Source organism: Lolium perenne, chromosome 5 (genome assembly GCF_019359855.2).
Source record: "Lolium perenne isolate Kyuss_39 chromosome 5, Kyuss_2.0, whole genome shotgun sequence".
NCBI classification, from domain to species: Eukaryota; Viridiplantae; Streptophyta; class Magnoliopsida; order Poales; family Poaceae; genus Lolium; species Lolium perenne.
Window position 1 is genome coordinate 198,933,782 of NC_067248.2, and position 72,089 is coordinate 199,005,870.

General features: G+C 43.2%; 1 protein-coding gene and 1 pseudogene across 1 annotated transcript; one reads left to right on the forward strand and one right to left on the reverse strand.

Annotated features, from left to right (window-relative positions):
• Positions 1–11,239: 11,239 nt before the first annotated feature.
• Positions 11,240–42,981, reverse strand: LOC127301536 (uncharacterized). Its single transcript, XM_071820262.1, has 17 exons — positions 42,708–42,981; positions 41,695–41,742; positions 41,101–41,143; positions 39,997–40,046; positions 37,917–37,972; positions 29,629–30,406; positions 29,393–29,536; positions 26,515–26,609; positions 25,909–26,046; positions 25,745–25,816; positions 15,743–15,808; positions 15,603–15,659; positions 12,347–12,448; positions 12,190–12,267; positions 11,933–12,082; positions 11,765–11,857; positions 11,240–11,685 (listed from the first exon to the last, which is right to left on the reverse strand). Exons 6-17 carry the CDS (start codon positions 30,404–30,406, stop codon positions 11,617–11,619), a joined length of 1,842 nt encoding a protein of 613 aa, XP_071676363.1. The 5' UTR covers positions 37,917–37,972; positions 39,997–40,046; positions 41,101–41,143; positions 41,695–41,742; positions 42,708–42,981; the 3' UTR covers positions 11,240–11,616.
• Positions 18,934–25,406, forward strand: LOC139831175 (uncharacterized; annotated as a pseudogene).
• Positions 42,982–72,089: the final 29,108 nt, after the last annotated feature.

Below are 72,089 nucleotides of genomic sequence, written 5' to 3' on the forward strand. Positions count from 1 at the left end.
AGCAGCGCCGATTGCTGGCTCCGCCGTCCCCGGGTTGGTGGTAGATCTCAGGGTAAGGAGCATCGATGCGGGTCAGGGTAGGAGCATCGAAAGAGAGGAGAGCCTTCGGCAGCACGCGAGGTGGATGGGGATGCCAGCGGCGGCCATGCCCGTGGTAGAGGCCGGAGGCACCGAGTGCAAGGTGCTGTGGAGGATACCGGCAGCTGCTCTCATCGTGCGTGGGGAAGGCCGGGATGGAAGAACAAGAACAAACAAACCGGTATTGTGGCACTTTGATGTATTATGCGATTTGGTGGGAGGGCAAAACGGTCTAAAAAAAAGCGTTGACGAAAATTTTGGCAGAAACCTTAGCTCCTTTATTATTAGGTATAGATTTTACACAGCACAACACTACATATTTGGTAACAGATGCAGTGTACTTCGTGGTTAACAGAATTACAAATATTTTTTTTAATTATGTTGACCATGTATTGCTTCCTCGTATGATTGAGTATGTGCTGAATGTGTTAGTTCTTGTGCTGAACCTGTTTGGATCGATTCGCTCCCACTGTCTTGATCTCAATTCTGGTGATTCTTGCTAAACAGTACACTTACCGCAGACCAGCAGTAAATTTAGCTTGTAACAGTAGTGCTTCTTTTATTTCCGAGATGACATTGTTCTTCATAGACTAAAAGAATATGAAGTTAAAAGTTGTGGATGTTTTTTCTTTCCCCTATTTCAAATTCTCTTGGATGATTTGACATAAACAACGTGCATCTAGAGAAGTACATAAACAAATTTTGTTTCATATGTTTCAAAATTCTAGATGATAAGAAAGCAATCGTATTTTGGGCGAGAAGTACAAATCATCCTTCTTTCAACAGTACAAGCACGAATTTAGGTGAAGTGCAGGGCGACAAGCTATCGTCCGATGGGCGACTGTTTGCTCAGAAACCTCTGCCTTTCTCGCGTGGCGCTGCTGCTTCCTGTCTACGTGAACGCATGTTGCTGATGCGGCATCTACATAAGCAGTGCTGCCTCCCTCTCAAGCATGATTCCTCTGATTTGTTTCTCTCTAACCATGCTTATATAGATGCTCTCTCTCTCTCTGTGTGTGCATGTTGCGCTGGTGCAGCTGTCGTTGCTCCGCTGCTACTATATTCCCTTACTCATGCTTTATTCTGTTGAAAAAATGATGAATGTGATCTTTTGTTCGTAAATTATATCCGCAACTGAATTGACAAAAATAAACAAATAAAAATATGTGATTGTGAATTTGAAAAAAAAGCAAGCTGAAAAATTAAAATACTTGATTAAAAATTTGGTTCCGGTAAGTACATATAAGTAATGTTGGAAGTACCCAACTTACCGAGGAGGGTCAAAAAAAATCATCCGAAAAACAATTATCTTGTAGGATGTACAAGTAGTAGCAATCAGTACAACGATTCTGTCGTGTGACATGCAGGACAAATTCTAGGAAGTAAATGTATCCAAAATAATAAAAAGTAACAAATAAAACTTTCATCCATATGAAGTACAAAAAATTAACCATACGGAGTATGAAGAAACATATGAAATGTATGGAAAAATAATAAAATTGTACACCAAAAATATTAAATTCATCCATACAGAATTATAATAAAATCATATGTAAAAGAAGTATCTGTTAGGAAGTACATACAGGAACGATGGCAATTACAAGAGTTTACTCCCGGAAAGTACATACAATACCAACGAGAATTACATGGGTTAATCATTTCTATAAAATTTTGAAAATCCAAATCTACAAAAAACCGCGAGGAAGTTCAAATATTTGATGAAGAGAAGTAAAACCATTCGACATGAGTAGTACATCCACTTAATATAGGTAGTACAAGAAACCGGGTAAAAACCAAATGTAGAAAAAACAAAATATTCTCGTCATCCGCGAGGAAGTACAAGCAGCGATCCTGAGAAGTAGAACCATTCGACAAGAGCAGTACACCCACTATATATAGTAAATACAAGAAAACTAATTAAAAACCGAATGTAGAAAAAAATAAAATAATCTCATCATTCGTGAGGAAGTACAAGCAGCGATTCCGAGAAGTTCGAGCGAAGACTACATGAAGTACATGCAGTACGGGAGTACAAAATATCCAAAGAAAATCCCCCAAATAATTTCACATAGAAATGTTGGGAAGTCCAAAGGTTAAGATCCAAGAAGTGCAAAATCTCTTAAATAAAGCATAGGGACAATCTAAAATTATCATTCCGAAACACACATGTTTAGTTTTAGTAAAACACACTAGTATCAAAGCATTTCTGGGAAGTACAACCATGAAGCCATGAAGTAGAAGGACATGTCGCGTGAAGTTCAGATGCGTGTGGTTGTGCTGAGCATTTTTTGTGGCCGTTGACCTCAAATGGACACTATACGAGAAAACTATAGTTGTTTTACTGAACACTTTCGTGAAACAACGCCAAGAAGTACAACCATTTGACATAGGCAGTACACCCACCTAATGTAGGAAGTACAAGAAAACCGACAAAATCCACATGTAGAAAAAACAAAATAATACCACCACCCGGGAGGAAGTTCAAATACTTGAGTACGATAAGTACAACTATTCTAAATAAGCAGTACACCCACTTAATACAGGAAGTACGAGAAAACAAACAAAATCTAAATGTAGAAAAAAGAAAATAATACCACCACCAACAAGGAAGTTCAAACACTTGTTTACGAGAAGTACAACCATTCGACATAAGAAGTACACCACTTAATATAGGAAGTACAAGAAACCGACAAAATCCTAATGCACAAAAAATAAAAAATAAAAATCCTCATCCGCGGGAAGTACAATCTGTGATTCCGAGAAGTACAAGCGGCGACTGCAGGAAGTACAAGCGGTAACTACGGGAAGTAGACAGTGTTAAGATAAAATTTATTAGTTTTTCTGAACAGCTTCGTGAAACAGCATCAAGAAGTACAACCGCATTGCCCGAGCAGTACAAGCTCATGTCGGCGGAAGTTCAATGCTCTGTTTTTTGCGAGGCGGAAATCTATTGTGAAAATCTCATTGTTTTGTTCACTAACAAACTCAACCATTGCCACCCAAAGATTTATATGATAGAGTATGAGTCTAATTTCATTACCTACAACATTTCACAACAAATAAATGGATCTAATCCATCGAATTCGAGTCATTATCTCGCAAAGTATACCGGAAACATGATTTCAAAACTTCTAAAATTACTTTTAAACCGTTTGGATTTGGCAAAAATGGTAGATATGAAAAAGATGCGCCCTTTCGACACATTTCCAACCGTATATCATTTGCATTGTTTCAATATACCGGATGGAAATCGTGGACAAAATCATTCGGTGCCCGTCACATAAAACGGGCGGAGAGTAATTCAAGTTGTTCTTTTAAACTGTAAGGAATCAGAGAAAACAATTGGAATAAGAAAGTTGCGCCTAGTTCATAGCTTTCCAACGCCATATTAGTTGCATCATTCCGACAAACGGTTGAAACAAATCATCCAAATTACCGTCCGCTCATTTTTAAGTACGTCCGAATTTCGGTATTTTCAAAATTGTTCAAAAACTGTGAGGATTTTGAAAAAATGTAAAACATGAAAAAGTTGCGCAATTTCATTATCTATCCAACGGTATATCATTTGTACATTTCCGATAAGCGATTCGAAAATCAAGCTAAAAGTTCTTTTTCTGGCCATATAGAAGCATTTTCGTATTTTCAAAATTAAATTTAAACCGTGCTGAATCTGTGAAAGTTGTGAACATGAAAAAGTTGCATTTTTTCATTATCTATCCAACGGTATATCATTTGCACACTTCCTCCAAATGGTTGAAAAAATCATAGTGTAATCAGTAGGTCTTAAGAAAATGAGAAGTTCAAGTAAGTTCCGACAAAAAGGTCAACCCTCTTATCCAGGAAGTTCAACCTTGTGTCCAGGAAAGTACAAGTCGGTGCTCAGAATATTATTCTGCAACCGGTTGCGGAATAGTGCTGATATATATATATATATGTATATATATATATAGGAAGTATTTATCCTATATATATATATATATAAACCTCCGCAAAATACAGTCTACAAAGTTATTTGACCTGGTGCAGAACACCTCGCAAACCAATAAAGATACAAACATTGGCCAACAAAAAAGCTCGGGAGCTTGATGAAAGAAAAAACGTATAAGTTGTTTTACAATATATATAGTGCTTACAATATACAAATTTTCACTGTCAAGAAAAATTCTACAAGGAAAAAAGAAACCTTCAGTTATCACCTATTATATCGTCTATGTTTACTCTTTCATCGTCTGCAATACCACTCCTATGTTCAGCATAACTACCTTTCACGAAGAATTCAGCATCTATTCAAAGTAATTCATCCATCATCTCTTCAGCCACAGGGGTTACAGCATCGTTGATTTTGTCGATATTTCTCCTCCTCCTCGTCAGTTTGGCTTGACACCTTTCGACAATTGTGGTCATATCTAACTTTGGATAGCAGACTTGCAACATGATCATGGCAAACCTTGCACCAGCAGTCAATTGGGCCTTCACAAACTCATGGATTCGAGGAGCATCCCGGAATTTGTTCATCAGGTCAGGAAGAGTCTTCGACGGGGAGTTGCAAGGAAACATGGTGTTGAAAACCAAGGCTAGCGTCTTTGCGTAGAAATTAAGAAAATCACGGACCTGACTTTCGCGGTCTTGGAATCTAACGATTTGTCGGGTACGATCAGGCGTAGCCCAAAAATTCGATCCATGTTCCAGAGCAAGCTTGACAAGAAGGTTTGATCTCGCATCTACTCGTTGATCTTCAGCAGCAGCATCCAAAAAGGAACCTATTCGATGGAAGTATTATAGCGAGAGATGGAAACAAGCAAATAGAATAGAGGAATTGCAAAGACAGGAAGCGTACCCTCCATATCTAGACTAGTGTCGGTCATCAATTGAAGCATGTAATCTTCTCGCGAAGTAGCTTGTGCGGCTTCGGTAACCGCAACCTCCTTTAAAGCTAACGCTTCCTGGGCCTGCTGAAGAGCAATTTTCTCCTTTTCGGAAGATTTTCGAGATTGCTCCATTATCACGAGAGCATGTTTTTTCATCGACTGGAGCTGTTGTCGAAGTTCATTCAAATCTTCTACCGGATCAGCGTTCGAAGAATCTTCAATAAACTCGTCAATGGAAGTTTTCCTCGAGTAGGATGAAGCGGGTAAAGCATCCGAAGAACGAGGAGCCGTGGTATAGTTGTCAAAAACCAACTGGAAAGAAAATCCCGACATCAATCATTTGGCAAAATAGTACTCCATTAATTCATTTGGATATTTACATGACCATTACAAGGTGGTTCCTAGTGAACCAATGGAAGGCTATCACAAATGGCTACTAAGGCGACAACGTCAAAAGAAAGAAGAAAAAAGAAAGACAGGGACAAGATGGTCTACTTGACCTCCGGCTTCGCAAAACTGGGGGAAGGAGTTGGCTTGTATCTGAGGAAGGAGAGGATTTTCTTCAAATGCGATTTGGAAGCCCTAATCAAGGATTGCCACCTCTCTGTCTTCATCTTCTTCGCTTCTCCAACCTTCGCCCTGTCGATGTTTTGTTGGATCTCAGCAACCAAAGCGATGGTGCCTTCAATGCCAATCTTCAAGTTCTCTTGCCGGAGGGTCAGCCCAAGATCTTCTTCGGGAATGAAGTGCTTGGTCAGGGCAGCAAAGGTGTCAGGCTGCTCTTTCTTTGGGAAGAAGTATGGGAAAAGGCGCGAAAATGTCGCCTTAGCATCAGAGATACTCTGGTGCACTTTATCCCCATGAATCTCAAGGAGAGAAAGAGCGTCAAGAAGACGTTCATCTTCGGGTTTTTCAAGTTCAAAATCCTGGTTCATCTTCCCTGCTGAAAAAAATTTCGGGTTATCAACAAGTATACGAAAAAGCTAAGGATGGAGAACAATCAAAGTGGTCGGTGCACTTACTGACAAAGCGCCGATTTTGCGACTCCAAGCGAGCGATGATCTCTTCCTCGCGAGCGATTTGCTGGGTTGTGTTGTCGCCTAAGGCAGTTTCAGCTTCATGAAGTCTTTGTCGAAGACTCTCAACTGAGGCAGCGTCTAGTTCAGCCTTTTCGCGAGCTTTTTCGCTTTGCTCCAGCTTGAGGGCAAGGTCAGCGGCGCGCTTATTGGCTTTGGCAAGAGCCTCTAGCAAAAGAAAGGATGACAATGTTACGACAAAATAGCAAAGGAAAATCTACTTGACAAGAAGAAGCGAGAGAGGAATACCTTTCAAATTATTAGCATAGTCACTGTACCCGATAAATTGGGTATCAAGACGAATAAATTCGTTCATCAGAGGTTGAAAAAAGAACATGGATGAGAAGATCAAAATGGGGAAAAGTTCGACAGTAAAAATAAAAGAGTGGTCAGAGCTCTTACATCGTCCATAGAAGGAGTCGCCGAACTCCCGGTCAAGAGGCTTGGCTCTTTGCCAAGTTCAATCCTCGCTCTCTTCGGTGAAGGGGCACGGGAGCTGCCGACAGGAGTCAGGTGTCCTATGTCCTGCTGAGGAGGCGAGGTTTCGTCTGTAGTAGGGCGAGTCTCGGAAAGAACTAAAGTCCGTGATGTGCTCGTAAGAGCAGTCACATTAACAGGGGGTTCTTCCTCCTCGTCGCCACTGTGCATCAAGAAATAGTATAAGAAACACCTAACAAGCAATATGTCGAGTGAAAAAGGATGACAGAAACTTACGAGCTAACAAGGGCATCGTTGTAAGGGTTGAAGGTTTCCTCCTCTTCGGGGGAAGTTTCTTCGGCAGGCGATTGGCCGGCTTTGGAGGTGCCGGAGTCTGCAACCTCACCCCTCTTCCTTTTGTTCTTTGGGGAAACAGCGGAAGGGAGAGAATGCACAGACTCGGAAGCCTCAGATTCAGCATCTCCTTCAGAGGAAGCCGCGGATTTGTGAGAACCCGCAACTTCACTCTCAGGGAGAGAAGTACCCTGGGTCTCATCGGTGATGATGGTTCGTTCCTCGACCTCCCCGCCTTCAGGAAGGGGAGGTAGAGAGGATCTAACTTGATGTTTCTACAGGAGGAAAAGATATAGAGACGACAGGTTACATCAATGAATTCAGCAAAATAGTAGTCGACAAAGCTAAAGTTCGTCGAGAACAAAAATAGTTTACCTTGGGGAGGGCGTTGGTGCCGCTATAGGGCTCCATGCGACACGAGGTTGGAATGGTGTCTTTCTTGCTCAGCGACGAAATCTTCCGGACAAGCTTTTCTAGGTCTTTTACCGACAGATCCTTGGAGAATCGGTCGACGTCTTTGTCGCCAGCATACATCCAGAGAGGGTTCTTGCGAGCCTGCAGAGGCTACACCCTGATCCTGAGGAAATAAGCAGTAATCTGAATATCCGACAACTCTTTGCCGCGAGTATTCTGGAGTTCGTGGATGCGTTTCATCAGCGCCTCTATCGATGTCTTCTCTTCATCGGTAGCTTCAGCATCCCACGACTGGCGTCGGAGGATTTTTTCGCTACCATTAAAAGGAGCGACATTGTACTCTTGCGAGTCGACATGTTCTTCACGGATGTAAAGCCATCTTTTGTGCCACCCTTGAACAGAATCAGGGAATTTGACATCGAAGTATTCGACATCTGGGCGGACGCAGATAACAACACCACCTATATTATAGGCGGTGTTGTGGGAGCTGTTGCAGCGGACAAGGAATATGCGTTTCCACAGACCCCAATTGGGAGGGGTCCCGAGAAAGCATTCACAGAGGGTGATGAAGATAGAGATGTGGAGGATGGAATTGGGCGTGAGCTGGTGTAGCTGTAGCCCGTAAACAAAGAGTAATCCACGAAGAAATTCGTGGATAGGAGTAGCCAAACCGCGGATAAGATGGTCAACGAATGTTACCCGGTATCCGATGCGCGGTGTGGGAACCTTTCCTCGTTGGGGAAGATCAGTATCTGTTCCTTCTTCATGAACCCGAGCTTCTTGAGCAGGTTTGCGTCCTGGTTAGAGATCTTGGATCTCTCCCACTCCGAGAGCTTCAGGTCTTCTGTTGCCATTGGAGAGGTGTGCTTGGAGAGTCTCGACCGCGGTGGCATTAACTGGGTTGATTGTGCTGGAGGAGAAAGCAAAGGCGCAGGAGTTTTGTTGTGACAATGGGGGATTTTGGAGAAAGACAGAGCAAAGGTGCGGCGCAACGAAGGGATTAACGGAGGAAGAAGAAGATACTTTATAGCAAACCTACGAAAAGACGTGCCGTTAGATGCAGAAAGAATGGGCTGGATGGCCTACACGTGTCTCCATGGGTAATAAGGTCTTTTTACTACGATGGAACTGAACAGACGCTACAGTGCGCGTGCCAGAAAAAGCGGAGGACGTGTGTCCCCCACTTGCATAACGTGTCATGCACCGCAGATTTTGGGTCCACAGGTCAGCGACAGGACAGAACTCACGTCTTCCCGATATAATGGTCGTGGCTATCGTCAGCACTGATGTCACTTTAAAAGAAAAATTTCGACTATGGTGTTACGAGGATTGGCGACAGAGAAGGAATAATGATAATTTCGAGAGCCTATGATCAAATACAAGCATTTGTTCATATGCTCGGGGGCTACTCTTATCAGAAGTATTGTTTATACTTCTGATAAGAGGTAAACGCGGATGATAAAATATAGAGTGCTTCATCAGAAAAGCAAGTTGAGCCTACAGCCAAGTACAAATACTCGACTGTAGCCTTGGGGGCTAATCCCATCGGGAGCGCTGGTCGCGCACCCGATAAAAATGGAAGCATTCGAAAAAGATGTCAATATAGCGACAAAAGATGTTAAAGTGGTGAGCCTACAACCAAGTACAAGCACTTGGTTGTAGCCTCGGGGGCTACTCCCATCGGGAACGCTGTTCGCGTGCCCGATGAAATTATAAAAAGCATGGTGAGCATATTTCGAGTTATATAAATAACTCTTCATATACTCACATCGGGAGGGCAAGATAAAAATATACAAGTCATCCGGTGACTCGAATAAATGTGCTATTCCAACAGCCGAAAAAAGCACTCGACAATACATTCTCAGAGCGCATCAGTCGCGAATTAATCTCTGAATGTCGCGATACTTTGCAAAGGTAAGTCCTCGGGATCCGTCCTGTGCGGCGTGGCACCGCCTCTGACGGCGCTTTGCTACTTTTTCCGTATCAACAGATACGAAGAAAAATCCTAACGGGCGCGTTAGGTACCCAATAAAACATGACTGGAATTCGGCATCTGGTAAGACCTTAAGCGGCGCATGTCGAATTACACCAGTATCCCGAGATCATGTCCAGAGACGTGATCTTGAAGTAGGTTTTGGTGGATTGCCATAAGAGCAGTTAACCGGTACCTGATCCGTCAGATGAACCAGCCCCAATTACCGTTGTCCCTGTACAATATATGATTGTTTTATTAAAGTTATGTGTTGACTTGAAGAAGTTATATGGTAATTGTAAAGTTGGAGATTTTCCCTGATTCTCCGATTCAAGCAAAATCTCGGGGGCTTCTGACATAGGCATCCCCAATGGCCTGCCGGAGATTGTACCCGGGGTTTTACTGAAGGCCCACGACCCGAAGATTATGAAGCCCGGAAGCCCAGTCAGGAGATAGTTTGGAAAGATAGAATTGTATTAGGAATATTGACTTGTAACTATTACGGGACGGACTCAAATAGTCTCCTGAACTCTGTAACTTGTGTATCACGAAACCCTCAGCTCCGTCTCCTATATAAGGGGGAGTCGAGGGACAAAGAAAGGATCGATTCTATTGTCAACGCAACCCTAGTTTTCTAGTAGTCGAGTACTTTTCCAGCTGAACCTTCGAGATCTACTTGCCCTCTACTTCCAACTAAACCCTAGTCTACAATCCATAGGCATTGACAAGTTAATCCCTTGTCAGTATCCCATCCCGCCGGAAATGCGCCTGCTAAGCAGCAGCGGCTAGAGGATGGCCGTGAACGGCATAGGCGTCCCGCCGCCGCCATCACCGGGCACAGAGCGCTGGAGGGACGCCATCAGGGCCCGACGGTTTGCACTCGAAACCGAGGAGCGGGCCAATCCGACCTGGGCGGTCACCGGCAACGACTCCTGGTGGATCGCCTTCTTCCAGGTGCAGTACGACATGGAGATGCACAACACCACCGGCCTCGTCGGCGGGCCGAACAGCTGGAACAGGGACAGGCACCTCCTGTTCTGGGGCGTTCTAGGGCGCACCCTGCAGAATGTCATCGACGACATCCACAACGGCGCTCCAAGGTTGGAGGCGCCGTCCTCACCGCCATCGTCTCCCGCAGCGCAAAGGCAGCCGAGGAGGACGTACTCGTCATCATCCAACTCTTCCTCCTCAGGACCGGCCCGATCGACGTTGTCCTTGCCGTACCGCTTCGCGCCCTACACTGTCCCCAAGCGCGTGGTGAAGGAGGAGCCGAAGACGCCCATCAATCCGAGGCGCCGCGGCAGCGGCAGCCGGCAGTAGCAAAGGTGCGACGGCGGCGCCCTCCTCATCCCGAAGCCGGAGGTGAAGGAGAAGCAGGACGATGAGGAAGCGGCGAAGGCGGCGCTGCTAGCAGAGTACGAGCGGCAGCAGCGGCTCATCGCCAGCAGTGACGACCCCAAGGACTGCCAGGGCTGCGAGCAGCGTGCTTAGCGTCGCTGAACGACAAGGACGCCTGGAGGGGCGACCTCGACACGGCGATCGCCATGTCCATCCGCGACACCGGCAAGCCGCTCGTGGACCTCACCGACGACGGCGAGGCAGGACCAAGCGGCCTAGTGAAGGACAAGCCCATCGACGAGCCCGACGAGCACGTCAAGCAGGAGGTCATCACCGACGACATGTACAACTTGCACTAATACTACAACGCCTCCGGCCGCCGCAAGTACTTCTAAATTAGGTTTAGTTTAAATTTAGTCGAATCTCGTTCGAATCTATGTGATATATAGTAAGTTTTGATAAATTTAACCAAATCTAAATTTCCAAAATTTTGTTTCGGGTCGCGACTGGGGAGCGACGTCCCCAAACACGGCACGAACAAAACATATTTCCCAAACGCTCGATCCAGTGCCGTTTGGGGACACGACTGGAGATGCTCTTATACCAAATATATCTCTAACCTCGCCAAACTGAAGGAGGCCCGCCCACTTCCATGTCCAATGCTAACAGAACACCCATCAGGTTTGCTCACCATGTTTTGGTTGTAATCTTTACAAGAAACGTACTGCTTCTGATTTATTTTCCCCTTGCCCAAGGTCTGTACCAGTCCTGAGTCTACACTCCATTCTAGAATTTTTGATCGTTTATTCTAGCATCCATAGACCATAATACAGTTCCGTGAGTGGAAGAATGCCCATAGAAAAACGAGTGGCATCAAGCCTGCGCCGCTATCCTCAGCGCTAGTGCTGCGGCGGATCATGGTGTCTTACACTCTTACCTATCGACTGGATCGAGGAACTACATCTTTTGTTGCGCTCACCAACGCATCTAGTTTGCCACAAACTGTACATGACAAAGGCCACCGCATCACACAAAATCCCAACCAAACTTGCAATCAATAGTTTCAAGTAAGGCAAATAATGAAGCCTTGCAGTCTTCCTCAGGGCAGCTCAGTAATCCCGTCCTCTTCTTCTTTCCATGTGACTAGCTTTTCAAGAAACTCCATGACCTGTGTACAATTCATAATATCATTAAGCCTAACAACCAACAAGCTTATGCATATATACGCAAGAGATAGAATGCATTACCTCAGAAGGGTCTTCAAGTGAGTAGAGGGCTCTAGTGGGCTTGGGCTCCGTCGTGACGAGGATGCCAAATCCGTAGCCTTTCTCACCTAGCATCTGATTTGGAGAAACGACTATTGTCAAAACTTTAAGAAGATGACAGAAGCTTAGATGATTTTTCTTAGGAGTCACCTTGAACGCGTCCTCGTCGGTCTTGTCATCACCGATGTGGATGGCGAGCACCCGTGACCTGTCCGTTTTCAGATCTTCAAGAAGATGGTTGAACAGATACTCCACCGCATCCCCCTTCGTGAACACTTCCTTGGAGCGGAACTCCCAAACCTGCATTAATATATACAACACAAATGTGATGAATTTCCTTGCAAAAAAAAAATGTGATGAATTCAACCAGGCACCTTTACAATTCATGGTTGGCAAGTAGTTCTTACCATTTTACCCGTGTCAAGTCTCAGAGCAGGAAAGTCCATCAAGACGGTCTTGACGGTGGCTTCGACGAGGTCCCAGTCCTACAAACAAAGACAGGTAGAAATGTCAGGCAAATTTTCTGAAATACCAAGGGCGCAAGAAGACTGAAACTTGAGGTACCTTCTGATCAACATTTCTGAAATGGACTGATACGCAGAATTTATTGTTTTCAACAAAAATACCACCGATCCCTTGAAGGGCCTTCTCCAGACACTCTGTAGCCTGTTGTGCAAAATAAAGGGCATTCGCATTTTCAGATTATATATTACTGGTTATACTAGACAATTTCTCGCGCGATTGAGCGAGCGAAAGTACATTGCTACATGTTGTGCGTCTTTTTAGGAACTGTTGCACATCTTATACTTTGATTAAAAAAAGTAAGCCAAGTAGTTTAAGTTCACATGTTACATGCAATGCTATCTTATAAATTTAAAGCTAACATCGACATGTCCTATGCATAGATACAGAGTTCATAGTTTTTTTGTTAGATGAGACAAGTTTGCTTAATGACCTAATCAAACATGTTGTCTAGTTTGGCTGCATATATATAGAAACTGCATGTCTTCTATCACCGGTGATTTGTTCTAACATAAGCAATGCATATTTCAATTTCCATGTTTATAATGTAACAATATATGGCATCGTTCTTAACAATTTGTATGAAAAAACAGAAGTTTCAGAGATATCTAATTGCGGTATAGGTGCGCCTCATTTTTTTTTTTGTGACCATGTCATATGGGTACAACTAACACGGGGTTTGAGGGGGTACATGGGGGCTTTGGGTATGGCGACAGAAACCAGGAGGGTAAGGACGTCCGAGACTTTCTCATAGCCTATGACATGTTGGTAGCTAATACCTTGTTTAGGAAGAGGCAATCTCACTTAGTGACCTTTAGTAGTACCCAACACTCTAGCCAGATTAATTTACTCCTCACTAGGAGAATGGAGAGGAGGGCTTGTTTGGAATGTAAGGTGATCCCTAAGGCATGTGTTGTGGCACAACATAAGCTTGTGGTGACCAAATTTCGCTTCCACGCGTGTTTTGTGGGGACAAAGGTGTCAAAATCGCAAGAAAATGTGGTGGAAGCTCAAAGTGGAAGCGCGACATACCTTTAAGGAGAAGATGAACATGGAAGGACATAGCATGTGGGTGAACATGGAAACGTCCATTCACAAGGTAGCTAGGAAGTGTTTGGGGTAAAAAAAACAGCAAGAAAAATGAAGCCGAAGATCCGTGGTGGTGGAATGAGGATGTCCAAAAGGTTATCAAGGAAAAGGAGTGCTACAAATGTTGGCACGATGAAAGAAGCATGAGCAACATGGTGAAGTACAAAGAGGATGCATTAAATTTTCAAAAGTTGCCCTGCCATAATGTGATATGTTTCCAATGCCAATAAAAAGTAACCCATCCAATGGTATTTAACATCCAAAAAACTGCCAAATAAAACGTGTCCAAAGCAGAAATATCACAAGTACTGCCATGCCCTGGGCCATCACAAGGAAAACTATACCCAAAATCATTTTTATCCGGCATTAATTTGGAACCAATAGTTCAATGTGCTCATAAGCGCCTGTCCCGAAGATGTGGATCATCCAAGGCACATTAGCATGGCATACTCCTCCTGTTTGAATCGGAGTTTGAAACCAAACAAACGTCTCCTCGGGAGGATAGATGGGGCGATTCATGTGAGATCCCATGTAAATCTAACTTTCTATTCACTCATGGGATCCGGGCGGTCCGGGGAGGGTCCACCACGGCTCCTCTCTTCTCGAGAATCCATACATCCCTTATCAGTGTATGGAGAGCTATCTCTCGAGCACAGGTTGAGGTTCGTCCTCAATGGGCCAAGAAGAATGCAAGGTGATCCGTCAGTGAGGCAAGGAGGCGGGCCTATGATGAGTTATATGAGAGACTAGGTACAAAAAAGGCGAAAAGAACATGTACAACATGGTGAAAATTAGCAAGAGGAAGACAAGGGACCTCAACAAAGTTAAATGCATCAAGGATAAGAGTAACCAACTTCTAGTGAAAGTCGAAGAGATTAGAACATACGGAGAGATAACTTTGATGGGTTATTCAGTGATGGGAATGGGAGTACAATGCCCGAGCTAGATGAATCCTTTGATATGACACCAACACGTCCACCGTGCGGCAAGGCAGATGAGGAGTTGGCGATGGGGGAGGTGAAGGTGGAGGACCAACTGGTCAAACGGGCCCAAGCCGGCTAACCCGGAGCAAAAGGCCATTCTCAAGTCCTACGAGTCGGCGCGCCGGGAGCGTCTTGTAGCACATACCTAGCAGGAGGTTGAGGACACCGTCCTGGTCCGTGTCATGGACATCTCCCGCGAGAGGGTGCCGACGGAGGAGGGCGGCCAGCTGCTCATGAACCCCGAGCGGCAGCGCACCGTCAACCCTTGGAAATGCCGCCGCCCGCTAGGCTCAGCGCGTCCCCAAGAACGAGGAAGCTCAACACCCACTGGCGTCAGTGAAGGCGCAACGGGCTAGGGAGAGGCCACCCACGCCAATGGCCTTGATGCGCCGCCGTTCGCTTGATGGCGACGCGGATCAACGCGGAGGCGGATCAACAGCATCCCGCGGACGACCATGGTGTGGCACTGCAACACGAGACGAAGAGGAGGGCATGGGCAAAGGGACGTGGGGTTGGCACGGGCCAAGCAGCGAGCAGCACCAACAACGACGAGCATCCCTCTAGCGAGTAGATTAGGTTAAGTTTTATTTCAAAATCAGTTGAATTTTGTTCACATTTGTAAGATATAACAAAATATGAATGTAATTCGAAGTTTCGGTAAATTTTATCTAAATCCTTTGGGGGCGCGACTGGTCAGAGGCACCCCCAAAGGCGAACGTTCGATCCAGTGCCCCCGAACAGCCGACTCAGCCTTGTTGCCACGCACCATTTGGGGGCGCAACTGGAGATGCTCTTACCTACAAATTAAGCTTATGCGCCATACTATGAAGCTTTGAGAGAAAGTAATTGAGCATCGCTTGAGAAGAGTGATGAATGTCACCAAAAACCAGTTGTGCTCTATGCCTGGGAGATTGACTACAAAGACGATTTTCTTGCTTTGTCGACTTACAGAGACAGATATAGGGAGCAGAAGGACATACATATGATTGTACCTAGATATTTGGCGCTTGACAGGAATGCATGGAAATCATCAATACATGCCCAGAATCTTAGGTTGTATGTTGTTTACTCCGTTTCTCTCTCTTTCTCGTTTTGGTTTCCACATGTTTATGTTGGATTTCATATCTAGCATACCCTAACTTGCTCGCGAAAAAGGATTTAATGTTTTTTTTGTGTGGTCAATATACATGCAAGATGCTAATTGTAAAATTAAACATATGTTATACCTTAGATACCAGAGGTTCCAAATATGGAAATGGCTGGTAGTGGTTCTCTTTGCCGCACTACAAGAGTGGATTAGGAAAGTTAAGAATAGCAACAATATAGTCAAATTCACAGTTTGCCAAAATAATGGATGATGACTTACAATTTTTATGTCCAGCCCATGGCTTCCTGCGTAGTTTACATTCTCCAACTGCACAAAGTCTATTGCCTGGAAGCAAACAGAAAAACACACATTAGCTTGTTTAGTGCTTTTAATTTATGCTGATAAATGGATTTTCATATATTTGAAATGTGGGGTGATTTTTGCTGCAGGTATCCCAAGGACAAGTTCAATTGGGAAGGTCTTCTATGCTGGAAATGATGTAGATGACTACAGTCCTAGCTCAGAAGAAGCAATTCTCAGAGGAGAATATGCTGTATAGGAGCTTAGTCTGTGTTTTGGAGGCAATAACCTGAAAATGTTCAACTGTTTTCCTTTTTCCGTAGTTTCTCTCTGTAGTAAGTTTGTTTTTGACATTTATGCAGGGTGGTGTTGAAGGTTAAAGGCAAGTGGACAAAGTTATTGATAAATGTGATTCTATGCAGATATGCCATTTTGTGTCCTGATGTTAATACAATTCAAACAACTTTATCAATTTATTGCATGCTTATGCTTGCTGTCATTGTGAACAGAACCTGAGAGAAGCTATTGTGACCTACCGCTATAGCACTCTTCGTCAACCTGATGAGATGAAACGGGAAGCATCACTTCCCTTCTTTGTGGAGTACTTGGAACGCTATTACTTCCTCATATGTTTTGCTGTCTATGTACATTCTGTGAGCTCTGCTCACCAGGCAACATCTTCAGAAGTTAGTTTTTCTGATTGGATGAGAGAAAGACCTGAACTGTACAACATTCTTCGAAAGTGATCCATGGCACCTTGCCAATACACATGCCAACAGTGCATAGCTTGTAAGAGTGTATATAGCTCAAACTTTATTTCCTTCGAGAAAGAGACAAGTTATAGATTTTTACGCTTGTTCTTTATTGAATTTGGTTGCATGTGGGGATATTACGAGAACTGCTATGTGCTATGTTCTTGCTTTCCCTCTTAGTGCATAAAGTATTTCCTTTTAGTTTTCTTTTATAGTTTACTTGAATTGCTAGGCCGCACTGACACTTCTACTAGGCAGTCTCCATGTCCATCTATGAGAAAGTGATGGTTGAGTGTTGACTCATGTAGAAACTATGTTGGTCCTATCATAGTGTTAATGATGTGTCAGTGCGGTGTCACTGAGGAGGAAAAAATAACAGCTCTTTGAAAAATCAAGGAGCTTAGGCTGGGAGCTGAGAACCAGCTGGTTTCTTCCTTAAATCTGGTTCATCTATCCTGGATTGATGTTTCTGTTTATATGCATTTTTCATCAACTTATTTTGTTTCTATGATAATTAACACTGACAGTTCATTACCCTTAATAAAAGATCATCTATCGCATGCGCTGGTTCCAACCTTTACTTTTCCCTCAGTCAATGCCATTATTTAATGAATTTTATGCAGCACTGCATTTTAATAATTAGCTTGTTGAATTATATTTCTATACCTATGTTGTCCCAACATAGCCGGTCCCAAGCCCGGGTAAAGGAGGAGGGTTGTGATAGGCTTGGCGAGCCAACGTAAAAAAACACAGCCACTTTTATGGAGATGAAACCCAAAAGATTTTCGTTGGGGCGTAACCCTCTTAGCGACGTGCCATATCGGAACCCCGGTGTGGTGTCAAATGGTCGTCACCCGCTAGGTGGCGCGCCGTATCTTGATCTGGATACGGTGGCAAGTGAGCAAGGATCGGGTCGTCGCATCCTTAGTGGCGCGCTACATCGGCGCCTGAGTGTAGTGGAAAATGAGCAAGGGTCTTCGCAGTTGACTCGACGAGTGCGAAGGGTAGTTGGAACGTAGGGTCCCTGACAGGAAAGCTTCGGGAGCTAGTTGATACAGCGGTGAGGAGAGGTGTTGATATCCTTTGCGTCCAGGAGACCAAGTGGAGGGGACACAAGGCGAAGGAAGTAGAGGATACCAGCTTGAAGCTGTGGTATACGGGAACGGCTCCAAACAGAAATGGAGTAGGCATCTTGATCAACAAGAGCCTCAAATCTGGATTGGTAGACGTCAAGAGATGTGGGGACCGGATTATCCTGGTCAAGCTGGTAGTTGGGGACTTAGTTCTGAATGTTATTAGCGCTTATGCCCCGCAAATAGGCCACAATGAGAACACCAAGAGGGAGTTCCGGGAAGGCCTAGAGGACTTGTTAGGGGTGTACCCAGTGGCGAATAGCTCTTCATATATAGGAGACCTTAATGGCCACGTGGCTACATCTAACAGAGATTTTAAAGGGGTGCATGGGGGCTTTGGCTATGGCATCAGGAATCAAGAAGGGGAAGATGTCCTAAGCTTTGCTTTAGCGTACGACATGATCATAGCTAACACCCTCTTTAAAAAGAGAGAATCACATCTAGTGACTTTTAGTAGTGGCCACCACCCAATAGCCAGATTGACTTCATCCTCTCAAGGAGAGAAGACAGGAGTGCATGCCTAGATTGTAAGGTGATACCTAGAGAGAGTGTTGTCCATCAGCATAAGTGACAGGGTAACCATTATTAGTATACCTAGCTCGGCCCAATATGGAGGAGACCCAATATGGAGAAGGCCCAACAAGTCAACCCGAAGAAGTATTCGACTAGGACTCTTGTAAAACCCTAGGCTGCTTGCATATATAAAGCTAGCCAGGACACCCGATAGAGGGGAGGACAACAGATAGACAGAATATAGACAACATAGCTCCGCTACGGCGGCACCCTGTAAACACATTTATGATCATATATTGGATTGCTAGCAGCACGTAGGGATCCTCCACCGAGGGGACCCGAAGCTGGGTACGTCGTGTACCTAATCTCGCTCCCGAAATCTCCATCGTCACTCTCTCCCGAAACCCAAGTCTACAATACGTAGGCATTGCCGAGGCGTTCCCTCGTCAATAAGCTTGTGGTGGTTGGCTTCCGCTTTCGACTTCGTGTCCAACGGGATAAGCGTGCGAAAGTCGCTAGAACGAAGTTACGGAAGCTCAAGGGCGAGGTAGCTCAGACATTCAAGGAGAGGGTCATTAAGGAGGGCCCTTGGGAGGAAGGAGGTGATGCGGACAATATGTGGATGAAGATGGCGACCTGTATTCGTAAGGTGGCCTCAGAGCAGTTTGGAGTGTCCAAGGGAAGTAGAAGCGAAGTTAGGGATACCTAGTGGTGGAACCCCAAAAGGCTATTAAGGAGAAGAAAGATTGTTTCAGACGGCTGGAAGTACAAGATGGCAAAGAAGGCCGCAAAGAGAGCTGTGAGTGAAGCAAGGGGTCAGGCGTATGAGGACCTCTACCGGCGGTTAGGCACGAAGGAAGGCAAAAAGGACATCTATAGGATGGCCAAGATCCGAGAGGGTAAGACGAGGGATGTTGACCAAGTCAAATGCATCAAGGATGGAGCAGCTCCTGGTGAAGGACAAGGAGATTAAGCATAGATGGCGGGAGTACTTCCACTGAACTGGACAACTCCTTTGATGATACCAGTAGGCGTTTTGTGGCGGCGAATCCAGTCTGAGGTCAAGGAGACGTTGAGAAGGATGAAGGGAGGCAAGGCAATGGGCCCTGATTGTATACCCATTGAGGTGTGGATAGGCCTCGGAGACATAGCTATAGTATGGCTAACTAAGTTCTTCAACTCCATTTTTCGGGCAAACAAGATGCCAAAAGAATGGAGAGGCAGTATATTAGTACCAATCTTCAAGAACAAAGGGGATGTTCAGAGTTGTACTAACTACCGTGAAATTAAGTTTATGAGCCATACAATGAAGCTATGAGAGAGAGTCATTGAGCACCGTTTAAGACGAATGACAAGTGACCAAAAATCAGTTTGGTTTCATGCCTGGGAGGTCGACCATGGAAGCCATCTTCTTGGTACGACAACTCATGGAGAGATACAAGGAGCAAAAGAAAGACCTGCATATGGTGTTCATTGACTTGGAGAAGGCCTACGATAATATACCACGACACGTCATGTGGTGGGCCTTGGAGAAACACAAAATCCTAGCAAAGTACATTACCCTCATCAAGGACATGTACGATAATGTTGTGACAAGTGTTCGAACAAGAGATGGCGGTACTAATGACTTCCCGATTAAAATAGGACTACACCAGGGGTTAGCTTTGAGCCCTTATCTATTTGATTTGGTGATGGATGAGGTCACAAGGGATATACAAGGAGATATCCTATGGTGTATGCTCTTTGCGGATGATGTGGTCCTAATCAATGATAATCGAACGGGGTCAATAGGAAGTTAGAACTATGGAGACAAACCTTGGAATCAAAAGGTTTTAGACTTAGTAGAACTAAAACTGAGTACATGATGTGCGGTTTTAGTACTACTAGGCACGAGGAGGAGGAGGTTAGCTTGGATGGGCAGGTGGTGCCTCAGAAGGACACCTTTCGATACTTGGGGTCAATCCTACACAAGGATGTGGATATTGATGAAGATGTGAACCACCGGATCATAGCCGGATGGATGAAGTGGCACCAACCTTCTGGCATTCTTTGTGATAAGAGAGTGCCACAAAAGCTAAAAGGCAAGTTCTGTTGGACGGAGGTTCGACCCGCAATGTTGTATGGTGCTGAGTGTTGGCCGCGGCATGTTCAACAGTTAGGTGTGGCGGAGATGCGCATATTGAGATCGATGTGTGGCCACACGAGGAAGGACCGAGTCCGAAATGATGATATACGAGACAGAGTTGGGGTAGCACCGATTCAGAGAAACTTGTCCAACATCGTCTAAGATGGTTTGGGCATATTCAGCACAGGCCTCCAAAAGCTCCAGTGCATAGTGGACGGCTAAAGCGTGCTGATAATGTCAAGAGAGGACTTGGTAGACCAAACTTGACATGGGAGGAGTCCGTAAAGAGAGATCTAAACGACTGGAGTATCACCAAAGAACTAGCCATGGAAAGAGCCGCGTGGAAGCTTGCTATCCATGTGCCAGAAACATGAGTTGGTTACGAGATCTTATGGGTTTCACCTCTAGCCTACCCAACTTGCTTGAGAATAAAGGCTTTGTTGTTGTTGTTGTACTTATCTGGTAACCCGCTTTATGAAATTAATAGGTTCAAGCGAAAATGTTAGAATCGTGTACACTGTTCTGATATTTCACGGATTTATGATTTTTATTCTTCTCCCACCTTCCCACTCATTCTTGTAGCTTCTGACATGTTCCGATCAAGTCATATGATGTCTTAAACATACTCTAACGTTTGCCGAACACCATGTTGATCTAACTAAAGGCATAAACTGTAGCGAGATTGTTGGACCAGCATTCCACAACCATGATGTGGATTTTGCATCTCAGTAGCTCACTGCATTGGATAAAGGAACTATTCATGAGATCAATACATGGGAGAGAACGACAGCTCTAATTTGTGGTTCCTCAATCCATATGCTTTTATTTGAAGTTTAGATTACATTAAAGTAGTTAATTCCTTAGTTGTCTGGTTTACAGGAATCGGGGTCTCCAGTTTCCATATAGATAACCTACCCCAGCCCAGCACCTATCTGCAACTTCGCGCATAATGGATGCCATATTATGTGCTGGTTATATTCCACTTATCGTAATCTACAAAAGATGAAGTTTGCTGATTTTGAACTCGAATAAAACTGTTGGTTCCGGGGCGAAAACCTAAACTGGTCAGGTTCAGGCTTTTGGCCATAACTAATAATCATATATCGATATGATCCATTGTTTTCTGGGGTCTGTAGCAGCTTCTGTCACATCTTTGCACGTTAGTTAAAACTCATTTCAGAATTATATATGAGCATTCATTGAATAAGCCTATGCACCAACCACAAAACTACTAGCACTTAATGTGATGAATAATTTGCATCCACAACTTATTTATCTCCATTCTTGCATGTCTTTTAGGACAGGTACTGATCTTGAAGGTGATGTCCAACGGCCTTTTTCTGATTCTGTTTCTCTAGAAACAATTCTGCTCATTTATTCAGACCATCAGAAGAACTTGTCAACTATTATGTCTAAACATGACAAATACTACTCCCTCCGTCCAACAATGGACGTTTCAACTTTATCTAAATTTAGATGTATCTAGACACTTACATCTAAATTTAGATAAAGTTGAGACATCCTTTGTTGGATGGAGGGAGTTCTACTTGTTGTGGCTTGTGGGCCTTTGTTCACATTGGGGTGACTCTCTCCTGTAAGTTGCATAGCCTTTTATAGGAATTATCCCTTAAGATTCAGACTGTACCTCAGCATTCTAATCAGACCTAAACTAATTATTCCTATATTGCAACACTGTCATTGAATGTGATTTGTGATACGTTATCCTGTAATTTCTGTGAGGAACTTAGTGGTCTAATTCATTAAAATGCACTGATACCAGGATAGAGTCGAGCGCATGGAAGCCCGTTTGAGGAGGATATTTTACGGGAAGCAGATCGGTATGATGGGGCCATAATGGTTATTCATGAAACTGGCAATGGTGAGATCTTTGATGCATGGGAAAATGTCAATAATGAAGCTGTTCTGACTCCACTGGAGGTATACAAACGGTGGACTCTGAAGGCCTTCCAATCAAATATGCACGAGTGCCTATTACTGATGGTAAAGCCCCAAAAAGTTCAGATGTTGACACACTAGCCATGAATGTCGCAGCTGCTTGCAAGGATGCTGCCCTTGTATTCAATTGCCAGGTATTACAACTCATGTATTTACTGCGAAAGAATTCTACATTTGTTATTTAAGATAAGTATATGGGCTTATTCATCTATACTAGAGACTTAAAATGCTTGCATTTTAACTTTGTGATCCTGTAGATGGGCAGGGGCAGAACAACTACTGGTACTGTGATTGCTTGCCTGCTCAGACTCTGAATTGATCATGACCGGCCTATTGGAATGCCGGCTAGCAAAAATAATCATGAGAACGCAGCTGATGCCGATTATTCAAGTGGAGAAAAAACAATAGACCACAATGGTCACCTGAATTCAGACGCATGGAAACCTCGCACTTTGACAGAGCTACAGTCTAGATTTGACATTAATGACATCCTTCTATTCGAAAGATTACAAGACTATTTGACAACAGAATTGAGTGTAGGCAGATTTTAGATACTGTTATTGACAAGTGTTCAGCTTTGCAGAACATTCGTCAAGCTGTTTTGCAATACACAAAAGTAATTAATCAACAAAATATGGAGCCAAGAGTTAGGAGAGTCGCATTAAATCATGGTGCTGAACATTTGATGGTTTCTGTGGGCAAGGAGAAACAAAGATATCATTTAAAAATTGGCTGCGACAGCGGCCAGAGATCCGAACCATGAAATGGAGCATAAGGTTACGACCTGGTCGTTTCTTCACTGTGTCTGTAAATATATTTCTCTTTTCTTCTGAGGTTTCATTTGGGCACCTTTGAGTACATGTTCTACTAAGAATCATTTGACATTTGCAGGATGAGCCTAAAGCAACATGTCAACCTCCTCAAGGTGATGTAACGATGGAAGCCATTGTCAAAGCCCGTAGTGGCTCTGTTCTGGGGAAGGGATCCATACTCAAAATGTATTTCTTTCCTGGACAGAGACGGTCATGCAGCATGAACTTCCGTGGTACACCACATGTTATCAAGGTACTTGGTTGTGTAACTAACCAATGTGAACACATCTTTTCTCTGGATGTATATACTGTTGTTTTATCATATTGATATTCCTGTTTATTTCTGCCAGTTAAACCTTCTATGTTATTCAAACATTCTGACCTTTCAAAGTAGCTAAACTTTTGGTTTAAGGTTTCCAGGCTTCTACTGTAAGAAAAAATATCAGACTAGCTCACACCATGTGCAGTGTTGTATTAGGAACACAAAACTTTCAAACAAAAACAATATTTTCCATCTAACTGCTCTAGTGTTGGCAGCTAACACTAATATCGGTTGGCGTGATAACTGGATTTTCATATTGAGGGCCCTGATTTTGTACATATAGGGACAAAACACTGCATTCCTTGATTTAGCGTCAACAACTCAATACTGGCAACATGACCACATTGAGGATTAGTGTTTTCTCCTATCACATTTTTTAATATCCCTTTTATTTTGCCAGAGCCTATTATACATTCTTTCCTCCTATAGTTGTTCTGCTAACAGCCATCATGCTTGTGTTGGAATCATCATATTTGAAATGATAATCAGTGGCACCGCTGCCAGGCTAATTCTACTGAAACTGTAAGATTTTCTTGTAATACTCATAAAAGGCTGGCTATTACAACAGATTAATCTATTGATCAAGAGCGATGATAATCTGGTATCTGCATTCCAAGCTGGACTAACGTTGGACCTATATCCTGAATCTTCGGATTAAGCACTCACCTTGTTTATTGAGGGTGCATGACACATGAAAATTTCATCGCCTGTAAACTGTTGTGTGCTACTGTGCTACTCCTGCCGTTCCTAAATATAAGATGTTTTGGCAAGTAAATTTGGCTTACCAAAACATCTTATATTTAGAAACAGAGGGACTAGTTTTTTTCTCAAGAAAGCTAGCTTCATTTTAGAAATATAGGGCTACTTGCAAAAAAAAATGTCAACTTCAGGTGGATGGGTATCCTGTGTATAGCATGGCAACACCAACTGTTGATGAAGCTAGGGAAGTTCTGTCATATTTGAGCTCTACAGATACAACTGGAACAAGCATTGCTCAAAAGGTTGTTGTCACGGACCTTAGGGACGAAGTTGTAGTTTACATAAAGGGAACACCTTTTGTTTTGAGAGAACTAGATCAACCTGTTGATACACTGAAGCATGTTGGTAACTTGGTATAAGTGGCCCAATGGTGAGTAAATCCTCCGATACTCTTCTAGGAGTATTTGCTTTATGGCAATCCTTATATTATATCATATGCAGGTAGAGAACATAGAGGCAAGGCTGAAGGAGGATATACTTTCTGAAGTTAAACAACTAGATGGTTGGCTGCTTCTGCATCAAGAAGAATTTAATGCAGCCACAAATCAATGTAGTGTATTAGGTTATTGGGAGCATATAGGTCTGGAGGACGTGATGACACCGGCAGAAGTGTACAGCAGATTGAAGGATCAGGGGTATTGCATTGACTACAAAAGAATACCTCTCACCAGGGAAAGAGAAGCATTAGCTGCTGATGTGGATTCAATACAATCATCAATCAATGAGTATGCACCCTAATCCAAAAATTCATATAATTTGATGACTTCTGTTGCTCAATAACTGGACATAAGATCACTATTGCTTTTTTACAGATCTTCTAGGTACTATCTCTTTATTTCACACACGGGATATGGTGGTGTTGCTGATGCAATGGCTATTACGTGCCTGAGACTTGGTGCAGATGCAAAGTTTGTGATGGAACAAACAGCAGAAACACACTTTGTATCAAGTTCTCTGTCAAAACCTTCACTGACATAGCCCTCAGGCAGGGTGACTATCGTGACATACTAAACCTTGCTAGAGCACTGATACATGATCCTAAGAGCAAAGAAGACGTTGACAAAGTTTGTAGTTTATGCAGTCCATGTTATGACTGTTCTGCATTTTTTCCTAAGAACTGATTTCTCCTATTAAGGTGTGTCGGTGCTGGGGATTTGCGGGAGGATATTTTGCAATACAGGAAGGCACTGAGAGATTGTTCGCATGATGATGATGACGAGGCACGGTCATATCTCATGGATATGGGTACTAAAGCTTTGAGGTGTGTATGATTTGATTTAGCCCAAGTGCTTTTCTGCTACATTGCACTCTTTTATTCATAACATCTTTATTTGGTCATACTTGATATAAAATATTAAACATAAAGTGCATGCATTTTATTTGATCTGATTAAAAAAACTCATACTAACTTATGTTGCATCACTTGGGCGTGCTTATGCTCCATTTTGCTCTTTGTCGGTAACTTATGGAAGCATAATAGGGTGTTTACTTACTGTGGGGGCACATGGTATTTGTATTCAAATTAGAAAAAAATATAGCAACACAACCTAATAACACTCTAGGATGATCATAAATGCTCAAATAAAAAGGCTGAAAAATATGATAATACCTTGGGAACATCTCTCCCAGTCACGATTGACGTGGAGAACTGCTCGGCAGCGGCTCTAACGACTTGGCGCATCTGATTATTGTTACAATACCATGAGTCAGTGTGGTTATGCAATGCCAAATGAATATCAACATAACATGTAAATACTGATTGTTTTTGTTTACCTCTGGAGTTATGTACGCCTTCAGAGGAACGTCCACTATCTTTGCGAGTGTACCGTCATAGTCTAGAAATAACAAAATCCTCTTGGCTTGTGCTCTAGCAATGATTTTCTTAAAGAAAGCAATAGCAGAAGGGAACTCCTACAATAAATGAAGCATCATAAAATAGTTCTCCACAAGTTACTCGAGCGATAACTGAGAAATATGGATGGGTTCATGATCGACAAATTCAATAGCAACTAAATCGTACTTTACCACCCAAATAGATGCTATTTGTAGACAAGCTTTAATTATACTCCCTCCTTGCCACATAGTGCATATAAGTTTTTACAAAAGTCAACAATGTCAACTTTGACCAAGTTTATTGAGAAAATTATCTATATGTATAATACCAAACTTATACCCTATAAAAATATACATCATCACAAAATCTAATGATATTGATTTACTAATCTAGACGTTGATATTTTTTTCTACATACTTAGTCAAACTTTACATCAATTGACTTTTGAAAAAACTTTTATGCATTACATTTTGGAAAGGAGGGAGTATTAGCTAGTGATGTCATTAAGAAAAACCAACGTTAAAGATAAACTGCAAAATTCTTACCTCCCAAGCACTGTGCTCCACTGTCGGAGCCTCACAAGTAGCGTGCTCTGCTGCTTCTTCATCACTTTTACATCTCTCAGTTTTTGGTTCATCAACTGCAAATAAATAAATAAATCCCTGTTATTTCAAACAATATTTAAGACTATAATGTTATTGCTGCTAACAGGTCACTACCAAATCTATCAGCAAACAAATATATATTATATGACTACTAATAGGTCACTAGAAAAAAAATCATCAAACAAACTTATATGATATAGTTACTGTCCATATTGTTACATTGTTCAGACAATCCTAAGCAGTTAAATTAGCAGTTAAATTGCTACGGGACCCAGGAAACAATAAACTCAGACTAGGGACAGATCACTTTGCTCTATAGGAAAAAAACACAAGTATAATACCAGCGGGTAAGAACTATGATCTTAAATCAGATAATTACAGATAATGGTATCCAGGATATCAGAATAATAATAAGATCAAGACAGAACAATAATCTTGAAGCAAACAATTACAAATGGAGTGGGCTAAACTTTGCCATGGAAGCCTCCAGATATGAAAAAAAATCACTAGATTACAATTAAAATACACCTCCCTGAAAGTATATTGCAACAGACAGAAACATTAATTTCTAATCTCTGGATTAAACTCGCCAACTGGTTTTCTAGACCACGGATCTGCAGCAATTTCATTTAAATTAAGTTCAGTGCTTGATCTTTGGTGTGTTGCAATACATTTCGTAGTCCATGAGATCTATTTCCGTCCTACTCCTTTTGTCTAGTTACACAATGCATTTGGTATTTCACGGATGGAACAAGCAATGAGTTCCGCCCAAAACAGAAGAAACAAGCAATGAGAAATTTACACACCTGCCTAGGGTTGGAAGTTGCCGAATGGCTGATTTGGAGGACCGTGGAGCAGGGTAGTAAATCGTATAAGCAGTGGTACTGGAGCGGCAAGGCAAATCGCTGCCATCCTTGCCGCCTGACGCCGGGGGTTAGGGTTTTGGGAAACTGGATTTAGGGAGGGGACAGAGAAGAAAGAAGCGCGATGCAGGGCGACCTGGGTTTTTTTTTTTTTTTTTTGAGATTACCCTGGGACGGAGCGATCAAGTCCAAGTCCAAACGCTCGCCTCTCGAGAAGGCCTGCATCTGCATGTTAGAGGGCAAGCTCGTCGCTTAGTGGGCTTGGTGGTGGTGTATCTGACGGGCTTCGTATTATAGCCCATATATTTACGACCTAATCCCTATGGGCCATTTACTGGGCCGGTCGAAGCGAAACAAATTTACAGCCCAGGTAGCACCGGTGCCTCCGCTCTACTTTTTTTTTTCTTTGGATTACAAATTCCCCTCTGTAGTATTCCTGTTCTAGGTTATGTTTTCAATTTCCCTTCCACAGCTCTTCATCCTCGTCGATTTCAAATCGATGGCAGTTGGCTGCAGCCGCTTCCGTCATCCTCGCCATGGAGCCACCCGCCACCTGCTCGACTCTTTGCCCAGATGATAATGCGGGCCTGTCGATGGCACACTTGGCGATGCGGCTTCAAGCCTTCTACCTCGCCCTGGAGCCACTCGCCACCTGCTCGACTATTTGCCCAGGTGATGACGCGGGCCTCTGATGTGCACGAAGCTGACCTCGTCACAGCTTCGAAGCAAATCAGGTATTGTTGAATAACACTGTTCCTTTGGTCGTCAGTTTCGGTTTAGACAGTAGGTTCAAGTCGGTCAGTTAAATTCAGTTAGGAAACAACTTGTCAGCAGTGCGGGCCTCTTCACATGCTATTAGCTGTTAAACCTAGTCTTCAAGTAGATTAGTTTGCTAGCGGGTAAGACAGCGTCATGGGATGGAACGGCCTGCACGGTCATGGCGGAACACATGGAGCACAATTGAGGTGTTGTGGGATGGTGCAGCACATTACTCGCTCGAGGGACATGTTCACTCTTTCAGTTTTCAGATTGGTTTAATAAGAGGAATAAAGGCAAACAGAAAAGCTTCATGTTGTGTATGCAGCACCAAAACTACACTGTGTTCATCGTCCCTCTCGTGTGACCTTGTTTGATTTGAGGTTTTTGGCAACTACAGAAGCACATCAGGGTGTTCTTGCCCATGTCCGAGCCGCTTCACAACTCTGAGGACGATGCTACCGCTGTGAAGAAAAAGAGATTGTGGTGTTGCGGTTGCTCCAATTCAGCCATACGGATCATATGTTCCCCATGTCCGGTGTTTCAGTTGCTTGTGATTGAGTTAACCAAATGGGTCCAACAAATAATTGACAGAATTCAGCAACCCTTTTTGTGGGCTGGATCCGACAAAGTGTGTGGAGTGAAATGATTGGTTAGATGGTTGCAGTCTTGCAGATTTGCTTCCCTGTACAGTATGGGGGCCTTGGTAGTTCGAATCTTCAGTTCCACAGCAGGGCTCTCAAACAGTCAAACTAAGGTGGCTTTTGCAGAGCACTACGGCAACAGATAAACCCTGGATGGACCTCCCTCTTCCAATCTCCAAGGATGAGATCCACCTCCTGGTGGAATACATCAATTTCTGGCACAGATCTCGGGTCTGTATGGTGACTAATAGCAGTGATTCTGTGGTGTGGCAGTGGACCGGAGATGACAAGTATAGTTCAAGTTCGGCGAATCACTATCAAATGATGGGAGGTAGTGAAATTTGTTTCAGTGAACTCATGGCAAATCAAAATTCCTAGCAAGGTTGGGTTCTTCACTGCTCTGAGGACAATGCTACTGCTGTGAAGAAAAAAGGTTGTGGTGTGGTCGTGGCTCCATTCAGCCATAGCGATCATTGTGACAGTGGCCTCATCAACCATGTCATCGGCCAGTTGCGACATGACTAAAGATGAAGAAACATAGTTCAAAAAACTTACTTGATGACTTCTTGCTCTTCTGGGATGAGCGTCTCCTTCGACGCAAGATAACCACGGCAATCCCTGAAAGAATGAGCACTACTACAGCAAGAGACACCCCTATAACCAAACCCAAGACTATCCTCCTCCTCTTCTTCCTGTCACCTGTACGTCCGGAGAGTATATGTTTTAGTGGAATGAAAGCTGTAGCTTACTGAAAGAAATATTCAACGGTTTCTCGTGTTTTGCTAGCTTACCTCTACGTGTGTTCGACGTGCCTGTAGGAATCTTCTGCATTGGCTCACTGGCAAAAAATTTGTACAGGTGAAACTGGTAGGTACACCAAGTCGTAGAAGACCACCCCCCTGACCAGCCAGTGATAACGTTGATAGAACTCAAGTCCTGGAGACAAGCGGCACAGGCTGCAGATGTCAACTCTGCTATGCACTGGGCCAGGCCATAAGCCGTGTAGCTGGTGCCATCTGTGTCCATCTCCTCTACTGCAGTGGCAAATCTCTGGGAGGAGTTCGCTGCCAAGCTTGTAACACCGGCGATAAGTGCATCAATACCCTTCTCAAACGCCCTGCTCTGCACTGTGATGCTATCAACCTGTGCCACTGACGCATCCACCTTAGACAACCTGATCTCTGTTCCAGAGAGCTGAATCGTACAGTGCTCGTAAGCAAATAATGCTTCCTTCCGGAGTCCACAAGCCACCAGTGTACTTTGGAGACAGTCGTCGATGCATGCTCTGCAACGGGCACTGTCTGTATCGCCTCGGCACTGCGCCAGGGCGTATGTGACCTGACCATCTGTAATAACGCTGTCCCTGGCGAACAGTGTGGGAACCGTCGAAATCCTCTGAGGCAGTGTGGCAGACAGGAAATCCAGTGATTGTTGGTAACTCCTCAATGAGTTGTAGTTTGCACCAGAGCAAGCATAGACTGGGATCCGGCTTGCAGCAACCGTGGAACAGACCAGAGCAGCCAGAGCTGCTAAAAGAAGTGGTCTCTTCATTGCAGGCGGCAGCTTCATCTGAAAAGAACAACCAAAAAAAAGTTAGTCCTGCTCATGATCAATAATGCATGTACAGAATTTAACTGCAAAGCTGATCTATATATGTAAAAAAGGAGAAAAGACGCATCATTTTGCACATAGTAAGGAACTCAAGTAACCATGTTATACATGAACCAGAACACTAACTTCTAACAACATGTACAGAATTTTAAGTGCAACATTGATCTACTTATGTAAAAATGAGAAAAAAATATTTCCTTGTATAATTTGCATTCGTAATAGGAACTTTTTATTCCTCGATGCATGAAATAGACACTGGTTTCTTTAACCGAAAGGTGAATGCTTTGGTTTTGGGGGGACATTTGGAAACCCAAATCCGTTTGAAGGGATCAGGTCTGAAGCTTAAGAGAATGCAAGCTCATAGATCTTTGAAGATGAATGCCAACCAGAGCCCCAAATAAAATGCCAGACATCATTAGTGTTAGTATCAGCCTGAGAAAACTGTAGCCAATAATACTAATGGTGACTTTTTTTCTCCTGTATTGTCACATTTTTTGAATTTCCTAACTTGTTTTTGGTAAGATGCTTGGTCAAATTTTGAGGAAGTTTGACTTAGAAAAATATATAATCACAAATACTACAAAAAGGGTTTTTTTTCAGTAATAATTAATATGAGGATAAATCATAAAAGAAGTGTCCCCAAAAAGGCATTTGTGTAGCCAATAGGTAAGTAAATGTAATCATCCACTTAAAAGAATGTACACTATGGTGACTTATGATCATTCCTTCTACGGAAGGTTTGTTTGAAGATTCAGATCATCTCTTCTTGTGATGCTCTGAACTGAAGAAGGTGCGGCGTGCCCTTCTGCCTGATCATGTGCTGGACTTGCTGCTCAAATACACATCAAGCCTGGTGCTCATACATGTGCTTTCCATGACATATGCCGTCATGACTCATGATGATTGTAGTGCTGGTGGACAGAACGCAATAGATCTAACCATGCGAAACGGCGACCGTCAGTGGATGAGATGCAATACGCTGTCCGCAGACACACTAGCGAATGGACTGAATTTTTCAGAAAGAAACCTACTGCAGTTCAGACTGTCGTGAGAAAATGGCAAGCCCGACTGGGTCACGATCAATACCGATGGTGCCTTCCATGCAGATTCTGGACTTGGAGGCTGGGGATCATGATAGCTCTCCAGGCTTTGTTGCTGCAGGAAGTATAAACGCTGGTGAAGCGCCGCACTGAAACACATGCTCTTCTCCAGGCCATCACCATCGCTGACCACTTTGGGATCGGACGCCCAATCTTTGCTACAGATTGTCAGATTCTTCTTAAACAGGAGATCACGTCAAACAGCTAAGATCGATGCAGCGCCGCTTATAGCCCTCTTCAAAGAAATGAAATGTCTCCGTCGGCTCTCTTTTATAGACTGTCGTGTTGAGTATATGCATTGAAATTAGCTCGCGGCGCTGGGTGCAGCTGAGACGACGAGATTCCACAATTTGTGGGTACTGGGTAGATGCTTTTTCTACTATTGTCATGTATGCATTCTACGTTTTAAAAAAAAAAAAACATTTTCCTTCCGTACAAGAAAGTTGGGTTAAAACATTGTTCACTACATAGTACTATATTTACAATGTACTCCAACTTTACTGTATCTGGTGGGACCTAATATATGTTTTGCTTTCAAAAAAAATACTGTATCTGGTGGAGTAGGCTATAATAACCATAGTTCAAAACATTGAAAATCTGAACAGTTTTGAAATCTGAACATTTGAAAAAATGAAAATCACGGAAAACCAGGTAAAGCCCATCAAATACTTGGTTATCCTAGAGGAAGAAGTGAAAAAACCAGACCTCCTAGCGTTAATGGACCGGCCCACTCGGGTGAAGCGTGTGGGTGTAGCGCTGCACAGCACGCTCCAGGCGCTCCCGCGTAGCGCATAGGAACCCAGAATGGGGTTGCTGTAGTAACCGGACACGACTCTAATGGGCTGGCCCGGACCGCCGCACACCCCTCACGCAGATATTTGGGTTGGCCCAGTCGTTCCTCTAACCTTCTTTATTCTTTTTTTCTTTCTTTTCTTTAGCTTTTCTGTTTTTTTCTTTTTACGTTTTTCAAAACCTGAAATATTTTTAAATTCGATATTTTATAATCCGAAATTTTAGTTATTTTGATTTTCCTAAAATTCCGAAAATTTCAAAAAATCGATTTTTTTCTAAAATTTTCAATTGAACATTTTTCAATTTTTCTTTTTTTTCGAAATTTGAACATTTTTAACTATGAAAATTTCTCGAACATTTTTCGAATACGATTTGAACATTTTTATATTTCAATAATTTTCGAATTTGAACTATTTTTTAATTTAAACTTTTTGAATTTGAACAAAAAAGAAAATAAACAGAAAAGGAAACAAAAGGAAACAAAAAAGAAAGAAAGCAGAAACAGTAAATGAAAAAGAAAGAAAAAACGAAAACGGGCCAGGCCCAATACCCGACCAAGCTGTGCGGTGCCTGGAAGGCACCTATAGGATTGTTGCGGAATCCTATTCATCACCCGCGGGGGATGGGCACAAACCATCGCCCCCGTGGTGGTGAGTTAGGTTTGCGGCCCATCAACAGGCAGGGAGTAGTAGGCCTCGGGTTTTTCCGGTTTTTGTCGAGTTTTTTCTTGGGTTTCGGTTTTCTTTTGATTTTTCTTCATTGTTTTTCGATTTTTTTATTTTTTAAATTTTTTTAAAGTCAAGCAAATTTTTAATTTAAGCAAATTTCAAATTCGAATAAATTTCAAGGTAAGCAAATTTTTAATCTGAGCAAATTTCGAATCTGGGTAATTTTTAAATCTAAGCAAATTTCGAAACTGGGCAAGTTTGAAATCTAAGCAATTTTCGAATATGAGAAAATTTCAATTCTGAGCAAATTTCAAATCTAAAGAAATCTCGAATTTGAGAAATTTTGAAACAACCAAAATAATGGATCGGGCCCATTAACGGTTTCCCCTTAGCGATGTTATAAACCATCACTAATGGGTGATGGTTAGCACCTCCCAGGATTCCCACACCCCCCCCCCCCCCCCCACACACACACACACACAACGGAGTCGCCGCTAACTAAGTTTATATAGTCGGGTTGGCCCACTAAAATAAATTTCTTCATTGGTTTTTCTTTTATGTTCGGGCTTACTTCCTGGTTCCACGATGTAGCTTTGCACTGAAAAAAGATTGCATGCTAAAGCCGGATATAGATTTTTGGTTTCTGCGCACCAATGCTCCTGTTGTTTAAAAAAAATCATATTTATGTGTTTTTTAAAAAAATAGAAAAAAATCGTGGTGTAGCCAATAAATTATCCCATAACCGTGCAAAATTTCAATTTCAAATACAAAATATTCTAGGCTACACAAAAATGACAAACGTGTGGATCTGGGTATGCATATTTCTAATCTCCAAATGTCAACAGATTTGTTTTTTTTGTGTAGCCTACAATATAGAGAATTTCATATTGAAATTTTACACGCTTGTAGGTTACGTCATTTATTATGTCCAGGTTTATTTTTAGTTTTTTCTGAAACAAATATGTATGATTCTCCTTTTTTTTTTAACAGCAGAAGCACTAGTGCCCAAGAGCGAAAGATAATTTTCGGCTAAAGCCATGCTAAAGCGACGGTCAAGCTAGTATGTAAAGTTAGCAACTAAATAAATACTCCCTCCGATCCTTTTTAATTAAATAGGAGTTAATATAGTTTTGGAGTAAATCCAAGTTAGTTAAAAGGGATCGGAGGGAGTACAAAAAATAACCCCAGTCAGGGTATGCTCTTTTGCACAAAGAACACATTTTCAGTAAAATGCAACAAGTTGGAAATTGTAACACTATTAATTTGTTTTCCCAGCAGTGTGTGTCTTATTTCTTCCAACTTGTTTCTCTGGTTACTTCTGGAAAACATATGCTGGAAATTTGTAACGCTCAATAAATCGAGAAAATATCAATTGATGGTTTTCTTACGCTTCAACAAAATATACTCCTTTTTGTGGTCGGTGAATTCATCATTATTTTGTGGAAGCATGGAAATATTTTGTCTGGATAATGGAAATATTTATGTGGAAGCATGATCATTTTCTTGGGATATGTTTGGATACCAAAAAAATTGATTAGGTATATCCAATGAATCATTTGTGAAACTCTTGAGAATCTTTTCCATTGATACAAAAACTTGTTCACGCAAATTATTTTTCATACATATGGGAAGTACAAAATTATTCATGTCTTCTTCATAAAGTTTATTACCTCAAATGTCCACTAAACCCACAATCTCACACAAACACTGTAGAATTACTAGTTGAAGTCTATTATTTATTATAATAAAAATATTTAAAGACGGTTGTTGGACAAAACTAGTGAGCAAAAAGTTATGCATTTTGTGAAAAATATATTTGAGGATATATATTGATGAGAGCATAAAACCAACAAGATAATAATGAAGGAAACTAAAGTGAAAAAACATCAACAAAAGGGAAAAGGGAGTAAATGAAAGTACAAACAGTTTCTTAACATCTAGTTGAGAAGTTTAATCCATGCATGGGTGGATCCAGCTTGTTGGCAAGGGGGGCAGCGGCCCCCCCCCCCCCCCTCAATTGGTAGTTCTCCTTGTAATAGTACTCCTAAAGAGTGATTTGCCCCCACTTAAAAAGAAAATTTTCACCTATAAGCATATTTTTGCCTCCTCTCAATTTTGATCCTGGGTCGCCACTGAATCCATGTATACTATAGGTGCTTTGATACTTAATTGCCACTACGGCGCTGAAGTGGCGGCATGGAAGGTGACGGCCATCTCTAAAGATGATTTTGTTGTTGGCCAGGAATGAGGCACGTGGATGGAAAACGAAAGAAGCGCTACGGCAAGCCAGCGGCGATAAGCACAACATTTACATTGTGTCTAACTTATGATATGTTTACACAACATTTAAAACATGACTGTTAAATGTGAGATAAGCACAACATTTACATTGTGTCTAACTTATGATATGTTTACACAACATTTAAAACATGACTGTTAAACGTGAAACGCTTGGTGGCAAAATCATAGATCTGCCACTCCAACTTGAAGACAGCATTGATAGCCAGGGGTGGAAACATGAATGAATTAGGCATGGTGGACTCATCTGATGGAGTATAATTTACATTTCTTGTCCTTTTACGAAGAATCTAGTGAGTGGAGATGCAGACTTCGTTGACCATGCCTCCTACGGCGCGTCAAACGGCAGCATGGAAGCTGACGGCCAGTCAGACATCCCAACCACGTTGTCGCTGTTGGGCAGGAATGAGGCACGTGGATTGAAAGGGGAAGAAGAGCCAAGCAGTACGGAAAGCCGTATGCCGTATTAGTACATATAGTGTTGAATTTATGATATTTATTTACTTGACATTAAAAACATGTGTTGAGCGTGGAACCCCAGTAGCAAAATCCTAGATCCAACACTCCGACTTCAAGACAGCATTGATTGCCAGGGGAGGAGACATGAATGAATTAGGCATCAAATATAATTACATCACATAGCATGGTCGACTCCTCTGATGGGAGTATAATTTACATTTCTTGTTTTTTTGCCAAGAAGGGAGGCAGAGAGAAGCCAGGTACATACCTGCTCCTCTCATGAGGAGTACACTACATTTACCAGGTCATCAGCATAGGCGGATCTAGTGAGTGGAGGAACTCCTTTTAATCTTGAACCACAGGCTTCAATGACCATGTATGCAGGTGTCATCTCTGGTATTCGGTGCAAGCCTTCACAACCGAGGAGTTGAACCCAGCCACGCTTGCAGAAGCATCTGTATCACCACTGGTTCTTGACAAGTCTATCACCATGAGCAGACCAACCCAATATGTAACAACAGCATCAGCGTCCATCGATTGTGCCAAACCCTTCAACTCTTCCCCGGTTTGCCCCTTGCCAAACAGACTTAGGGGCCACCACAGTTCAGTCATGCTAGGACAGTTGATAGTTGACTCCTTTAGCTTCCATGACTGGATTGGTTTTCGCCAAGTGAGATCTGCCTGTCTTCCCTACTGGGCTTGACAAGTTCTGTTGCGCTGTATTATGCTGTTGCGTAAGTTGATGGCCTTCAGGACAGTAGTCTTCACTACTGGGCTGCACCAGCTGGTATTAGGCTGTATTAGATTCAGGACAGCCTTCAACGATACTTGGTTTTCGCCAAGTGAGATCTGCCTGTCTTCCCTACTGGGCTTGACAAGTTCTGTTGCGCTGTATTATGCTGTTGCGTAAGTTGATGGCCTTCAGGACAGTAGTCTTCACTACTGGGCTGCACCAGCTGGTATTAGGCTGTATTAGATTCAGGACAGCCTTCAACGATGCTTGGGAGGGGGGGGCTCCCCCTCTCCATAGATCCACCGCTGACTGCGTCTTGCAAGTAGTGGCGGTGTCCATAGATCCACCACTGCCTGTGTCTTGCAAGTAGCGCCAATGCTGGTATGACTCTTCCAACCAGAAACCGAAATGTCTGAAGAACAATGAGGTTCTGCATCTTGCAAGTACTGCCGGTGTCCATAGGTCAACCGCTGCCTGTGTCCTGCAAGTAGCGCCAATGCTGGTATGGCTCTTCCAACCAGAAACCGAAATGTCTGAAGAACAATGAAACTCAAGGTTCTGCACCTTGCAAGTACTGGCGGGTGTCCATAGGTCCATCGCTGCTTGCGTCTTGCAAGTAGCGACAATGCTGGTATGCACCTTGCAAGTACTGGCGGTGATGGTAGGTTCTCTCTATGTCCAAGAGTACATTAAAAGGAACTTTACACTTGGAAGGTTAGCCATAGGGAAGGGGGCTATTGCCCCCCTCCCCCTTGGTTCACTGCTGCTTGCATCTTGTGCTGGTATGGGTCGTCCAACAAGAAACCCAAATGTCTGAAGTAAGAACAATGAAACTCAAGGTTCTGCACCTTCCAAGTAGTGGCTGTGAAGCTGGGTTCTCTATATTTCCAAGAGTAAAAACTGAAAGGAACTTCACACTTGGAAGGTCAGCCGTAGGGAAGGCAGCTGCTCCGGTTGCACCTGTGGTGGCTACATGCCCAACAAGGAATCGAGTGGGGGACACTGAGTGGAGAAAACACCCTCTGAAGCAAAGTTCGCCAAACATGGGAAGGCCTACTTGGAGAGAAACACCAGGGTTGTCGGTCTTACTTCAAGAGGCAAAACAATCTCAATTATACAAGAATATGAAGAAAAGATAGTGCCAATCATGGGCAGATCTACCTGGCAAGGTGTTCAAATGGCACCCTTCTCGATTTATTTCAAAAAGAACAAAAAGTCAATATGGGTATGCAACTATGCAAGGGTTTCTACATATACAAAGTATAACATTATTAATTCTAAGATGATATAACTACTGCCAAAAACAAAAGGCATAATCAAATAATGGGAAGCACAAAGCATTTTATAACACATGTAAATATTGAACTAGAAGAAAATAATTTTGCAGATTAATTTTGGTAATAAAGCAATGTTCATACCGTTCGACAAGACAGAAGATTGACACTCTCTGTCCAATGAATTTGTGAAATGCCTCCTGAAATAATTCAAAAACATAACTGTAAGTCTACAGCTACATCTAGTACCTATTCAGTACTACTCCTCCATTCCAAATAAACTGAAGTAAGCAATGACCTAACTCTTTAGTCAAGAATAGAAAATAGTATTTTACAATGTGATGCCACATATCAAATGAAACTATGCAGAGGGTATAATGTAGTGCAGGAAGAGGTGTTTGTTTCCATAGACAATACTAGTGCAATAGTATTTTACAATGTGAATGCCACATATCAAAATACATCTCTAGAGTTCATGTATCAAGTACAGCCAAGTCAATACACATTGGGTTCGGTCTGATCCTAAACAAACTAAAAAAAACTTATATCGATTGCTTCAAGTCACCTTATCAGGCTACTAGCTTCTCCTCAAAATATATGTCATCAGATTACACAAGCACTTGTAGCTTTGCCAAAACCCTCTAAATCAGTACTCAGTAATAATTTGGCAGAACACAAAGTTGCTCAAACCAGCAGGCAACTTATCACTGCCAAAATTGTCCACTGGCCAGCACGGAACAATACATGTTCTAGCCTTTACAGGTAAATTAGAAAACAACGCTAGCGCTTACTCACAGAAAGTTCACTCGTTGGGGTCTGGGGAAATGCTTTTTCAGTAAAACTCACTGAATTCCATATACTCCCTCCGTCCATAAATAGATGCCTGAGGTTTGTTTAAATCAGGATGTATCTAGACACTAAATAGCGTCTAGATACATCTAGATTTAGACAAATCTCAGACATCTATTTATGGACAGAGGTAGTAGAATAATATGATGCGAAGAGAGCACAAGTACTCAAATAGAACAATCTTCAATTCAGGAATATGACAAGAAGCATATTCAAGGCAATTAAAAAATGGATAATAATAGTAACAATACAACAAGCAAGGCCATTTACCTCGATGATGAACTAGCGAATTACTCTAGCCACCGAATCCTACCAAACCTGCGGACCAAAGCTACCCTTAAATATGTCACCAAAATAACAACAAAAATATATCCTAACACCACATCTACGCTGCATGAAAATCCTAATTAAAGTCCAACAAGCTAGTAAATTCCAATGCAACATTTACAACACCCACTAATCACTTCTCAGAAGATTAGCGATCCCACGTACTGTCATAGTGTTATGGATAGCTCAATAAACAATTTGCACCAAAGACAAAACGATTAAGGACTAGCCGCCAAGTTCTGCACAAAAGCTAATATCTCTAAAACCAATCCCCAGAAGGGACTAACCCCTGCAGGCATTAGGAGAACCCCTAACGCCATCCGATCCCCTGTAAATCCCTTCCCCCTCTGTGCCATATGACATGTTCGGTTACTCCCAAAAGAATCAAACGCAGGATGAACCAACACATTCACACATATAAAGCTTGCTTACGATTGGCATAGGTACAACCAAACAAGAAACTATGACATGCTCTCAATAGTAAAAATCGTACAGCTAATAAAAAAAATCCATTTTTTCCATTCCCTCAATATTCAATTTGTATAGTTACGGAGATAGATTGCCACAGCGCAACAATAGCTGAGCTGTAAGCTGAAAATGAGACAGTGTACTGGAGTGGAAAGAAATATAATATTTCACAAATAACACTGACATCTTGACACGATAGAATTCAACAGTTCCTTATAGGCTTCACAGATTGTTTTTGGCAGGACCATGCACAACAAGCAACAAAGTGAGGACATTTTTTGCTCTAGGCTACAGTAAAGAAGAACAAAATCAACAAGTGACAGAAAATAAAAGGCAAGTTGCTGCTGCATAAGAACTCTATATGGAGATTTTCCACGACCAGAAACTACAAAGAACTCTATATGGAGAATTTTCACAATCAGAAATTACATGGTTCACTACTTGAGAATGGAAATTTATGATTTTTTATGAGTAGCTCATTACTTGAGAAGTACAGTTTGATTTGCAAGTTTAAAGCATCTGGATTTGCGATTAAAAAATCGATAAGTATGGTAACAATACAACAAGCAAGGCCATTTACCTTGATGATGAACCAGCGAATTACTCTTGGCACCGAAACCTACCAAACCTGCAGAACAAAGCTACCCTTAAATATGTCATCAAAATAACAATAAAAAATTAAAAATATATCCTAACACCACATCTACGCAGCATGAAAATCCTAATTCAGGTCCATCAAGCTAGTAAATTCCAATGCAACATTTACAACACCGACTAATCACTTCTCAGAATATTAGCGATCCCACGTACTGTTATAGTGTTATGGACAGATCAATAAACAATTTGCACCAAAGACAAAACAATTAAGGACTGGCCGCCAAGTTCTGCACAAAAGCTAATATCTCTAAAACCAATCGCCACAAGGGACTAACCCCTGCAGGCATTGGAAGAACCCTTAATGTCATCCAATCCCCCGTAAATACCTTCCCCCTCTGTACCATATTGACATGTTCGGTTACTCCCAAAAGAATCAAACACAGGATGAACGAACACATTCACACATATAAAGCTTGCTTACGATTGGCATAGGTACAAGCAAACAAGAAACTATGACATGCTCTCAATAGTAAAAATTGTACAGCTAATAAAAAAATCCCATTCCCTCAATATTCAATTTGTATAGTCACAAGAAAGACGGAGATAGATTGTCACAGTATAACAATAGCTGAGCTGTAAGCTGAAAATGGGACAGTGTACTGGAGTGGAAAGAAAGATAATATTTCACAAATAACACCAACATCTTGACACAATAGAATTCAACAGTTCCTTATAGGCTTCAAGGATTGTTTCTGGCAGGACCATGCACAACAAGCAACAAATTGAGAGCATTTTTTTGCTCTAGGCTGTAGTGAAGAAGAACAAAATTAACAAGTGACAGAAAATAAAAGGCATGTTGCTGCTGCATTAGAACTCTATATGGAGATTTCCACAACCAAAAACTACAAAGAACTCTATATGGAGAATTTTCACAATCAGAAATTACATGGTTCATTACTTGAGAATGGAAATTTATAGCTCACTACTTGAGAAGTACAGTTTGATTTGCAAGTTTAAAGCATCTGGATTTGCGATTAAAAAATGGATAAGTATGTAACAATACAACAAGCAAGCCCATTTACCTTGATGATGAACCAGCGAAATACTCTTGGCACCGAAACCTAGCAAACCTGCTGTACAAAGCTACCCTTAAATATGTCATCAAAATAACAATAAAAATATATCCTAACACCACATCTACGCAGCATGAAAATCCTAATTCAAGTCCATCAAGCTAGTAAATTCCAATGCAACATTTACAACACCGACTAATCACTTCTCAGAACATTAGCGACAATAGAATTGAACAGTTCCTTATAGGCTTCAAGGATTGTTTCTGGCAAGACCATGCATAACAAGCAACAAACTGAGAGCATTTTTTTTGCTCTAGGCTACAGTGAAGAATAACAAAATTAACAAGTGACAGAAAATAAAAGGCAAGTTGTTGCTGCATAAGTACTCTATATGGAGATTTCCACAACCAAAAACTACAAAGAACTCTATATGGAGAATTTTCACAATCAGAAATTACATGGTTCATTACTTGAGAATGGAAATTTCTGATTTTTTAAGAGTAGCTCATTACTTGAGAAGTACAGTTTCATTTGCAAGTTTAAAGCATCTGCATTTGCGATTAAAAAATGGATACGTATGTAACAATACAACAAGCAAGGCCATTTACCTTGATGATGAACCAGCGAATTACTCTTAGCACCGAAACCTAGCAAACCTGCGGAACAAAGCTACCCTTAAATATGTCATCAAAATAACAATAAAAATATATCCTAACACCACATCTACGCAGCATGAAAATCCTAATTCAAGTCCATCAAGCTAGTAAATTCCAATGCAACATTTACAACACCGACTAATCACTTCTCAGAATATTAGCGATCCCACGTACTGTTATAGTGTTATGGACAGCTTAATAAACAATTTGCACCAAAGACTTAACGATTAAAGACTGGCTGCCAAGTTCTGCACAAAAGCTAATATCTCTAAAACCAATCCCCACAAGGGACTAACCCCTGCAGGCATTGGGAGAACCCTTAACGTCATCCAATCCCCGGTGAAGTCCTTCCCCCTCTGTGCCATATGACATTCTCGGTTACTCCCAAAAGAATCAAACACAGGATGAACCAACACATGCACACATATAAAGCTTGCTTACGATTGGCATAGGTACAACCAAACAAGAAACTATGACATGCTCTCAATAGTAAAAATCGTACAGCTAATAAAAAAAATCCATTTTTTCCATTCCCTCAATATTCAATTTGTATAGTTACAACACATACGGAGATAGATTGTCACAGCACAACAATAGCTGAGTTTTAAGCTGAAAATGATACAGTGTACTGGAGTGGAAAGAAAGATAATATTTCACAAATAACAGTGACATCTTGACACGATAGAATTCAACAGTTTCTTATAGGCCTCAAGGATTGTTTCTGGCAGAACCATGCACAACAAGCAACAAAGTGAGGCCTCTTTTGCTCCATGCTACAGTGAAGAAGAACAAAATTAACAAGTGAAAGAAAATAAAAGGCAAGTTGCTGCTGCATAAGAACCAGTGGCGGACCTTAGTTGGGGCAAAATTGGTTGTCAATGCAACATATATCCAGTGCAAAAATTGACCATTAAGCATTGAAGCTAAACTTGGAACTCGAAATCGGATGGATTCGAGCTTGTTACCGTCGCCAGTGGCGTGTCCATCGAGCGGCCGAAGAGCTCGTCGTCCGCGACGGCCCCTACTGTGGAGTGAAGAGCTCGTCGTCGGCCGGCCCCTGCTGCGAGTAGAGAGGCGGGCGCTGGTCCCTGCTGCGGTGGAGAGGCGGGTCGCAAGAAGTGGACGCGGTGTGGTCAGCGGTGGTGGTGAGGCGGCGGGGACGGAGGCAGCCGCCGGGTCGACGGTGGTGGTGGAGCGGCGGCGGCGGCGGCAGCGGCAGCGAGGAACCCTAGCGGGAGTTGTTCATGCGTCGGGAGCCATGCGGGAGGATCGACTCCGTATTTTCTCCTTTTCCAACCTTTGCCGAACACATTACTACTGTACTTAATACGGAGTAGTAAATCGAAAATGCAGTACGTACTGAGATTTGGTATGTCCCAGTCATCCTATTTTACTGTTGGATTGGGTTGTTTCAAGAGTCAAGACTTGTGCGTGCGAGGGCCGTCCTTTTTCAACGTTTCCGTGGGCTGCCTTTGTTTCGCTAGATCTCTCTTTTGGCTTATCTCTTCTCTCTTTCGTGGGCGCTTTGCGAGGCGTCGTATATCCGTAGAGAAGTGGGAGAGGCAATTCTCAAAAAAAACAAAAAAAAAAAGTGGGAGAGGCGCACACTCTGTTCATTTTAGCGAGTGGAGGAGTGGAGTTAACGAAGCGGCGCTTAATCTCTGGATTTTGTTGTTGCGGCTGGCTCTGACTCTGAGTAATGTTCTTTGGTCAATTTTGGTTTTCTGCTGTTCTTCTTTGTTTGCGCATTCGAGCGGACGCGACGATTTGGCACTCGAGCTCACATGAACCCGAAATCATGGACATTACTTCTCTTTGTGGATCTGAGCCAACTCTGACGTTGGTGGGCCAGAATCGTATGCCGGGACAGATACGGTGGGTCTGATTATGAACAGACGCTCGAAAGGTAGACGGCCTTTTTTCGGGCATGTGGCACCGAATTCCCTGATTCTAGACCAGTAGAACAGAATTTGGTCGACTACTGCCCTTCCGACGAGAGAGAGGTTACTTGCAAAGACAGAGGCGAGGCGAGGCGAAAATAGATAGCGAGAAATCAGAGGAAGGTGGCGATGCGAGGACGGAGCTGATAACAGATCGGAAGGGGGCAGATGGACTTCTTGTTGCATCCGGTTGATGGGTACTCCTTTCGCCCCTATTTTCAGACCCTTTAACTGCGTAGATCTGGGGCTGGGGCTGGCGGGATGGGTATTTCTAGGTTTCTGTAAAAATTATTTTACTAAAACCCTATTTTGTTTTGCAATTACTTCAATATTTTATAAATCCTAGTATTCTTTTGTCTCTATCTCCATTTTGTTCCATGCCTGATCCAAACTCTGAAAAATGCTAGAAGGGCCAACTCTTTTTTTTCTGGCCTGCACCTCATCAGGCCCAAGACCATCATGGAAGCAACCACTCCTTTCTGTACAGCAGAAATCGCAGCGGAGCCACGTTGACAACCTGATAGATGGGACGGTGTAGCAGCGCACTCCGCGGTATCAGAGGAGTTTCCTGGCAACCTACCAAGGCCCTGTTCTTTTGGAGCTTTTGGATGGCTTAGAGGTAGAAATAAGCTAAAGCCTAAAAGAACTCGATTTTAAGCCGTTTCTCTCGGCATCTGGCTTATGCTATTCATGTGTAGTGGGGGGAGCCACGCTACCCTAGCTTTCTACAGCTTCCCGAGCTCCCCCGAAATGGTATTTTTTTTTCAAGCGACCCCTCTCTAGGTCAATTTTCATTATCAAGAGATAACGAAAAGCACAGCATTTGTTCAGAAAGAAAAAGAATAGGGGAGATCGCCGCCTACTGCTAGTTTTTTTTCGATAAAGGGAATATATTAATATCAAAAGATACCAATTACACCTAGCCTCTGCAACAACGCCCCACCCTAATGGCAGTACGGATGCACACAGCCAAAAAAGAGAAAAGAAAACTAAGAAATAAAAGTCCTGCTACAGTCTTCTAGACCTAGCAACAGCAATACAACCACCACCATGACAACACCTGAAGTACAGACTCTCCAAAAGCGACGCTTTCAAGAAGGAAACAGTGCACCAGCACCGTCGTCGCCCGACCAAAGGTCTTAGGATTTCTCCCTGAAGATAGTCTCCACTCTCAAAACAATGCCTCCAACAAGAACATTGTCAGGCACAACCAGTTAAGGCCAGACCTTGGATTTTCACCCTGAGAGATAAGACTCCGAACTTCCCCTGTGCTGCCGTCCCCACATGCATACCACTGCTACAAGCCCGGAACGCCAAGCAGATCCCTCAACATCACGTTGACTCGAACCTCCTTTAGTCAGTCCACCAATCCGGCCTTCATGATATTCCTTCTTCTGACTTCACCATGGACCAAAAAGTCACCAGATGTCAACAAGTCACCAGATGTCAACACAGAATATAGCTTCGCGGCGCTCCCTCCGGAACCAAACGGTCGGAATAAAAACATGGGTGCGCGCGACCGAATACCACCCGATCCAGCAAACTGCAGGCAAAATATGCACTGTTCCATTCGCCAGCTGAGCTTTCCGGAACTCATCTCTCCAGCCAGATCAAAGCAAACTGACCTCCGGTAGATCTTCATCTTCGCTTGCGAGAAATCCGAGGACCGCCACAAAAAACAAAGCAAGACCAGCATCCCCCACGCCGCCAGTCCCTCATGTCGGATCACCAGGGAAGAAGACGGCGGCGCGGATCATGCGTACCACCGCTGAACCGTCACCGGGGCGGAGGCTGCGACCGCTCCACCGAATCCTCCATGGCTACCGACGGAGAGCATCAGGCCCCGGCCAAGTAGCCGTGCCGCCCGGCTTCCTCCACCGGCGCTTCATCACCTCCCATGGAACGCCACCGTGGAAACCCTCTCCTTCCCCTCGTCGTTCGACGGAATGGGCGCCGCCACCGCCGTCGTGGCCGAGGCCGGTTAAAATGGGGAGAATTTCACTTCCCGGCCTCTGCACCAACTAGGGATGCACACAGCCATTTGGTATTAGTACTAAGATTTTTAATCTTCATTGAGATTAAAGCATAGTCCTAAATATAAATTGCATGAGTACCAGGACCAGCCTGGGCCTCAAGTATAAATAGGAACCTAAATTCGCTTTCGTGAGGATTTGAACTCAGGTGTTGGGTTTGTACATCCACTTCCCCAACCAGTTGAGCTAGGCTCACTTCCCTTTCAAATGGGGAGAATTTCACTTCCCAGTCTCTGCACCAACCAGGGATGCACACAGCCATTTGGCATAAGTACTAAGATTTTTAATCTTGGTTAAGATTAAAGCATAGTTGTGACGCCCCGAAACCGGTACCATGAGGATCCCAGTGAATCCGCCGAAATCCGCACAATATCGATTTTAGGAGACGCACCACCAAGCGCCTCGTGCACGCCGTAGCATGCACGCGATGCGGGTGGAATCAATCACGAGTGGTAACATTACAACAGGATTACAATAGAGCCCACAAGATACAGATATATTACAACAACGACTCCAACGAGTCAAGATACAAATATACATACAAAGATCCAAATCATACAGAAGATCAAATACATCCGAGTACGGACAAGATACAAATTGGACTAAGAGTCCTGAAGATAATCAGTGGCGTCCATAACCCTGCCCAGGCCAAGCCGGAAGGGTAACCTTGCTAGCGTCGTCTTCATCGAACATATCTTCATACCTGCCCGGTTATGTCCCGTAGAAGCAGCAATAAGTACGGGTTCGTACTTAACAAGACTTCAAGACGTATAAGCATTCATCAACCAGTCATCCTTTGTACTTGAGGCACGCAGGGGACTTAGAGGGCGCAAGAGGAACGTCATAGGCAATATGGTGGGGTTGAGCGGCAGCGCGCAAGCACTAAAAACCTATAGAGACACTCTACAACATTCGTCTAATCAGAGAAGATGAGAGAGTGCATAAGCTAGCAGTTCTATACTCTGCAAACATAACACAGCCGATACGTTCCCCCCTCGCAAGGAAGTACTTACAAAGGCACTCACACGGTTGTCAAGTTTTAACCATTTATTATTGAAGTTGTGCCAACTTACTAAGCAAGTTATTATCAATGAACAACAGGTGTAAGTTGTCTATGGTCGAGTCATACAGCTCCAAGTCGTCCATAACCGCGAACGCGGTTTATCGATAAGATTTAACTCTGCAGGGGTGCCCAAATGTGCCCACAAGCACGATCAACCCAACCTAGCAAGGGAAGGATATCACGACACGCACTCTCCTTCACGACAACAATGTCCAGGAAGCCACCTAACCAAGTTGAACCCGAATCGCTTAGTTGTTTGAGTCTACGGCTAAGTCAGTTCCTAGGAGATGCACATTGGATCAGAGCTCACTCTGGGGAGATGACCAATGACCTCACTCTTTCGGATACCGCTTAACATCGTATCCCACCTATACGTGCGTACAAGAACAAAGGGATACAAGGCATAAGGCTTCCCCAAAAGTTACAGAAGGAAACAAGCTTGCACGCACGCATCAAAAAGGAAACGTTACAATCTAGTTGTGGCCACTGGACAAAGCTGTAGATTCCGGCAGTGGTCGAGGGGAGACCCATAGGCATACCCACGTGTGGTTAGAGCGCTCAGTCTCGGAACAGATAACAGGAACTCGGGTCCTAAGCTTTAAAGAAGCACAAGTGAGCCGTCATAAAACGATCAGCTGACCCACCGATGTCTCCGCTAACAATTATTAACAAGTAACCATGATACCCTCAACAGATATAAACATGTAGCATGTTTCATGATCTCCCAACAGATAACCCGATAAGATAGTGATAAGGGTAACACGATATAAACAGCACTAGCATGCACTACGACTCGCAAGGCAGACCCGGTAACCAAACAATAGCTGTAGGTGGTTGGTGGAGGCAATATGGGCTGCTTGAGGTAACAAGTGGAAGGGACACGTGACAAGAACGCAACTTAAAGCTAGCATGAGGGAGAAAGCAAAATAAAATAGGTGAGCGACTCCTGCAGGGACAGGAGTATAGGGAAATGCTTGCCTTTTAAAGCTTGCCGATGGACATCCGGAGAACTTGTCGCATCTCACAACACCACTTCGTGATCCTATCCGGGAAGAAGCAAAGAGCTACAACAACCAACGGATGCACATCTTACTACTACGGCTAAAGAAGAATCAGCATGAGCAAGATGATATGCATGACATGGCAGCGATGGTGCAATGGAATTATCCATATTAATCGGAGTCGGAACCCCGAACAAGCAAAGTAGGTTGGAGTTGCATTGCTACCGTCAAAGTTAAATGTTGATTAGCATGGCAACACAAGGCATGGGTGAGCTACGCAAAGTTAGATGGAACCGGGACAACATATATATAATATCCCACATATTCCATATGTTCCATATTAGGTAATAATACAAACTATCACGAATTTATATGATGCATAAGGCAACAGCAAGCATGGATGGCATATTCATGTTCAGCATATTTTTATGATCAATTTTCATATAGAACACTTTTTATTTCGAGTTATAGTTTGAGAGATATAAAATAGACAGATTTGTAAATAAAACAGAAAAGAAAGAGAAAAGGGGGTTTGGGCTGGATATGGGACGTGGCCTGCTACCTGGCCACTGGGAGGGAGGTTGGCCCGCGTGGGCCGGTGGATCTGGGCCGAGGCCCATGTGTGGATCTGCAGAAGAAAAAGGTTGGTGATTAAATTGGTAGCTCCCAGGAATTGAACTTTTGATCTCACGATGCAGATCAAGGAGCGAACCAATTGGGCTACATGTTGTTGATGTTGGATTACTGTAGCGCATCAAAATAGAGCAAGCTGATGGCGGAGATGAGTCTCAAGTTGCAGCCATGGCGGAGGTTGCAGGCAAGCACGGATCTCCCAAATTGGGGCGAACCGAGACGGGGAAGAAGGTGTGCTGGATGCGGATCGACGTGCTGAACCTGATGGTGATGGTCTTGTTGCCGGAAACTCACCGGAACTTCGCCGGCGACGAGCATCTGCGAGAGGAAACGACGGCCACCGTCGGAAGAGAGAACCAGGAAGGAAGGAGGAAGAAAGGGAGGTCCAGGAGGAGCGCCTGAATACCAGGAGTGTGAATCCGTTGTCGAGGGCGTCGGAGGAGGACGGTGGTGGCCGAAAACGCCGCCGGAATGTGGCAGCCGAAGAGGAGAATCCGCGACCGTGTCGTCAGTACAGGGCGCCCCGGGCCGATTCCTTGCACACGGATGAAGAGGACGACGAGGCGCATCCGCCGGTGGTCTCAGCTCGGCGAGGGGTGGCCTAGAACGACGGCGCCATGGTGAGGTAGGTGTGGCCGGCTCACTGGTCTCTCGTTTTAGTTCTTCACAGAGAAAAGGGAAAGGCAAAGGAGAGCTGCGGCGGCGCGAGGGAGGAGGATGAGAGGGGGGCTAGGGTTTGCGGTCTGGAGAGGGGTTAAAAGGGGAGGGGGAGCAGGTGAGGAGGGAGCTCGATGGAGACCACACGCGGCCATGGGAAAAAGGTGTTCACACCTTCTGCGTGTAGGTGGAAAACGACGAGGAAGGGAGACTCGGTCTCGTCTCCGAACCGGTACGGGCCAGAGGTGGAGAGAAAGAAGTGGGCCGGGAAGAGAGGAGAGCTGGGCCTTCGGTGGAAAGAGGGAAAAGGGAGAGAGATGGGCCGGTGGAGAGAGAGGCCTGGTTAGATGGGTTAGGGTTTTCTGTTTTTATTTCGAAAATCCTTTTCTGTTATTTTTCAAACTGTTTTGAAAACCAAATTTAAACCATACCAGAATAACACCACTTTATTTTGAAAGTTAGATAGTTTTCGTGTTAGGGTTTGTTGAATGAAAAAGACAAGGGGAGGTTTATTAAATAAACCATACAAGAGCGAAACAAAATATGCTAGGGTTTATAAAATAGTTTTTATTTTATTTTGTGAAACCATGGATGATATGATGCATATGTCATGATGATGCATAAAAGAAAAAGGAACAGCCAAATCTACTAGGGGTGCTACCCGGGGCCGTTACAATCGACACCACTAACAAGGGATCGCGCCCCGAGATCCCACGTCGAGGTACGGGGGAGAGAGGTGAACTATCGGATCTTCAGGCGACGTGTCGATCTCCTCGACACCACTAACAAGAGTTCTTGCTCCATGCTGATCGGGCGACACCACTAACAAGAAGTCGTTGTTCCGCTGTTGATGATGAGCTTTCGTCGGGATCCTCCAAAAAATCGGACCTATTAGGATAAGGGCACAGATCGTCCAACCCACGTGGAATCCTATGACTCAGAAACACAGATAAGAGAGAAGACTCAAAATCGCAAAGGTAAGGGGAGAAAGAATATAGGTAAGGAGACAAATCAGAGCTAATCAGATCTATCCAACGAGTTTTCAGAAAATATGTTTGGACTCTCTAAACTCAACGACCGTTGGCAAGGTTATCCTAAAGGCTGGACTAGTGGGGTACCGTCAACCTGATGCTCTGATACCAACTTGTGACGCCCCGAAACCGGTACCATGAGGATCCCAGCGAATCTGCCGAAATCCGCACGATATCGATTTTAGGAGACGCACCACCAAGCGCCTCGTACACGCCGTAGCATGCACGCGATGCGGGTGGAATCAATCACGAGCGGTAACATTACAACAGGATTACAATAGAGCCCACAAGATACAAATATATTACAACAACGACTCCAACGAGTCAAGATACAAATATACATACAAAGATCCAAATCATACAGAAGATCAAATACATCCGAGTACGGACAAGATACAAATTGGACTAAGAGTCCTGAAGATAATCAGTGGCGTCCATAACCCTGCCCAGGCCAAGCCGGAAGGGTAACCTTGCTAGTGTCGTCTTCATCAAACATATCTTCATACATGCCCGGTTATGTCCCGTAGAAGCAGCAATAAGTACGGGTTCGTACTTAACAAGACTTCAAGACGTATAAGCATTCGTCAACCAGTCATCCTTTGTACTTGAGGCACGCAGGGGACTTAGAGGACGCAAGAGGAACGTCATAGGCAATATTGTGGGGTTGAGCGGCAGCGCGCAAGCACTAAAAACCTATAGAGACACTCTACAACATTCGTCTAATCAGAGAAGATGAGAGAGCGCATAAGCTAGCAGTTCTATACTCTGCAAACATAACACAGCCGATACGTTCCCCCCTCGCAAAGAAGTACTTACAAAGGCACTCACACGGTTGTCAAGTTTTAACCATTTATTATTGAAGTTGTGCCAACTTACTAAGCAAGTTATTATCAATGAACAACAGGTGTAAGTTGTCTATGGTCGAGTCATACAGCTCCAAGTCGTCCATAACCGCGGACGCGGCTTATCGATAAGATTTAACCCTGCAGGGGTGCCCAAATGTGCCCACACGCACGATCAACCCAACCTAGCAAGGGAAGGATATCACGACACGCACTCTCCTTCACGACAACAATGTCCAGGAAGCCACCTAACCAAGTTGAACCCGAATCGAAGTCCGGCCGTATCTCCGAAGCGGACTTAGTTGTTTGAGTCTACGGCTAAGTCAGTTCCTAGGAGATGCACATTGGATCAGAGCTCACTCTGGGGAGATGACCAATGACCTCACTCTTTCGGATACCGCTTACCATCGTATCCCACCTATACGTGCGTACAAGAACAAAGGGATACAAGGCATAAGGCTTCCCAAAAAGTAACATAAGGAAACAAGCTTGCACGCACGCATCAAAAAGGAAACGTTACAATCTAGTTGTGGCCACTGGACAAAGCTGTAGATTCCGGCAGTGGTCGAGGGGAGACCCATAGGCATACCCATGTGTGGTTAGAGCGCTCAGTCTTGGAACAGATAACAGGAACTCGGGTCCTAAGCTTTAAAGAAACACAAGTGAGCCGTCATAAAACGATCAGCTGACCCACCGATGTCTCCGCTAACAATTATTAACAAGTAACCATGATACCCTCGACAGATATAAACATGTAGCATGTGTCATGATCTCCCAACAGATAACCCGATAAGATAGCGATAAGGGTAACACGATATAAACAGCACTAGCATGCACTACGACTCGCAAGGCAGACCCGGTAACCAAACAATAGCTGTAGGTGGTTGGTGGAGGTAATATGGGCTGCTTGAGGTAACAAGTGGAAGGGACACGTGACAAGAACGCAACTTAAAGCTAGCATGAGGGAGAAAGCAAAATAAAATAGGTGAGCGACTCCTGCAGGGACAGGAGTATAGGGAAATGCTTGCCTTTTAAAGCTTGCCGAGGGACATCCGGAGAACTTGTCGCATCTCACAACACCACTTCGTGATCCTATCCGGGAAGAAGCAAAGAGCTACAACAACCAACGGATGCACATCTTACTACTACGGCTAAAGAAGAATCAGCATGAGCAAGATGATATGCATGACATGGCAGCGATGGTGCAATGGAATTATCCATATTAATCGGAGTCGGAACCCCGAACAAGCAAAGTAGGTTGGAGTTGCATTTCTACCGTCAAAGTTAAATGTTGATTAGCATGGAAACACAAGGCATGGGTGAGCTACGCAAAGTTAAATGGAACCGGGACAACATATATATAATATCCCACATATTCCATATGTTCCATATTAGGTAATAATACAAACTATCACGAATTTATATGATGCATAAGGCAACAACAAGCATGGATGGCATATTCATGTTCAGCATATTTTTCTGATCAATTTTCATATAAAACACTTTTTATTTCGAGTTATAGTTTGAGAGATATAAAATAGACAGATTTGTAAATAAAACAGAAAAGAAAGAGAAAAGGGGGTTTGGGCTGGATATGGGACGTGGCCTGCTACCTGGCCACTGGGAGGGGGTTGGCCCGCGTGGGCCGGTGGATCTGGGCCGAGGCTCATGTGTGGATCTGCAGCAGAAAAAGGTTGGTGATTAAATTCGTAGCTCCCAGGAATTAAACTTGTGATCTCACGATGCAGATCAAGGAGCGAACCAATTGGGCTAGATGATGTTGATGTTGGATTACTGTAGCGCATCAAAATAGAGCAAGCTGATGGCGGAGATGAGTCTCAAGTTGCAGCCATGGCGGAGGTTGCAGGCAAGCACGGATCTCCCAAATTGGGGCGAACCGAGACGGGGAAGAAGGTGTGCTGGATGCGGATCGACGTGCTGAACCTGATGGTGATGGTCTTGTTGCCGGAAACTCACCGGAACTTCGCCGGCGACGAGCATCTGCGAGAGGATACGACGGCCACCGTCGGAAGAGAGAACCAGGAAGGAAGGAGGAAGAAAGGGAGGTCCAGGAGGAGCGCGTGAATACCAGGAGTGTGAATCCGTGGTCGAGGGCGTCGGAGGAGGACGGTGGTGGCCGGAAACGCCACCGGAATGTGGCAGCCGAAGAGGAGAATCTGCGACCGTGTCGTCAGTACAGGGCGCCCCGGGCCGATTCCTTGTACAGGGATGAAGAGGACGACGAGGCGCATCCGCCGGTGGTCTCAGCTCGGCGAGGGGTGGCCTAGAACGACGGCGCCATGGTGAGGTAGGTGTGGCCGGCTCACTGGTCTCTCGTTTTAGTTCTTCACAGAGAAAAGGGAAAGACAAAGGAGAGCTGTGGCGGCGCGAGGGAGGAGGATGAGAGGGGGGCTAGGGTTTGCGGTCTGGAGAGGGGTTAAAAGGGGAGGGGAGCAGGTGAGGAGGGAGCTCGATGGAGGACCACACGCGGCCATGGGAAAAAGGTGTTCACACCTTCTGCGTGCAGGTGGAAAACGACGAGGAAGGGAGACTCGGTCTCGTCTCCGAACCGGTACGGACCAGAGGTGGAGAGAAAGAAGTGGGCCGGGAAGAGAGGAGAGCTGGGCCTCCGGTGGAAAGAGGGAAAAGGGAGAGAGATGGGCCGGTGGAGAGAGAGGCCTGGTTAGATGGGTTAGGGTTTTCTGTTTTTATTTCAAAAATCCTTTTCTGTTATTTTTCAAACTGTTTTGAAAACCAAATTGAAACCATACCAGAATAACACCACTTTATTTTGAAAGTTAGATAGTTTTGGTGTTAGGGTTTGTTGAATGAAAAAGACAAGGGGAGGTTTATTAAATAAACCATACAAGAGCGAAACAAAATATGCTAGGGTTTATAAAATAGTTTTTATTTTATTTTGTGAAACCATGGATGATATGATGCATATGCCATGATGATGCATAAAAGAAAAAGGAACAACCAAATCTACTAGGGGTGCTACCCGGGGCCGTTACAATAGTCCTCAAGATAAATTGCATAAGTACCAGGACCAGTCTGGGCCTTAAGTATAAATAGGAACCTTAATTCGCGTCCATGAAGATTTGAACTCAGGTGTTGGGTTTGTATATCCACTCCCCAACCAGTTGAGCTAGACTCACTTCCCTACTGCTAGTGTTTTAAGAGATATTACGGGGCAACTTTTTCCATACATCTTAATAGAAACCACCAAAAAACTACCAGCCAAAACCACCAAAAGCACGGCATTAACAGGCCACTAAATAGGTAGAGTCTATTTCCAGAGAGGAAAGGGAACCAACATCAGCATCAGCAGGAAAACTATGCATCATCACCATCTGTCTCCATGTTGTCCACGTCAGGATCTGCCATTACTTCATCGGTCAAGCGAAGATTTCCTCTGGCAGGTCGCCTCTCCGGCGACGAAGATGTAGCAGCAGCTCCAGCAGCAAGCCGAAGAAGACCATTAGCACCAGTCTTGATGTTTTCTACATCAGATGGGTTATATAGACCTGCCCAGTAGTTCATAAAGACAACAGAGAAATTGATTAGCTCGTTGGGAGATTTGATTAGTTGTTTCTCAAAACAAGCTCTATTTCTCAGCTTCCAAATGGCCCAGCAGATAGCAGCCAGCCCAGCAATTTGCAAGTTTCTGTTGGCTAGAACCAAGCGAGGGAACCACCAAAATAATTGGGTGAAACTCTCAGGTCTATCAGTTGCCCCTATCGCCATAGCAACTGTGCTCCAAACATATTTTGCTGATGTACATCCAAAGAAAGTATGTGATATGGTTTTATCCTGGTGGAAAAACTAACAGGAAGCACTTCCAACCCAAATTCTCTTGAACAAATTGTCTTTTATTGCAATTGCAATGTGCCATATCAGCCACAGCCATATCTTTATTTTCAAAGGGATTTTGCTTTTCCACAGGTGTCTGAAAGATATATCAGTCTCATTCCTGCAGAGGTGATTGTACATGGATTTAGCAGGAAAATACCATTCTTTGTCCATTTCCAGAAGGTTTATCCTTTTCCTGAGATAGCACAGTTTGTCTCACTATACCCATCAGGCCATGCACTTGAACAGTCAGATCAAGAGACAAGTATCTTCTGAAGGAAAAATTCCACCCAAGAGTAGCAGCACCAGCAGCAGTAATATCTTGTTCATTACATATATCAAAGATATCGGGGAAAGTCTCTTTCAAAGGATTAAGGCCACACCAAGCATCACACCAGAAACTTGTCAATTTCCCATTCCCCACTTACATCATTGATGACGCGTAAAGCACACGCTCGTTGGGAACCCCAAGTGGAAGGTGTGATGCGTACAGCAGCAAGTTTCCCTCAGTAAGAAACCAAGGTTTATCGAACCAGTAGGAGCCAAGAAGCACGTTGAAGGTTGATGACGGCGGGATGTAGTGCGGCGCAACACCAGGGATTCCGGCGCCAACGTGGAACCTGCACAACACAACCAAAGTACTTTGCCCCAACGAAACAGTGAGGTTTTCAATCTCACCGGCTTGCTGTAACAAAGAGTTAACCGTATTGTGTGGAAGATGATTGTTTGCAGAAAACAGTAGAACAAGTATTGCAGTAGATTGTATTTCAGTAAGAGAATTGGACCGGGGTCCACAGTTCACTAGAGGTGTCTCTCCCATAAGACGAACAGCATGTTGGGTGAACAAATTACAGTTGGGCAATTGACAAATAAAGAGAGCATGACCATGCACATACATATCATGATGAGTATAGTGAGATTTAATTGGGCATTACGACAAAGTACATAGACCGTCATCCAACTGCATCTATGCCTAAAAAGTCCACCTTCAGGTTATCATCCGAACCCCCTCCAGTATTAAGTTGCTAACAACAGACAATTGCATTAAGTATGGCGCGTAATGTAACTAGTGACTACATCCTTGAACATAGCACTAATGTTTTATCCCTAGTGGCAACAGCACAACACAACCTTAGAACTTTACATCACTTGTCCCGGTGTCAATGCGAGGCATGAACCCACTATCGAGCATAAGTACTCCCTCTTGGAGTTACAAGCATCTACTTGGCCAGAGCATCTACTAGTAACGGAGAGCATGCAAGATCATAAACAACACATAAGCATAACTTTGATAATCAACATAACAAGTATTCTCTATTCATCGGATCCCAACAAACGCAACATATAGAATTACAGATAGATGATCTTGATCATGTTAGGCAGCTCACAAGATCCGACAATGATAGCACAATGGGGAGAAGACAACCATCTAGCTACTGCTATGGACCCATAGTCCAGGGGTAGACTACTCACACATCACACCGGAGGCGACCATGGCGGCGTAGAGTCCTCCGGGAGATGATTCCCCTCTCCGGCAGGGTGCCGGAGGCGATCTCTGGATCCCCGAGATGGGATCGGCGGCGGCGGCGTCTCTCGGGAAGGTTTTCCGTATCGTGGTTCTCAGATCGGGGTTTTCGTCACAGAGACTTTTTATAGGCGGAAGGGCAGGTCAAGAGGCGGCACGGGGGCCCCACACCACAGGCCGGCGCGGCCAAGGGGGGGGGCCGCGCCGCCCTAGGGTGTGGCCCCTCCGTGGCCCCTCTTCGTCTCTCCTTCGGACTTCTGGAAGCTTCGTGGAAAAATAGGCCCCTGGGCTTTGATTTCGTCCAATTCCGAGAATATTTCCTTACTAGGATTTCTGAAACCAAAAACAGCAGAAACAAAGAATCGGCACTTCGGCATCTTGTTAATAGGTTAGTTCCGAGAAAATGCACGAATATGACATAAAGTGTGCATAAAACATGTAGATAACATCAATAATGTGGCATGGAACATAAGAAATTATCGATACGTCGGAGACGTATCAGCATCCCCAAGCTTAGTTACGCTCGTCCCGAGCGGGTAAAACGATAACACGGATAATTTACGGAGTGACATGCCATCATAATCTTGATCATACTATTTGTAAAGCATATGTAGTGAATGCAGCGATCAAAACAATGTATATGACATGAGTAAACAAGTGAATCATATAGCAAAGACTTTTCATGAATAGCACTTCAAGACAAGCATCAATAAGTCTTGCATAAGAGTTAACTCATAAAGCAATAATTCAAAGTAGAGATATTGAAGCAACACAAAAGAAGATTAAGTTTCAGCGGTTGCTTTCAACTTGTAACATATATATCTCATGGATATTGTCAACATAGAGTAATATAATAAGTGCAATAAGCAAGTATGTAGGAATCAATGCACAGTTCACACAAGTGTTTGCTTCTTGAGGTGGAGAGAGATAGGTGAACTGACTCAACATTGAAAGTAAAAGAATGGTCCTCATAGAGGAAAAGCATCGATTGCTATATTTGTGCTAGAGCTTTGATTTTGAAAACATGAAACAATTTTGTCAACGGTAGTAATAAAGCATATGCATCATGTAAATTATATCTTATAAGTTGCAAGCCTCATGCATAGTGTACTAATAGTGCCCGCACCTTGTCCTAATTAGCTTGGACTACCTGGATTATCACCGCAATACATATGCTTTAACCAAGTATCACAAAGGGGTACCTCTATGCCGCCTATACAAAGGTCTAAGGAGAAAGCTCGCATTTGGATTTCTCGCTTTTGATTATTCTCAACTTAGACATCCATACCGGGACAACATAGACAACAGATAATGGACTCCTCTTTTATGCATAAGCATATAACAACAATTAATAATTTTCTCATTTGAGATTTGAGGATGTTTGTCCAAAACTGAAACTTCCACCATGGAACATGGCTTCGGTTAGCGGCCCAATGTTCTTCTCTCACAATATGCATGCTCAAACCATTCAACTCAGTGTAGATCGCCCTTACTTCAGACAAGACGAACATGCATAGCAACTCACATGAAATTCAACAATGAACAGTTGATGGCGTCCCCAGTAAACATGGTTATCGCACAACAAGCAACTTAATAAGAGATAAAGTGCATAATGACATATTCAATACCACAATAGTTTTTAAGCTATTTGTCCCATGAGCTATATATTGCAAAGGTGAATGATGGAATTTTAAAGGTAGCACTCAAGCAATTTACTTTGGAATGGCGGAAAATACCATGTAGTATAGGTAGGTATGGTGGACACAAATGGCATAGTGGTTGGCTCAAGTATTTTGGATGCATGAGAAGTATTCCCTCTCGATACAAGGTTTAGGCTAGCAAGGCTTATTTGAAACAAACACAAGGATGAACCGGTGCAGCAAAACTCACATAAAAGACATATTGAAAACATTATAAGACTCTACACCGTCTTCCTTGTTGTTCAAACTCAATACTAGAAATTATCTAGACCTTAGAGAAACCAAATATGCAAACCAAATTTTAGCATGCTCTATGTATTTCTTCATTAATGGGTGCAAAGCATATGATGCAAGAGCTTAATCATGAGCACAACAATTGCCAAGTATCACATTACCCAAGACATTTATAGCAATTACTACATGTATCATTTTCCAATTCCAACCATATAACAATTTAACGAAGGAGAAACTTCGCCATGAATACTATGAGTAGAAACCAAGGACATACTTGTCCATATGCTACAGCGGAGCGTGTCTCTCTCCCATAAAGTGAATGCTAGGATCCATTTTATTCAAACAAAACAAAAACAAAAACAAACCGACGCTCCAAGAAAAAGCACATAAGATGTGATGGAATAAAAATATAGTTTCAGGGGAGGAACCTGATAATGTTGTCGATGAAGAAGGGGATGCCTTGGGCATCCCCAAGCTTAGACGCTTGAGTCTTCTTGATATATGCAGGGGTGAACCACCGGGTGCATCCCCAAGCTTAGAGCTTTCACTCTCCTTGATCATGTTGCATCATACTCCTCTCTTGATCCTTGAAAACTTCCTCCACACCAAACTCGAAACAACTCATTAGAGGGTTAGTGCACATTATAAATTGACATATTCAGAGGTGACACAATCATTCTTAACACTTCTGGACATTGCATAATGCTACTGGACATTAATGGATCAAAGAAATTCATCCAACATAGCGAAAGAGGCAATGCGAAATAAAAGGCAGAATCTGTCAAAACAGAACAGTTCGTATTGACGAATTTTAAAATGGCACCAGACTTGCTCAAACGAAAATGCTCAAATTGAATGAAAGTTGCGTACATATCTGAGGATCATGCACGTAAATTGGCTTAATTTTCTGAGTTACCTACAGGGAGGTGGACCCAGATTCGTGACAGCAAAGAAATCTGGAACTGTGCAGTAATCCAAATCTAGTACTTACTTTTCTATCAACGGCTCAACTTGGCACAACAAAACACAAAACTAAGATAAGGAGAGGTTGCTACAGTAGTAAACAACTTCCAAGACACAAAATAAAAACAAAGTACTGTAGGTAAAAACATGGGTTGTCTCCCATAAGCGCTTTTCTTTAACGCCTTTCAGCTAGGCGCAGAAAGTGTGTATCAAGTATTATCAAGAGACGAAGTGTCAACATCATAATTTGTTCTCATAATAGAATCAAAAGGTACCTTCATTCTCTTTCTAGGGAAGTGTTCCATACCTTTCTTGAGAGGAAATTGATATTTTATATTACCTTCCTTCATATCAATGATAGCACCAACAGTTCGAAGAAAAGGTCTTCCCAATATAATGGGACAAGATGCATTGTATTCAATATCCAAGACAACAAAATCAACGGGAACCAGGTTATTGTTAATGGTAATGCAAACATTATCAACTTTACCCAAAGGTTTCTTTGTAGAATGATCAGCAAGATTAACATCCAAATAACAATTTTTCAGCGGTGGCAAGTCAAGCATATTATAAATTTTCTTAGGCATAACAGAAATACTTGCACCAAGATCACATAAAGCATTACAATCAAAATCTTTAACCTTCATCTTAATGATGGGCTCCCAACCATCCTCTAACTTTTTAGGAATAGAGGCTTCACGCTCTAGTTTCTCTTCTCTAGCTTTTATGAGAGCATTTGTAATATGATGCGTGAAAGCCAAATTTATAGCACTAGCATTAGGACTTTTAGCAAGTTTTTGCAAGAACTTTATAACTTCAGAGATGTGGCAATCATCAAAATTCAAACCATTATAATCTAAAGCAATGGGATCATCATCCCCAATGTTGGAAAAAATTTCAGCAGCTTTATCACGAGCGATTTCGTAGCTTTTAGCGATTTGTGCAGTTTTTCGCGCTTTGCATTCGAAGTGGAAACATTGCTAACACCAATTCTTTTATTAGTATGAGTAGGAGGTGCAGCAACATGTGTAGCATTAGCATTACTAGTGGTGGTAATAGTCCAAACTTTAGCTATATTCTTCTCTTTAGCTAGTTTTTCATTTTCTTCTCTATCCCACCTAGCACGCAGTTCAGCCATTAATCTTATATTCTCATTAATTCTAACTTGAATGGCATTTGCTGTAGTAGTAATTTTATTATGATGATTCTCATTAGGCAAAACTTTTGATTTCAAAAGATTAACATCAGCAGCAAGACTATCGACTTTAGAAGCAAGTATATCAATTTTCCAAAGCTTTTCTTCAACAGATTTGTTAAAAGCAGTTTGTGTACTAATAAATTCTTTAAGCATGGCTTCAAGTCCAGGGGGTGAACTCCTATTATTGTTGTAAGAATTCCCATAAGAATTACCATAGCCGTTGCCATTATTATAAGGATATGGCCTATAGTTGTTACTAGAATTGTTCCGGTAAGCATTGTTGTTGAAATTATTATTTTTAATGAAGTTTACATCAACATGTTCTTCTTGTGCAACCAATGAAGCTAATGGAACATTATTAGGATCAATATTAGTCCTATCATTCACAAGCATAGACATAATAGCATCAATCTTATCACTCAAGGAAGAGGTTTCTTCGACAGAATTTACCTTCTTACCCTGTGGAGCTCTTTCCGTGTGCCATTCAGAGTAGTTGATCATCATATTATCAAGAAGCTTTGTTGCTTCACCAAGAGTGATGGACATAAAGGTACCTCCAGCAGCTGAATCCAATAAATTCCGTGAAGAAAAATTTAGTCCTGCATAGAAGGTTTGGATGATCATCCAAGTAGTCAGTCCATGGGTTGGGCAATTTTTAACCAGAGATTTCATTCTTTCCCAAGCTTGAGCAACATGTTCAGTATCTAATTGTTTAAAATTCATTATGCTACTCCTCAATGATATAATTTTAGCAGGGGGATAATATCTACCAATAAAAGCATCCTTGCATTTAGTCCATGAATCAATACTATTCTTAGGCAGAGATAGCAACCAATCTTTAGCTCTTCCTCTTAATGAGAAAGGGAACAATTTTAGTTTAATAATATCACCATCTACATCTTTATATTTTTGCATTTCACATAGTTCAACAAAATTATTAAGATGGGCAGCAGCATCATCAGAACTAACACCAGAAAATTGCTCTCGCATAACAAGATTCAAGAAAGCAGGTGTTTAATTTCAAAGAATTCTGCTGTAGTAGCAGGTGGAGCAATAGGTGTGCATAAGAAATCATTATTATTTGTGGTTGTGAAGTCACACAACTTAGTGTTTTCAGCGTTGGCCATTTTAGCAACAGTAAATAAAACAAACTAGATAAAGTAAATGCAAGTAAACTAATTTTTTTTTTGTGTTTTTGATATAGCAAACAAGATAACAAGTAAAGTAAAACTAGCAACTAATTTTTTTGTATTTTGATTTAGTGCAGCAAACAAAGTAGTAAATAAAACTAAGCAAGACAAAAACAAAGTAAAGAGATTGAGAAGTGGAGACTCCCCTTGCAGCGTGTCTTGATCTCCCCGGCAACGGCGCCAGAAATTTAGCTTGATGACGCGTAAAGCACACGCTAGTTGGGAACCCCAAGTGGAAGGTGTGATGCGTACAGCAGCAAGTTTCCCTCAGTAAGAAACCAAGGTTTATCGAACCAGTAGGAGCCAAGAAGCACGTTGAAGGTTGATGACGGCGGGATGTAGTGCGGCGCAACACCAGGGATTCCGGCGCCAACGTGGAACCTGCACAACACAACCAAAGTACTTTGCCCCAACGAAACAGTGAGGTTGTCAATCTCACCGGCTTGCTGTAACAAAGAGTTAACCGTATTGTGTGGAAGATGATTGTTTGCAGAAAACAGTAGAACAAGTATTGCAAAGAGATTGTATTTCAAGAAGAGAATTGGACCGGGGTCCACAGTTCACTAGAGGTGTCTCTCCCATAAGACGAACAGCATGTTGGGTGAACAAATTACAGTTGGGCAATTGACAAATAAAGAGAGCATGACCATGCACATACATATCATGATGAGTATAGTGAGATTTAATTGGGCATTACGACAAAGTACATAGACCGTCATCCAACTGCATCTATGCCTAAAAAGTCCACCTTCAGGTTATCATCCGAACCCCTCCGGTATTAAGTTGCTAACAACGAGACAATTGCATTAAGTATGGCGCGTAATGTAACTAGTGACTACATCCTTGAACATAGCACTAATGTTTTATCCCTAGTGGCAACAGCACAACACAACCTTAGAACTTTCTCACCTTTGTCCCGGTGTCAATGCAGGCATGAACCCACTATCGAGCATAAGTACTCCCTCTTGGAGTTACAAGCATCTACTTGGCCAGAGCATCTACTAGTAACGGAGAGCATGCAAGATCATAAACAACACATAAGCATAACTTTGATAATCAACATAACAAGTATTCTCTATTCATCGGATCCCAACAAACGCAACATATAGAATTACAGATAGATGATCTTGATCATGTTAGGCAGCTCACAAGATCCGACAATGATAGCACAATGGGGAGAAGACAACCATCTAGCTACTGCTATGGACCCATAGTCCAGGGGTAGACTACTCACACATCACACCGGAGGCGACCATGGCGGCGTAGAGTCCTCCGGGAGATGATTCCCCTCTCCGGCAGGGTGCCGGAGGCGATCTCCTGGATCCCCCGAGATGGGATCGGCGGCGGCGGCGTCTCTGGAAGGTTTTCCGTATCGTGGTTCTCGATGCTTGGGGTTTCGTCACGGAGACTTTTTATAGGCGGAAGGGCAGGTCAAGAGGCGGCACGGGGCCCCACACCATAGGCCGGCGCGGCCAAGGGGGCCGCGCCGCCTAGGGTGTGGCCCCTCCGTGGCCCCTCTTCGTCTCTCCTTCGGACTTACGGAAGCTTCGTGGAAAAATAGGCCCACGGGCTTTGATTTCGTCCAATTCCGAGAATATTTCCTTACTAGGATTTCTGAAACCAAAAACAGCAGAAACAAAGAATCGGCACTTCGGCATCTTGTTAATAGGTTAGTTCCAGAAAATGCACGAATATGACATAAAGTGTGCATAAAACATGTAGATAACATCAATAATGTGGCATGGAACATAAGAAATTATCGATACGTCGGAGACGTATCAATCATCCTGCCACATAAATAGAGATCTTTTACTTTCTGCATATCTATCCACAGGGGAGAGTCTCCAGGCCTTTTCCTTGAATAGAAGATACCAGTATCTCTCCATTATTTCACATTCATGAAATGTTGTCAAGGGCCAGCATCAGATTCAATTTTCCACCACCATTTTTACACATAAGACTGATATTAAATTTGGTAAGATATTTTAGGCACAAACCACCCTTCTTCTTTGGTTTACAAATCCATCTCCATTTAACAAAGTGGTACTTTCTTTTGTCTGCACTACCAGCCCAAAAGAAGAATCTAGTAGGTTTATCCATCTCCTCAATTGTGGTCTTGTGCAGAAGTCTCATGGACATTTGATACACACTAGTACTGGAGAATCAAGCACCAATCTTAATTATCCTTCGACCAATGAACATATTATTCCCCACCCAGCCACTCATTTTTTTCTTAGTTTTGTCATCGAGGAAACTCATTTCAGCAACACTAGTCCTTCTTGCACTGATTGGTGTGCCTAAGTATTTTGTTGGCCAAGTTCCTCCCTCATAGTTGAGAAGATCAGAGTAGCACTGTATTTTGTTGTCATCTTGCAAAATCATCTGGAAGGAAAGTAGAACTCGACGAGGTTATTGAACCTTCTCTCGTAGATCAGAGTAGTGCAGTGCCGGAAGATGTTCCTGTACAACCTACACCGATAGGAGAGGAAGCAAATGATAACGATCATGAAACTTCGAACGAGGAAGCTATTGAACCTCGTAGATCGACGAGGGAGCGTACCACTCCTGATTGGTATGATCCCTGTCTAAATGTCATGATTTCGGATAACAATGATGAAGACCCTGCGACGTATGAGGAAGCAATGATGAGCCCATATTCCAACAAATGGCAAGAAGCCATACAATCCGAAATGGGATCCATGTATGATAACCAAGTGTGGACTTTGGTAGACTTACCTGATAGCCGCAAGGCTGTTGAGAATAAATGGATCTTCAAGAGAAAAACAAATGTTGATGGTAATATTACTGTCTATAAAGCTCGACTTGTCGCAAAGGGTTTCCGACAAATTCAAGGAGTTGACTATGATGAGACTTTCTCACTTGTAGCGAAGCTAAATTCTGTGAGGATTTTGTTAGCAGTAGCTGCATTTTTTGATTATGAGATTTGGCAGATGGATGTCAAAACGGCGTTCCTTAATGGTGACATTGAGGAAGAGTTGTATATGGTACAAACCAAAGGTTTTGTCGATCCTAAAAATGCTGACAAGGTATGCAAACTTCAACGTTCCATTTATGGATTGAAGCAAGCATCCCGGAGTTGGAACCGATGCTTTGATAAGGTGATCAAAGACTTTGGGTTTATACAGACTCATGGTGAGGCCTGTATTTACAAGAAAGTGAGTGGGAGCTCTGTAGCATTCCTGATATTATATGTAGATGACATATTATTGATTGGGAATGATATAGAACTACTAAGCAGTGTTAAAGGTTATTTGAATAAGTGTTTTTCAGTGAAAGACCTTGGTGAAGCAGCGTACATTTTAGGCATCAAGATTTATAGAGATAGATCAAGACGCCTAATAGGGCTTTCACAGAGTACATACCTGGACAAGATTCTAAAGAAGTTTAGAACGGATCAAAGCATGAAAGGGTTCTTGCCTATGTTACCAGGTAAGGTCTTGAGTAAGACTCAAGGTCCGGCTACGGCAGAAGAAAGAGAGAGGATGAACAAGATCACCTATGCCTCAGGAGTAGGCTATATCATGTATGCCATGCTATGTACTAGACCAGATATCGCACATGTTGTTAGTTTGACTAGTAGATATCAAAGTGATCCAGGAATGGAACACTGGACAGCGGTCAAGAATATCCTGAAGTACTTGAAAAGAACTAAGGATATGTTTCTTTGTGATGGCGGTGACCAAGAGCTCGTTGTAACCAGTTACACCGATGCAAGTTGGAACACTGATCCTGATGACTCTAAGTCTCAGTCTAGGTACATGTTTATATTGAATGGTGCTGCAGTAAGCTGGATGAGTTTCAAGCAGTGCACGGTGGCAAAGTCTTCAACTGAATGAGAATACATAGCGGCTTTGGAGGCTTCATCAGAAGCGATATGGATGAAGATGTTCATTGTTGAGCTTGGTGTGGTTCCTAGTGCATTGGACCCACTAGTCATCTATTGTGACAACATGGGTGCCATCGCCAATGCACAAGAACCAAGGTCACACAAGAAGCTGAAGCATATCAAGCTGCGTTTTCATTCGATTCGCAAGTACATCGAAGATGGTGAAGTAAAGATTTGCAAAGTACACACAGATCTGAATGTGGCAGATCTGTTGACTAAAGCTCTCCATAGGGCAAAGCATGACTGATACGTCCAATTTGCATCACTATTTTATATCATAATTTGCTATTATTCATTGATATATTTCATATTTGGAGATGACACTTATGTTATTTCATCTATTTTGCATGATTCATGATTATTGGAGGATCGCGCACCGGAGTCAGGATTCTGCTGGAAAAAGCGCCGTCAAAATGCAATATTTTGGAAGATCAACAATTGACGAAAGTTATATGAAAAATCCTATTTTTCCAGAAGATGACGAGAGCCAGAAGGAGGAGCCGAGGAGGGCCACCATGGGCCCCCCTCACAGGCCGGCGCGGGCCCTGCCCTGGCCGCGCCGCCATGTGGGGAGGGGGCCCACAGCCCCCTCTGGCCTCCTCTCCTTCGCGTATTTCTTCGTCCCGAAAACCTAAGCTCCAGGGGATAAGTCGCGAAGAGTCACAACCGCCTCTGCGGGGCGGAGAACACCAGAGAGAAAAGAGCTCTCTGGCAGGCTGAGATCCGCCGGGGAAATTCCCTCCCGGAGGGGGAAATCGACGCCATCGTCACCGTCATCGAGCTGGACATCATCTCCATCACCATCATCATCATCTCCATCATCATCACCGCCGTCTCCACCGCTGCACATCGCCACCGCTGTAACAATTTGGGTTTGATCTTGATTGTTTGATAGGGGAAACTCTCCCGGTGTTGATTTCTACTTGTTATTGATGCTATTGAGTGAAACCGTTGGACCAAGGTTTATGTTCAGATTGTTATTCATCATCATATCACCTCTGATCATGTTCCATATGATGTCTCGTGAGTAGTTCGTTTAGTTCTTGAGGACATGGGTGAAGTCTAAATGTTAGTAGTGAAGTATGGTTGAGTAATATTCAATGTTATGATATTTAAGTTGTGGTGTTATTCTTCTAGTGGTGTCGTGTGAACGTCGACTACATGACACTTCACCTTTATGGGCCTAGGGGAATGCATCTTGTACTCGTTTGCCAATTGCGGGGTTGCCGGAGTGACAGAAACCTGAACCCCCGTTGGTATATCGATGCAGGAGGGATAGCAGGATCTCAGAGTTTAAGGATGTGGTTAGATTTATCTTAATTACTTTCTTGTAGTTGCGGATGCTTGCAAGGGGTATAATCACAAGTATGTATTAGTCCTAGGAAGGGCGGTACATTAGCATAGGTTCACCCACACAACACTTATCAAAACAATGAAGATTAATTAGCCGTATGTAGCGAAAGCACTAGACTAAAATCATGTGTGTCCTCGAGAACGTTTGGTCATTATAAGTAAACAAACCGGCTTGTCCTTTGTGCTAAAAAGGATTGGGCCACTCGCTGCAATTGTTACTCTCGCACTTTACTTACTCGTACTTTATTCATCTGCTACATCAAAACCCCCTGAATACTTGTCTGTGAGCATTTACAGTGAATCCTTCATCGAAACTGCTTGTCAACACCTTCTGCTCCTCGTTGGGATCGACATTCTTACTTATCGAAGATACTACGATACACCCCCTATACTTGTGGGTCATCAAGACTATTTTCTGGCGCCGTTGCCGGGGAGTGAAGCGCTATTGGTAAGTGGAATTGGTAAGGGAAACTTCTACTATTTGTGCTGATTTTATTTCTGCCTGCTGCCATAATTCATTATGGAGAGATCTTCTCTTGAGTTTTTATTTGGAAAATCTACTACTACTGCGAAGGTAGTGGATGAGGCGCCAGGTGAGGAAGAAATACCATACAAAATACCTATGAAAATTATTGAACGTGTAGTGGATAATCGTTATACAGGGGATGGAACTGTCCTCCCTGGAGATCATTTACTGTTCTTACATGAATTATGCGGTTTATTCAAGTGTGCAGGTATTGCTATGGATGAAGTTGTAGGATAACGTTGCATAGAAAACAAAAAATTTCCTACCGCGAACACGTAATCCAAGCCAAGATGCAATCTAGAAGACGGTAGCAACGAGGGGATTATCGAGTCTCACCCTTGAAGAGATTCCAAAGCCTACAAGATGAGGCTCTTGTTGCTGCGGTAGATGTTCACTTGCCGCTTGCAAAAGCGCGTAGAAGATCTTGATCACGGCGCCACGAACGGGCAGCACCTCCGTACTCGGTCACACGTTCGGTTGTTGATGAAGACGACGTCCACCTCTCTGTTCCAGCGGGCAGCGGAAGTAGTAGCTCCTCTTGAATCCGACAGCACGACGGCGTGGTGTCGGTGGTGGTGGAGAAATCCGGCGGAGCTTCGCTAAGCGTGCGGGAAGTGGAGGAGCGGGGCGGCTAGGGTTTGGGGAGAGGGGGGTGCCGGCCACTAAGGGTTGCGGCCACCTTGGTGGTTGTTGGGGTGTGGCCGGCCCCCTCCCCTTGGCCCTCATTATATAGGTGGAAGCCCCAAGTGTTGGACTACAAGTCTCCGAATAAGACCCGAACCCAAAACCTTCCATGTGATAGGGAAACCTACCCAAGGTGGGAATCCCACTTGGGGTGGGATTCCCCCCTTCCATGTGGGGGGGTGGCCGGCCCCCATAGGGGGAGTCCACTTGGGACTCCTCCCCCTCTAGGGTTGGCCGGCCATGGAGGTGGAGTCCCTTTGGGACTCCGCCTTCCATAGTGGTTTCTTCCGGACTTTTCTAGAACCTTCTAGAACCTTCCATAGAACCTTCCGGATCGTTTTAAATCTCATAAAATGACTTCCTATATATGAATCTTATTCTCCGGACCATTCCGGAACTCCTCGTGATGTCCGGGATCTCATCCGGGACTCCGAACAAATATTCGAACTCCATTCCATATTCAAGTTCTACCATTTCAACATCCAACTTTAAGTGTGTCACCCTACGATTCGCGAACTATGCGGACATGGTTGAGTACTCACTCCGACCAATAACCAATAGCGGGATCTGGAGATCCATAATGGCTCCCACATATTCAACGATGACTTTAGTGATCGAATGAACCATTCACATACGATACCAATTCCCTTTGTCACGCGATATTTTACTTGTCCGAGGTTTGATCATCGGTATCACTCTATACCTTGTTCAACCTCGTCTCATGACAAGTACTCTTTACTCGTACCGTGGTATGTGGTCTCTTATGAACTTATTCATATGCTTGCAAGACATTAGACGACATTCCACCGAGAGGGCCCAGAGTATATCTATCCGTCATCGGGATGGACAAATCCCACTGTTGATCCATATGCCTCAACTCATACTTTCCGGATACTTAATCCCACCTTTATAACCACCCATTTACGCAGTGGCGTTTGGTGTAATCAAAGTACCTTTCCGGTATAAGTGATTTACATGATCTCATGGTCATAAGGACTAGGTAACTATGTATCGAAAGCTTATAGCAAATAACTTAATGACGTGATCTTATGCTACGCTTAATTGGGTGTGTCCATTACATCATTCATACAATGATATAACCTTGTTATTAATAACATCCAATGTTCATGATTATGAAACTAATCATCCATTAATCAACAAGCTAGTTAAGAGGCATACTAGGGACTCTTTGTTGTTTACATATCACACATGTACTAATGTTTCGGTTAATACAATTATAGCATGACATATAAACATTTATCATAAACATAAAGATATATAATAACCACTTTTATTATTGCCTCTTGGGCATATCTCCTTGATCTCCCACTTGCACTAGAGTCAATAATCTAGATTACATTGTAATATACCTAACACCCATGGCATTCTGGTGTTGGTCATGCTTTGCCCTAGGGAGAGCTTTAGTCAACGGATCTGCTACATTCAGATCAGTGTGTACTTTGCAAATCTTTACTTCACCATCTTCGATGTACTCACGAATCGAGTGGTAACGCAGCTTGATATGCTTCAGCCTCTTGTGTGACCTTGGTTCTTGTGCATTGGCGATGGCACCCATGTTGTCACAGTATATGACTAGTGGGTCCAATGCACTAGGAACCACACCGAGCTCTACAATGAACCTCTTCATCCATACCGCTTCGATGAAGCCTCCGAAGCCGCTATGTACTACGATTCTCGTTGAAGACTTCGCCACCGTGCCTTCGCCGAGCTTGCCCACTTCTGCAGCACCATTCAATATAAACACGTACCCAGTGTGACTTAGAGTCATCGGGATCGGTGTTCCAACTTGCATCGGTGTAACCGCTTACAACGAGCTCTTGGTCACCTCCATAACAAAGAAACATATCCTTAGTTCTTTTCAAGTACTTTAGGATATTCTTGACGGCTGTCCGATGTTCCATTCTGGATCACTTTGATATCTGCTAGTCAAACTAACAGCATGTGCTATATCCGGTCTAGTACATAGCATGGCATACATGATAGATCCTACTGCCGAGGCATAGGGGATATTACTCATCCTTTCTCTTTCTTCTGCCGTAGCCGGTCCTTGAGTCTTACTCAAGACCTTGCCTGGTAACATAGGTAAGAACCCTTTCTTACTTTTGTCCATTCTAAACTTCTTTAGAATCTTATCCAGGTATGTACTCTGTGATAGCCCTATTAGGCGTCTTGATCTATCTCTATAAATCTTGATGCCTAATATATACGATGCTTCACCAAGGTCTTTCATTGAAAAACTATTATTCAAATAATCTTTTACACTGCTTAATAGTTCTATATCATTCCCAATCAATAATATGTCATCTACATATAATATCAGGAATGCTACAGAGCTCCCACTCACTTTCTTGTAAATACAGGCCTCTCCATGACACTGTATAAACCCGAAGTCTTTGATCACCTTATCAAAGCGTCGGTTCCAACTTCTTGATGCTTGCTTCAGTCCATAGATTGAACGCTGAAGTTTGCATACTTTGTCAGCATTTTTAGGATCGACAAAACCTTTGGGTTGTACCATATACAACTCTTCCTCAATGTCTCCATTAAGGAACGCCGTTTTGACATCCATCTGCCAAATCTCATAATCGAAAAATGCAGCTCTTGCTAACATAATCCTCACAGATTTTAGCTTCGCTACAGGTGAGAAAGTCTCATCGTAGTCAACTCCTTGAATTTGTCGGAAACCCTTTGCGACAAGTCGAGCTTTATAGACAGTAATATTACCATCAGCATCTGTTTTTCTCTTGAAGATCCATTTATTCTCGACAGCCTTGCGGCTATCAGGTAAGTCTACCAAAGTCCATACTTTGTTATCATACATGGATCCCATTTCGGATTTCATGGCTTCTTGCCATTTGTTGGAATCTGGGCTCATCATTGCTTCTTCATACGTCGCAGGGTCCTCATCATTGTTATCCACAATCATGACATTTAGACAAGGATCATACCAATCAGGAGTGGCACGTTCCCTTGTCGATCTGCGAGGTTCGATGGTTTCCTCGTTCGAAGTTTCATGATCGGTATCATTAGCTTCCTCTGTTGCCGGTGTAGGCGGTACAGTACAACTTCCGATCGCGCTACTCTGATCAAAGAGTATAGATTCATCAATCTCATCGAGTTCTACTTTTCTTCCAGTCACTTCTTTAGTGAGAAATTCTTTCTCAAGAAAGGTTCCGTTCTTAGCAACAAATATTTTGCCTTCGGATCTGTGATAGAAAGTGTACCCTATAGTTTCCTTAGGGTATCCTATGAAGACGCATTTCTCCGCTTTGGGTTCTAGCTTGTCCGGTTGTAACTTCTTTACATAGGCTTCGCAACCCCAAACTTTAAGGAACGACATCTTAGGTTTCTTGTTAAACCATAATTCATACGGTGTCGTTTCTACGGATTTTGATGGTGCTCTATTTAAAGTGAATGCGGCTGTCTCTAATGCATAACTCCAAAATGATAACGGCAAATCAATAAGAGACATCATAGAACGAACCATATCTAAGAGAGTTCGATTACGACGTTCGGACACACCGTTTCGTTGTGGTGTTCCCGGCGGTGTCAATTGTGAAAGTATTCCGCATTTCTTTAAATGCATGCCAAACTCATAACTCAGATATTCACCTCCACGATCAGATCGTAGAAATTTAATCTTCTTGTTACGTTGATTTTCTACTTCACTTTGGAATTCCTTAAACTTCTTGAAAGTTTCGGATTTATGTTTCATGAAATAGATATATCCATATCTACTCAGATCATCTGTGAAGGTTAGAACATAACGATAACCACCGCGCGATGCTACGCTTATTGGTCCGCACACATCGGTATGTATGATTTCCAATAAGTCAGTAGCTCGCTCCATCATACCAGAAAATGGAGTCTTAGTCATTTTTCCCATTAGACATGCTTCGCATCTATCAAATGACTCAAAGTCAAGTGATTCAAGTAATCCATCGGTATGGAGTTTCTTCATGCGTTTCACTCCAATATGACCAAGATGACAGTG

What these genes read in the sequence shown, in the direction of transcription:
- LOC127301536 (XM_071820262.1), bottom strand. Translation starts at nt 30,406, where the DNA reads ATGAAGCTGCCGCCTGCAATGAAGAGACCACTTCTTTTAGCAGCTCTG. An exon ending in TGGAACCTCTGGTATCTAAG is followed by an intron (nt 12,449 to 15,602) that starts GTATAACATATG and finishes TTTGCACAACAG; the next exon opens with GCTACAGAGTGTCTGGAGAA. An exon ending in GACTTGACACGGGTAAAATG is followed by an intron (nt 12,083 to 12,189) that starts GTAAGAACTACT and finishes ATATTAATGCAG; the next exon opens with GTTTGGGAGTTCCGCTCCAA.